The 71938-nt window shown below is 55.9% G+C and overlaps 1 protein-coding gene across 1 annotated transcript; it reads right to left on the bottom strand.

Moving 5' to 3' along the window:
• Positions 1 to 43592: 43592 nt before the first annotated feature.
• Positions 43593 to 45651, bottom strand: LOC310770739 (kelch-like protein 10; the record flags this gene model as incomplete). Its single annotated transcript, XM_083663456.1, has 3 exons — positions 43593 to 43924; positions 44229 to 44405; positions 44682 to 45651. The coding sequence occupies 3 exons, from the start codon at positions 45649 to 45651 to the stop codon at positions 43593 to 43595; spliced, it is 1479 nt and encodes a 492-aa protein (XP_083519582.1).
• Between the last annotated feature and the right edge of the window lie 26287 nt (positions 45652 to 71938).

The following is a 71938-nucleotide window of genomic DNA, read 5'->3' as shown; positions in this document are numbered from 1 at the left end:
AACACATATCTCTTAATTAAAGAAATATAATTTTTCAAATTATTTTTGATTGAACAACATCTCAGAAGTGAAAACCCACCATAAAAATGGTTAGTTTTGTGCAAGACTTCCAGCACTACTGGCTATTTCAAGGTTAGTTGTCAGAACTTCCTTTACTCCCAGTGTGCCTGAGATTGAAAAATAAGGTTTTTTTGACAGTGGAGCCATTAAAATGCCCCATAGTCTATATTATGGTTTTAGTGTAAACATTATATATTATATATGATTTAGAAGCTCATCGTAAAGCTGATTCCAAATATGTAATTTAAAAGCTTCATAAATCCTGTGGAGTTATTAACCATATTAGATCCCTAATCTCTGCCCCAAATGCATCATGGGACTTCCATGCAAATTCTGGAGAAATGTTCACGCCCCCTCCAACCAGTCTCTCTGCTGCACCCTGGATTACTTACATGAACATAATGATCACATGTATGAGAATACTCATATGCTAATTGCTTATATGAGCATACCTGCTGACATATGTAAGTAAAGTCTTATATGTTAATTGCTGATATGAATATGTTATATGTTAATATGCAATATGTTAATATGCAACGATGTTAATATGCAAAATTGCTTTTGCTTCTATCGCATTACTAGTTATTCTATGCTATGTTGTGTTTTTCTGCTTACTGCTTAATAATTGCATTACTACGGTTTATTTTTATTTTTATTGTATTTATGCTATGTGTGTTCTGTGAGCGAGCTACTGTAACTTGTCCCAATTTCCCCCCGGGGATCATTAAAGTCTTTCTGATTCTGATTCTGATTCTGATTCTGATACACATATATGTAGACATATGTAAGTTTAACCCTATATGTTCAATGCGTACACAAACATATATGATTACATTTATGAGAATATCTGCATATGTTAACTGATTATATGAGCATATATGTTGACATACATAATAGTAATCATATATGTTTAATGCTTATACAAACACATTTTGATATGGAAGAGAATAACATATATGTGTGTTGCTTGTATTTGCATATATGCGGAAATATGTAGAAATATTCTTATGTTCTTTGCTTATATGTACATATATCTAAACATATGCAAGAATAACCCTGTATGTCCATTACATGTATGAACATATATGATCACATGTATGAGAATACTCATATATGTTAATTGCTTATATGAGCAAACATGCTTACATATGTAAGTAAATTCTTATACCGGTATGTTAATTGCTGATATGCACATATATGTAGACATATGTAAGTTTAACCCTATATGTTCAATGCTTACACAAACATATATGATTACATGTATGCAAACATCCGCATATGTTAATTGATTATATGAGCATATATGTTGACATACGTAATAATGATCATATATGTTTAATGCTTATATGCACACATATTTTGATATGCAAGAGAATAACATATATGTGTGTTGCTTGCATTTGCATATATGCGGAAATATGTAGAAATATTCTTATATGTTAATTGCTTATATGTACATATATCTAAACATATGCAAGAATAACCCTATATGTCCATTACTTACATGAGCATATATGATCACATGTATGGGAGTACTTATATATGTTAATTGCCTATATGATCATATATGTCAATTAATATTTGGATCACATATATGATCCTCACATATATATGCATATATCTCAGATGGGTTTGTATGCAGAGTGCATACGTGTACATATATGGTGACATATATGTGGACCTTGTGTCGGATGTATGTCCATATATGACATATATTACCTTTCCGTATTACAGCGACACTCCAAATTGTACAGTTTGTCACGCTTTGAAAGATGTCATACTGCTCCCTTGCGCTCACTGTCGCAACTTGTGCTATGTGTGCAGAAACACAGTCTGTAACTATTTCAGGATGTTTATTTGACAATAAATAACCTAATATTTGAACCAGCTGTTTTCGTGTCCTTCTTTAAACTCTGTCTTCAACTGACAGCCAGTTTAGTACAATGAATTGGGACTGGCCAACATGGGTTCTGAAAGGTAAATTTAACACAACTCTCATCAGTTTGTTATAAGATGTCTGCAGTTTCGTCTTGATACACTTGGGGTAAAGCGGGGAGCTTCTTAACACTGCCTCACAACACTGCCGCTCTGACAAAAATGCCTGTCATGCTCACCATTATTTACCACTCTTCTGTTCTGCAGTTCTATGAAAAGTCACCTAAGACTACATGGCCAACACGTACAAGGCAGCGGTGTCTGCTCTGATCCGGGATTGCCGTCTGTACCACGTGCAGACGGTGGAGGCCAACAACCTTGCCGGGCTGCTGTCATGCATGCGGGTCAAGGACCCCCTGGGCCTCGACGAGGCCCTGGACTCTGAAACCGACACGGTAGAGCGGCTTACATTTCTCTTCGAGAGAAATAGCCTCTTGAACTTGGTGGCGGTCGTCGACAACGAGAAGCCTAATCTGAAAGCCAACACCGAGTGGGTAGTGGCGATGGTGCGACGCGACGAGGACGACGGCGAGCCGGACACCCTGGTCGTGTTCTACGTGCTGGGCAATCGCAAGAAGGAGTGTCCTGTCCAGAGCCATCCGACACTGGTGTATTGCCGCTTGCTAGCCCAGAAACCCGTCACGGAGCTCTACCCCGAGTTCTCGAGGTTGGGGCGCAAGCAGACGGCGGTCCGTGTCTGCTACGAGGACCGGCCCCTGATCGAAGGCTTCAACCCTTCCAGCTACAAGACCCTGAGTGATGTGGTGCAACCCGGTCCCATCCTGGACGGATTCGGCAGGAGCTACATAGACAAGCGCGCCGACGCCGGGGTGGGAGAGGATGTGTCGCCAGAGCCGTGGACGCTGCTGGCGAACGTAGGGCCTTGCCCGGATCAGGTTTCACACAACAGCCTCGACCTGATGACGCTCATGGCGGATGACGACAAGCTGCTAGGCTCCGGCGGCTTCGGCGTTACGGTGGCCCTGAACGCCGACGTTGTGGCCAAGACAGCCCTGTTCCCTGTGGCGGATGACTGGTCTGTGCCTGTAGTCAGGAAAAAGCTCCTGGCCTATGTCCAGGTAGCCTGCCAGATGGAAGAGCTGTTGCTCGGCGTATCGATGAGGCACACCAATGTGGTGCGCACGCTGTGTGGCTACTGGTGCGACGGCGCAGAATACGCGCTCGGCGGTAGGGCAGTGATTGTCATGGAGCGAGCTGTGTGCACCCTGCAGGAGTTTGCCAAGTGGCTAGGCTGCTCGGACAAGATGAGCAAGGTGATGCTGACGGTGGAGTACGACACGCTTTGCGGCCTGAACTACCTGCGCTCGAGGTCGGTGCAGCACAGGGACATTACCAGCAGGAACATCCTCGTGTCGGCGTGTGGGCGAGCACCCTTCCCCGTGGTCTTTAAGCTCAGTGACTTTGGTACCGCCGGCACCTTCAACACTCCCGACCAGCACCATGGCAACCAGGTCAACATGCCCCCTGAGGTGCTGTGGTGTGCCGACTACAGCTTCGGAAGCGACATGTTCAGCTGGTACTGTGTCCTTTGGGAGTGCAGGTTCTCCGAGATTCTCTTCTGCTCCCTCAGCAACGCCGGCTTCTGCCATAAGAAGCACGCCCAGTCACTCGCGTCCATGCTGGGCTGCTACAAGCCCGATAAACTGGACACCCTCTACGAACCGCGCATGCAGAAGATCGACGCAGCCCAACTCCTCCGGATCTACGGTGGCTCCAGACCTTCCGTGGTCGACGTGAAGGCCTCCTTCAACGCCAGGCTCCTCAAGCTCAATGTCACACCCGGCCAGTACCAGGAGTTTGTCAACATAGGCCTGATGTGCATCACCCTCTATCCGCAGGAACGGTGCACGCCGGCGCAACTGCTCTCAACGCCTAGGTACCTCAACGCCAAATCCGACATAGGCCAACCGACGTCCGAGGCGCTACACTATGAGATGCCCGCGTCGGTGACGATCGGCACCTACAGGACCACCGATGTGGTCCTGAGTCCTGAAATTAGGAACGTCGAGCCTCGAGCCGCCGACGCCTGGGCGCCACGCTACACCGCCAAGTACAACCAGACTACCAAGACTCACTACGGCCTCGACATGCTGAGGCTGACGCCCGACCACATCCAGCCAGAGACCTGGTACAAAGACAAGGTCGACGAGCTCTGGGCGAAGGGGGCCACATTGCGCCAGCGATTCAGCGGCAATAAGCGCGAGGATGCCTTTCGGCCGTTAGCGGGGGCCGGCAAAGCCGCTCTCAGGTTCATGGAGGGCGTCTCGATTGTCTCGAGGCACTTGGAGGACGAGCTGCCCGTCACCATAGTGAGCCTGGACTCGATAGACAAGGACGACATGCGGGTGTTCAAGCAGAATCTGGTGCGGCTGTCGCAGAGCGTCGTCGCGCAGTACCCTGACATCTTCCACGGTCCCCGGGGCGACGCAGTAACTTGCTGCGGTGACAAAAACACGCTGCTGTTCCAGTACGCCCAGCTGGTGCCCAACACAACAGAGTTGAGCAAGTGTCTGAACAGCTCATTACGTTCTCAACAGCTCATTACGCAGTTAACGTCTCAACAGCTCATTACGCAGGTACTGCTGACGCTCCAGTCTGCCGCGAAAGCTGGCCTGCTCCCGACACAGGAGCTGCTGCCCTGCGACATCCTGATGAGCCAAGGCACTGTGATGATCGACGTGGTGAGGTACCTGGCCAGGCACTTCAGGAGCCGCGAGGAGCTCTTCGGCCAATCCGGTGGCGCCTGGCTCTCGAGCTTTGTGGCTGCAATCTCTTCGACCTTGATGCCTACATACTGTGAACTGCTCGCGTCCCGGGCAGTCTCCCCAGAGGGGGCGCAGGAATTCTTAGCCTGGGCACTGGCCACTTTCAACCCCACCGCCCAGCCCCTAAAACGCAAAGCACCCACCTTTGTGGACCTCCGGACGAGTAGGCTGACGTTCAACAGCTACGGAGCCTGCTGGTTCACCAAGAAAGGCAAGCGGACAAAAGGCAGGAGGCAGCTTGAAGTGTTTACGTACAGCAGCCCGCCCGTGAAGGTATTCGGGACCCAGGACGCCGACCCGAACCCCAAGCTCTTCGAAGACATAACCCGCGACATCGCGTCGGCCATGAGGAAGAAGATCTTTGGCTCCGACGTCAAAGTGTCAGTCACGGTCACCGACTGCACCCGCAGCAACATCACACTCTCCGAAGGCGCCCTGGAGCATGTGTTGCCGATCGACGAGATAGCCATGTCAGCCCCCGACATGGCCGAGGGCAGCTCGTACTACGCGCACGGAGCAACGACGGGGCTGGTGACTGCACGCAAGTGGGCGCCCGTGATCATGTACATCACCCGTTTCAAGATGGCGCCTATACCCAGGCTAAGCTACACTTACTATACACTCAATGTGATCTTTGTGCTCCTGACCGACCGGGGTACCGTGACGAGCGTCACAGGGCTGTTCGACAAAGTGAAATCTTGGTCTTTCACAGACTGCTGACTGTGAGGCGTATAATTGGATGATAGTAATAATAATAATAATGTAATAACACCCTTTGTTTGGTCCTCCCTACCCTATACCCTGCTGTGAGCCTTGTGTATCAGTGTTCATTAAACTTTTCTCACCAGAACCTTAGTGTTGTCCTTATTGTGGTCCTGTGTTCATTGTCAACCATCCTTAGCACTAGACTGTGCAGAGAATGAACTGCAAGGTGGAACCCTTATACACCCAGTAGCAAAAACACAGACAAACAAGGAGTCGGAACTGATTGGGTTTAGGTGTTCATTTTTATTTCTTTTATTTTTTGCAAACATAACCAATACACCTAAGAATTGCATACAAAACAACAGGCACGGCTAGTCATTACACTTTATGTGACCAGACTTCCCGGGGGCGGCAGGTATTCAATGGGGATCAGGCAGGTCAGCGACAGCGAGGGTGCACCGCCGTGGCAAGAATATGTATATATCTCCCCTCCCCCCCTTCCCTCCTCTCTCTCTCTCTCTCTCTCTCTCTCTCTCTCTATGAAAAGACACTTTCAGAAGTAGCTAATGCATCTGTGGCTTTGAATTAATTTGTTAATGCAACATATCGAGTAATCATCACAGCTGCAGCAGCTCGTGATCAAACTCATCTTCGTCCAGGTCCGAGTTGCCATCGGACACGGCTTGCGGATCAGGCTCGTCGTCATCCTCGTCCGAGTTGCCATCGGCCCCGGCTTCCACACAGACTTTCCGGTCTCCCTCCTGGGAGCACGACAGCTTCTCTTCGTTGCTCGTGGAACCGTCTGTCTTGAAGCGAGGGGACGACGAGGTAGGCTCAGTGGGCGAAGCGGTCTTTCCCTTGGGGTTGACCTGGGGCAGCTGGAGCTTCGGGGACACAACGGATTCTACGCGATAGGAGAGTTGAGTCTCCGCCGACCGCTCCCTAACCTCAGAGTCGCATTGCTTCGACCTCCCCAAGCTGTCCCTTTTCATGCCCGCCGATAGGCCCCCGCCGGGGACCTCTTCTTCGCGACGGGAGCTCTCATCAGGCTCGTCGATGCTCTCCGACCCGCTGTCTCTGAGGTTTTCATCGTAGGCCTCGTTTTCTTCCTCGGACCCGTCCATGGTTTCGTCGCACTTGTCGATGAAGTATGAGCATTTGGAGTCTCTGCTACTGCTGGCCTTGTGAGCTTTACCCTTGCGAGCTTTCTCGATGGGCTCCTTGCGTGCCTCTTCCTTGGCCTCTTTGCGTGCCTTCTTAGACTCCTTGCAGGCCTTGTCCTTGCGCTCTTTGTGCGCCTTCTTACGCTTCTTGCCGACCTCGTCCTTATGCCCTTTGCGCTCCACCTTGGCGATGACACCCACCTTCTGACTCCAGGTTGATAGCGAGGTGATAACTTTCTTGTAGCTGTCCATCAGAGTGGCGCTCAGCATATCTGCTTTGTTGTGCTTAATGAGCTTGCAGTAGGAGTATATGTATATCTGGTTGGCCTGGGTCCATGCTTGAAGTTGGTCTGCGTTCTTTTCGGCCAGGATGTTGTTGGGCATGTCCAGCAGGATGCAGACCGCGTCCCTGTTGACCTGATCGGCGTAGAGCCAGCGCGGCTCCATTAGCAGGTGCTGCAAGATCTTGGTCCAGTTGACACTGGCCAGGTTGGTGCCATTGCCTTGGTAAGCGAGTGGCAGTGGGAAATGTTTGATCATATATTCTGCTCTCTCACTGAGCTTTGTCTCTGCGGGCTGCTGCTGCTGCTGCTGCTGCTGCACCGCTGAACCCGTCGTCTTGCGGCACTTGGTGATGTGGCTGTGGTCCTCTCTGAGCTTGCACATCAGCAAAAGAGCTTTCTCCTTGATGTCTTTGGCCTCCTTGTTGATCTTGGCCTTCTTGCTCTCCTCTGCGGTCGCCCCCCTAGATCTCCTGTTGTTCCAGCCTGACTTGTTATCCATTTCATTCCACATGTGGCGTACCTTACTCACATTATCTGGAGTCTGGGCGTCAGGGCCGAACAGTTGGGCCCACTGATCAAGCAGGGGGTCTTCTGCGGCTACCATGGCCTGGCAGTAGTCCATGGCTGCCTTCTGGAGAGCCTTCCAATTGTTTACCATACGGCTGTCCAGCTTGCGCCTGTTGCTCCTTTTGGCTGCCAGCACCAGAGAGTCCTCCTTGGCCAAGGCCTGCATCCAAGCCAGGTAGCCCTTGGCGGCATAGGACTCACCGCACAGGAGCTCGGCGACAGCGAAGGGGATCGGGACGCCGTTGCTGAGCAGCCTGATGCCGAGGGTCACGAGCTCGTTGCGCAGCGGGTCCGAAAGGCGGCAGTCGATGTGGCAGGGTATGGCCAAACCCGTGTCACGCTGAGTGTATCCCCGGAGAATGTCAGCGTAAATGTTGTCGTAGAACACCGGCGGGGCCATGAAGTTGCTCGTCGTGACCAGGTCCATCAGCATGCATGTCTGGCAGTCCGGTATCTCCCCGTTGCCGTTCACGGCAGTGAACTCCAAGGCATTGAGGAACCTGTGTGTCGTTGAACCATGCAGGGTCGACGACAAGCCTGCCATTTTAGGGGGGATCGTCGGCACCACACAGTGCCGAGACTCGCGCTTCAATTGCAGGCCCAGGGCAGGGAGGGCACAGGACTGAGCACGATCGACGGAAAACTTGGTCGTCAGGACCCCGGGTCGCAGCTGCTTGACGTCGTACCACAACCTCTTGGAGTCTGCACCGCACCCCGCTCCGTCGTCCAGGCAGAGCATGGGCTGGACCGTCTGTTTCCCCTCTACGGGGTCCTGCCCAATGAGCGTCCCGAGCTGGACGTAGGCAAAGGATGGGGTCAGGGCCGACTCGTGAGTCGGCACCTCGAGAGACAGGTCCCAAAACTGAAACCTGCCACCCGTCGCAGCCCTCAGGTCTTCCAGGGTCTCCCGGTCAGACAGCGCCAGCACCTCCTGGATGAAGTAGGCCGGCTTCTCCCTGAACCAGCCCAGGGGCACGGTGTACGTGGCGATTCTGGAGGTCAGCTTGTCGACGTACCACATGTTCTGATTGTTCTTGTAGTAAGTCACTACGGGTATGATGGGCTTGACGCTTGTAGACAGTTTCTTCGCTGGCAGGTAGAAGAGGAAGTAGTTGTTTTGTGACGCCAGCACCATCTGCTTCGCGCCGGCCCGGTCAAAATGCCCGGCGTCCGAGAAGCACTGGAGCCGGGTACCCCCCTCGATCTCGGCCATGTCCATCAAGGCCATCACCAGCTCGGGACGGGGCTTCTCCTGTAACTTCTTCGCCTCGTCCAAGACCCGGACCCTGATCATCTTCTTGACGTTGCTGTCCTTCATCCGCATGCGGACCACCTCCGGGTTGGTCATGATGTTGTTGCTCTCAATCGTCATGAGGCTGCAGACACTTGACAGTTGGAGGCGATCCTCGCAGCTCAAAGGTCCCCGCTGTACCTGGTCGCCAAGCTTCCTGTACCAAGGGGGGTCCTTAGACAGGATCACCGTGAACCCTGTGCTCTCGGCTCCTGAGGCAGGCTCGGTAGCCTCCGAGGGTCCGATGATACTCTCTGCTGCAGTATCCATCGAGAGGATTAGTTGAAAGGTGTATGTGTTTAAAGCTCCAATCCCTCTATCTCACTGCTGCTGCTGCTGCTGGAGAGTGCTTGTGGGTGCAGACTTGCTCCAATATTTATAGTTTGTAGATTCTCAGTGACAGAGCATAGGCTCTGACAAAACCTGGACCCTATGACAAAACACAGGCTTTTAGAGAGTGGGGGGGCTGGGTGCACACGGCACAGATTTGTAAGAGGATGATATGTTTGTGACGGAGGATAGTGTTGTAAGAGAGGCACAGATTTGTCAGAGAGGATAGTGTTGTCAGAGAAGCGGCTTAGTCAGAGGACTATTTAGTCAGGATGGAACAGATTTGTCAGTGGACGGTAAACTCTGGTACACCAGGCTTCGGTGCCGGGGCTGCATGCAGTAGGCTATCCTCTGCTCCACCTCCTGGCATCTGCGGAGGAAGCAACATCTATCTCTTCTACCTCCTCACAGAAATGAACCTTTTTCCCTGTGACACAGCCTGGGGTGGTGGAAGCGGTAGGGGATGCTGCAGTGCTGGCCGAGGTTTCAGAGAAGCGGCTGTAGGGATCCGAGGAAGAAGGGAAATACGTCAACACGCGAAGGCTATCCACCTGGTTGGCTGAGGACGAGTTGTCCCATGTGTCAGAGCTCTGTGGTGGGGAGGCCGAGGAGCAGGAGAGGGCCGACGAGGCCTGGTTGGGCTTGGAGACCGGGGTGGATTGTAGGGAAGCTGAGGGTGCTATGGGAATGGTCCCCAAGGATTAGTTGAAAGTTGTATGTGTTTAAAACTCCGATCTCTCTATCCCACTGCTGCTGCTGCTGCTGCTGGAGAGTGCTTGTGAGTGAAGACCTGCTCTAATATTTAGTTTTGTAGATTCTCGCTGGCGGAGTGCATAGGCTCTGACAAAACCTGGACCCTACCAGGAAAAGGCTATTGTCTGACACAAATTCTATCGTCTGACAAATCTGTGCCGCACTGCACATTTCTTTCTTCCAGCAGCCACTAGTTTGTCAGAGAGCTGGGGTTTGCCTCAGGACATCGTTTTGTCAGTAAACATAGATCTGTGATAGATACACACATCTCTGTAGTTTGTTTGTAATAATGTGTGACCTATAAGATGTTTGCCCAACTATACTAACGGATGTTTGGCCCCAGACAGGAGTTTCAGTTCTATGTGAAACTACCCGTAACATCAGACTACCAAGAGACCCCTGTTGTAAAACAAGGATGTGTACCTGTCTATGGCTGGTTTCGTGTCCTTTTGATATATTATGAAACAAACATGTTTTTCAGCTCGTCAAGTTGGTGTGCAGGACCGCTCAACAGAGGCTTCAGCTGTGGCAACAGAGGACGAAGCGTCAGCAAGAGAGAAAAATATGGAATGCGAATTGGAAATGATGAAAGTTATTGATGCAACATTTAGATATTATTTTGCTCATTTGGGGGAGGAGCCGCAACCTCTGCCTGCAAGTCCATCTACTGAGACAGAAATGAGCAGGCGTCGCTGTGAGATCTTAATAACACCAATCCCGTTAAACATGGTAGACCAAGCAGAGGTGGTTCATGAGATGATTATGCTTCCATGTACCTGCTGCTATGAAGCACGCATTTTCAAATGTAGTATACATGATTTTTCTTATGAGCAGATTCGGAAGAAAACTAACAGTACGGGGCGATGTCTTGCGCTGGCCGAAAGAGATATGGGGTAAAATCCATGTCAGTCACTGCAGGGAGGTGCCAAAACCAGATGACAACGTACACAAAACATCACATAAGGTTCCAGTCCTCGTTCCAGTCAGCCCAGCTGTAACCAGGAAACGAAACCACCCCCTTTCAGCCAAACCACAAAGTGAGCAGGAGCACAATTGCATCACCCTTACACACTCCACTCACTTTCCCTAAACCCAGACACGGGTACAGGGGCAACAGAGGACTGCAAGAAAAACACTTACACTGAATATCCTGAACAATACAAGAAAAGAACATATTTACAGATATTCAAATACCACGCAGAGTATTTGAAAGACATTTTTTATCCAGCCAGCCACCTGATACACAACGAGAACTACACAGCCTGCTGACGGGGTGCCACCAGATGGAATGGAGGAAAATGCTGTAAAGAGGTTTTGTGGTATTCGAGTCACCATGTGTTTGTTGTTGGGTGTTCCTCTTTTGATATGGTTACCGCTAATCCTGATTACTCCAAATCCCACCCTGAAGAGAACAAAACCATGCTAGAGATAAATATGACCAATGACCAGACTCCTGACTTTCCTGATTTTCCCTCTGACATTTCCTCAAACACAGCCGCTCGTTCCCAAGTGCCCCAAGATCCAGTAGAGTCCAGCAACCAACAAAATATTTACTCACCAACCTTGCTGACCTGTGGGGTTTCTGATCTCTCTGCTGCTAAAAAAAACCCATTCCATCCAAACTTTTGATAAAAAAGTGTACTCCCCAAAACTAGAGAAAGATCATGAACCCACAGATACAATAACCCAGAATGCGGAAGATTTTCCCCCCGCCTTATGCTCTGTCCCTACTCGAGAATGAGTGCACAGGAAACGATGAGAATATTAACATGGATGAAATTTCTACACAGCCTGACTCTTACCCTGTGAATGAGTTTGACTTGTACCCAGGAACTGATATTGATGACGAAACTTCCTCTGGTGAGGAGTAAATGCTTTGAAACCTGAACTGACTGAAAGCCATATGTGTTTGACCATTTACATGTGACTTGTGTAACTGCTTTGATTGATCGATTTCTGACATTTCAGTCAGAAGTGATGTCATTACAGCTAAAAGATGTGTTCAGCTGTGCTTGTTTGAAATATTTTAATTCCTGATTATAAATTTTTACATATACATATATTAGAAGTGATACTACTATTAAAATGAATTGCTTGCTAAAAAATCCCCGAAGTTGAAGAAGATTAAATCCCTACTTTGGACAAAAACAGCTGTTATAAGCAATATATATTTTAATGTGACATTGAGTTGAAAGACGAGGGAGCAGAGAAGGCTTAAGTGAAACTGCTCACTCTGATGTTATCTGTCACATGGTGTTGTTTTTGATAGATGTTACATTTACCCTATAAGTGGGAAGGATAAACTTTTGATACCTTTATACTGTTGATTAGTTTGTTTTGAGATACCAATTTTACATTTAAGATGCTTACAAATGTTTTGATGAGTTTGTAATCAAAGGGCGGAGTGTGATGGAAAAATTGTTTGTAATAATGTGTGACCTATAAGATGTTTGCCCAACTATACTAACGGATGTTTGGCCCCAGACAGGAGTTTCAGTTCTATGTGAAACTACCCGTAACATCAGACTACCAAGAGACCCCTGTTGTAAAACAAGGATGTGTACCTGTCTATGGCTGGTTTCGTGTCCTTTTGATATATTATGAAACAAACATGTTTTTCAGCTCGTCAAGTTGGTGTGCAGGACCGCACGTACACATGAGGACTTACCTTTTTCAAGACCCAGCCTGCTTACTGTATATAAACTCACCCTGTGTGGAAGAGGCTCGGTTCTTCCACTGACTACAACCTTGTTATTGTCTCATTGAAACTGCTCAATCTGCAGATTAATAAATACTTCATTTACTTTCAAGAGTGCTTTGTGACATTTCCTTCTCTGGACTTGCTCGTTTATTGAGCTTACTGTTTTTTCCACAACATTACCGACTTGTCTATGTCTCTATAATCGAAATAAAATAAAATAATGATCAAACCATACCTATGCTTTCTGTTCACTTTATTGGACCTATGCTTTCTGTTCACTTTATTGAGCTCATCAGAGTTCGATGAGCTCAGAGCCATCGGCCGATAACCGGGGGGCCAAAATGAGGTCCCATGACAAGCGTTCATCTGTCTGCCAAAAATATCATGAGAGGCGAGAGAGGTACAGGAAGGCCCAGAGCCGGCCAGAATTCTGCTCACACACACACGCACTTCCATTCTTATTACTAGCCTCAGCCAGGAAGGATTTATTTATTTCCAGATGAACATTTACAAATAATACAGACAAAAGGATAGGTTTTACATTTGATCAAGTGACAACACAGGGCACTTAGACGATTTGATCTGATTCTCATATATGAAAGTTTGTAAATAAGAGTCTTCTGGGAGGTAGCGGGAGTGCTGTTGACTGCTTTGGGGAAAGGTTGCCCTCCTCGAGATCGCTATGAGAGTCAGTCCTGTAGACGGACGGACTTTTAGACTTTAAAGTCTGCAGCAGTATATGCCTGCACAGTATATGCCCGAGCAGTAGTTCCCCTTCTGTGTTGGTATATCAAGTAGGCTGACCCGAGAATCAGGACCAGGAAGAGAACTCCACCCACCGCGCCGCCCGTGACCCTGTCCGTCGTTGGGGCCAGGGTCAGAGAGGTGAACAGTTGATCCGCGGCTGTGGCGGTGGGGACCGGGGAAGCCATGGCGGCGGTGGGGGCCGGGGGAGCCGTGGCGGCGGTGGGGGCCGGGAGAGCCGTGGCGGCGGTGGGGGCCGGGGGAGCCGTGGCGGCGGTGGGGGCCGGGGGAGCTGTGGTGGCAGGAGGATCTGGAGCAGACACCCTCAGATGGGTTTTGCCCTCACCGTAGCCATATATCATCCCATGAACCTCGCAGAAAAACTCTCCATCGTCAGAAAGCCGGACCTCCCGGATGGTTAGTAGGCTTCCGCGGCCGTCACAGGTCATATTGATGCGACCACTGTAGTCCGTGTTGTTATCAACCCGACCCGGATTGTCACTTCCACCGAAGGAAATCCTCTTCCGTAAGCGTGTAGCCAAAGGGCGTTCAGCCACAGACCACTTAACCCTCCACGAGATGAGGTCAGTGATGTTGTACCCGCAGTGGATTTGGGCCGAGTCGCCCAGGTCGACGGCCACCGCACTCTCAGACATAGTCACATCAATATGCGCCCAGCATGCGCTCCAGCTCAGGGAACAGACATGAAGAAAGAGCCGCATAGAAAACTTGTGAAGGAGAGCCATGTTTCTCCTCCCTGTGATCCTATCCAGTCGGGTTCAGTGTTGCCAACTGGGGATGTGTTAAATATTGTGTCTTCCACCACCTATACCCAGGCCCCGGTCCCTCCGTCATCGAAGACACGCACTCTCTAACAGCCTGCGTTATGTCAGAGAGCATTTTTTGTCATAGGGGACAGTTCTTTGTCAGAGACCGCAAGCTCAGTCAGGTGCCGGTTCGTTAGAGCCTGTTCACTCTGTCAGTTAGAATCTCAGAGGTTCCTCTAACTGTGCGAGCCGGTCGACCTTAGTTTCACCCAGACCCCACCTTTGTGAAGGCACGCACTCTCTTAACAGCCTGTGTTCTGTCAGGGAGCATTTTTTGGTATATTAAACACTTTGACACTGTGTGCTTTTGGACTCGGTGGCAGCTAGATTGTGTTATAGGTCAGGGTTTATTTATTTATTCTATAGAATAACATAGAATTGTCAGTCTTCACATGCATCCTTTCTCGCCATGCTATCTCTCCCAAGCGGTAACGGGACCCGACAGACAGCCTCCGATGGCATCTTTCCAGCACGGATGGAGCCAGCACCCACGGACGCCTGATACTGCATGTCTTCTGACAGCTCACGGGATCCAGTCGTCTCAACAGCCGGAACCTCAACCTCACGGGCAGGAGCAGCCCTCTCCCTCGACCCAGACCAAGCACATCGACTCCAGCATGCGGCAGCCTCCGGGACCTGGGCGGAAGATACAGCTGCCTCTGCCGCATTCCGTCGCAACTACCCTAGATGATAGCTTCTTTGAGGAGTTCCTGTCGTACAACTCAAATACAGGTGACAACAAACTGATGACGCTGGCACACGTTCCCTATGCTGCCTCTAAAACCCACACGCTGAACCAGCAGGTCCTCCGGCCAGATCAGCGTGAGGAACAAGTAAACGACGACAACAGCTCGACCTCACAGCTCGGACACAACCTGCAGCATCCCGACCAGATGCTCCACCAGTTGTCTCAAACAAACTCCGGCTCAGACAATGAGACAATCGACGGAGACAGCGCATTGTGCTCGAACCCACCCGATGAGATAGACTTTTTGGCAGGCCTGTTTAAAATGCACAGAAACTCTCTTCATGAAACTCTCCAGGTTGCATCGCAAAGCGAGCAGAGACACAGGATCCACGCCGACGAGTCCCGCAGCACCCCGAACCCTTCTAATAAGCAGAACTATGGCCAGAGCGGGCAGGTGACGAAAAGGCAGTGCTCAAAGAGTCGTCGGCTCGTGCGCCGCGCAGCGACAGAGGACAAGTCGCACGAAGATGTGTTGAGGGAACTCCTGTTAGGGCTCCCTTCGTTGCACGTGCACGGCGTGCCTGACCCGGTGGGCGCTAGATTCGGCAACGGTGCGCCGTGCTATCTCTCCCAAGCTGTAACGGGACCCGACAGACAGCCTCCGATGGCATCCTTCCAGCACGGATTGAGCCAGCACCCACGGACGCCTGATACTGCATGTATTCTGACAGCTCACGCGTTCCAGTCGTCTCAACAGCCGGAACCTCAACCTCACGGGCAGGAGCAGCCCTCTCCCTCGACCCGGACCAGGCACGTCGACTCCAGCATGCAGCAGCCTCCGGGACCTGGGCGGAAGATACAGCTGCCTCCGGCGCATTCCCTCGCAACTACCCTAGATGATAGCTTCTTTGAGGAGCTCATGTCGAACAACTCAAATACAGGTGACAACAAACTGATGACGCTGGCACGCGTTGCCTACGCTGCCTCTAAAACCCACACGCTGGACCAGCAGGTCCTCCGGCCGGATCAGGGTGAGGAACAAGTAAACGACGACAGCTCGACCTCACAGCTCGGACACAACCTGCAGCATCCCGACCAGCTGCTCCACCAGTTGTCTCAAACAAACTCCGGCTCAGACAATGAGACAATCGACGGAGACAGCGCATTGTGCTCGAACCCACCCGATGAGATAGACTTTTTGGCAGGCCTGTTTAAAATGCACAGAAACTCTCTTCATGAAACTCTCCAGGTTGCATCGCAAAGCGAAAAGAGACACAGGAGCCACACCGACGAGTCCTGCAGCACCCCGGACCCTTTGAATAAGCAGAACTACGGCCAGAGCGGGCAGGTGATGAAGAGGCCGTGCTCAAACAGTCGTCGGCTCGTGCGCCGCACAGCGACAGAGGACGAGTCGCACGAAGATGTGTTGAGGGAAGTCCTGTCAGGGCTCACTTTGTGGCACGTGCACGGCGTGCCAGACCCGGTGGCCGCTAGATTCGGCAACGGTGCCTGCGACAACCTAAACATCACTGTCAGCGACAGCATCCAATGTCTACAGTGCAAACGCAAATACATCAGTCCCAAAAGGGTGGAGCCCCGTGGCAATCGGGAGCCCATTCGGAATTGCTGCCAGGACCTGGATCTCACAGTAGGCACACAATGGCCTTCGGTACAGGATCTCCACATGCCCTACCGGAGCGACCTCAGCGAGGCCATACGACCGCAGGTGGGTAACAAGACGGTGAACTGGCTCAATGGCGTGGAGTCGCCGAAGGGGAAGTGCTGGTACCTGAGTGGCGGGAACGTCGACGCCAAGGCGTACACTCCGAAGGGGCATAACATGATCACGTTTGACTGCACGCGCAAACCAGTGGAGTACCTGCCAGTGGACCTGTCGCAGCCACCCGCCGATTGGGACAAACCGTTCAGGCATGTGAAGATCATCGCGGAAGTAATGCCTCGTAATTCGGCGGTATACCACAAGAAAGGGCTGATACGCATTGCGGCACGCAAACCCCAGGTGCTGGGTGCCGTGACCACGGCTCACGAAATCCCAGGGCTGCTGCTTTGCATGACCTACTCCTTTCGGTCCGCAGACTTTGAGCGGATCCTGGACATGCACACGACCCTGCAGAGACACGCGTTCGTACCGCGGACGTACGCGCTGCACATGTGCATGAGCCCGCTGGAGATGCAGAGGTGCTCCGCCGTGTTTGTGAGCGAGTCGCCAGGGTCCTGGAACCTGGGAAGCCCCTGCGGGTTGCTCTACTCGACCCCCGACGAGTGTCGCGTGATGGCATACCATGTGACACTCTGCCTGATCAGGATCCAAATCCTGACGTTCATGCTGCTCGGCTTCACCCTGAGGACCGTGCAGCCTGCTAGACTGTACCGAAACGGCCACGGCTTCAGACCCGACATGATCTCGTGTCTAATCGACAGCATCCACCCTTTCCGGGTGCACCGGCTGACCGGCTGCATAATGACAGCTGATGAGACCAACAGGGCTATGCGGGGGCAGCGGGCCAAGGAGGGCATCTGCTCAATCAGCGAGACCCTCCGGAAGCTCGGCATGCTATCGTACCTGCCGCAGGACGCCCAGGATCTGATCAGCAACGTGACAAGGTGGGTCCGCAACGGCGTCGAGCCGCAGGGCGACCTGCGCGACGACATGTCACTGCTGACGCGTTTCTATGAGCTATGCTTCGGCAACCCCGGGCGGCTGAACTCGTTCACCTTCCTGGGGCCAGAGCAGGAGTATGAGCCCCAGACCATCGAGACGGGTCAGGGCTCGGTGCAGCCCTACGGACCGTTCGCCTTCGAGCTCTTGAACAAGCAGTATGCCTGGAACCAGGCGGTGATCGTCGAGCCCAAAACACAACTGCGGCAGCAGGCTAAAGCCACCCTGAATCAGACATCCAAGAAGACCAGGAGGTGGGGGGCACAGCAAGCTGGTGGCCGAAGAGATCAAGGCTCTCTGCAGGAGTCAGACGACTTGCAGCGCTCTTCGGCGTCCAGGGACCGGGCCGGAGGCCTGCACTACTCCCGCCGGGACAAGAGCTTCGAGACCCTGGCCCCGCAGGAGTCCGACGACTCGCAGCACTCCTCGACATCCAGGGACTGGGCCGGAGGCCTCCGCTACTCCCGCCGGGACGAGGGCTTCGAGAGCCCGGCCCCGCAGGAGTCCGACGACTCGGACAACTTCTTGTCCTGGCAGGGCTTAGTAAACCAATGCTTGAGCAAGAGCTGTGACGAGAGCTTCCAGACCACAGACCCGCAGGAGTCCCCCCCGACCAAGGACAGGGAGGAGCAGCGCCTTGATCTTTTTGATTGAGATTTTGAAACGATGGAATGTTTCCACATTGACTCAGGACTGAAGGGTTTCGGCTCACAGCCGTCTTTACACAGCTGTTTCAGTTATTATTGAATAATCATTCTGTTCCCAAATCATGGAAACTATCCGACATTATTCCTGTCCCTAAGAAGCCCAGAGCGACAGAGCTCAATGGTTTTAGACCGGCTGCGTTAACCAGTATTTTATCTAAGGTGAAGCCAAAGACAAATGTCCACATTGTGCACAACAATAAATTCAATTGTCATAGAATAGATTTTAAAATACTGTTATTAGTCTATAAAATACATAGCTGAATTGCCCCCACGCTACGAACCGTCTAGAACTCTTAGGTCAACAGGGTCCAGCTTATTAACTGTCCCTATAGGATCAAATCAAATCATGGGAAGGCTGCATTTACCCACTATGCTTCTGCTAGCTGGAACAAATTGCCTGAAGACCTCAGATCTGCCCCAACCTTACTTACTTTTAAAAATAGACTAAAGCCTTTTATATTTACCGTCGCTTTTAACTGCTGACAGCTACTATGCAAACCCAATGAGTCCTCTATAAGTTTTTAGCTCTTTCTGCAACTGCTGCGCCTGTTGCTTAATGCACTTTTTATACTCTTTTTTTTAAGTTTTGTTGTGATGCTTTTAAATGTCCATTTTATTCTCTTTTCTTTTCTTTTCCTGCCAACCATTTTATGTGAAGCACTTTGAATTGCCTCTGTGTATGAAATGTGCTATACAAATAAACTTGACTTGACTTGACTTGATATTGTACACTGTCTATTTGATCTTATGGTACATTTCCCTTTGACGTTGTTACTAAGATTACCCATTAAAAGACACAAGAAAGTTCAGCTGTTCTGTCTATGGTCTCTTTATTGAATGAATGAATGAATAAATGTTTTATTTTCGGTCATAGGTTATAATGAACCACAAAACAAAATGTAACAATTTGTGTGAATATACAACATCATCATACATGTACATATCAAACCATTTCACACAAATACAATTTATACAATCAATGACCGAAAAAAGGAATAGGCTGGAGCCAAGGCTTATGTTTTGCCTATCCTGTATAATCCATTAGAAAAAAAAATATTTATTTCTTGTTGTTCATCACTCACAAACATATATATATATATATATATATATATATATATATATATATATATATAATATATACATACATACATTATATATGATATAATAATAATAATATAATTTAATACTTTGTTATTACAAAACCACTGTATGTACCTAAGAGAACATAGCTCGCTACGTCATGGATAGCGACCGGGTCAGTGCGCTCAGCTCTTCCAGACTCTCAGCCAGCACGGTGCGAACTTGTCCAGCCTGCCCCGGTTTGTCGACACCATCCTCCCAGGCCACCGTGCCATACCACAAGTTGTAAGCTTCGTCTGCAGAGGCATCGATGGCTCTGGCCATTGGGCCGGGCTGCGAGAGGCCCAGTACGGTGCTCTTCGCGCTACTGTCTATTGGGCCTAGGTAGACAAACGGGGTATCGGGAGCCGCTGAATGGTCATGGGAGGTTCCGGATGCTGCGTCCATAGCCTGGCGCCGGGCGGCCAGCCAGGCGTCCCTGCTGCCCAGGGCGGTCTTGAGGTTCCCCGGCGTCCTACTGAGCGCCTTTGCGTAGGGCAGCTGGAGCTGCAGCCCGGCGCCGTAGAGTTCTGCAAAACACGCCAGGGTGTACGGAGCCAGGAACTGGCCGAAGACAATCTTCAGGGCGTCGATGAGCGCGGTCCTGTCGTAGGACACCACCCGAACCTCTCCGGTGTCCTCGGACAGCCGGATGACCTGGAGCAGTAGCCTGTCTGCGTCTGACCCATTGCGGTCCACCCCGGTGCAGACGGCCGGGCAGAGCTGCAACACGCCCGCGTAGACGAGGATGTACCAGGCCGCAAAGTAGAAGAGGCCTGCCACGGTGACCGTACGGACCGTGTCGGACCTGGTCACACTGACTAGCTTTATACCGCTGGCTGCAAAGGCTAGAGCCATCGTTGCGCTCACGACCCGGTCCGGGGCACTATCGCCCTGCCCTGCGAAGCACGGCAGGATCCCGTACCGGAGGAGCTCAAACATGTCCGACTCCTCACCGGACGTGATCACGGCACAGCTACAGAGCCTGTTGAGTGGGGCGACAAAGTATGTTTGGAAGTGCTTCTCGTCGATGCACAGGTTGCGGCGGCCCGGTGCAGCGGGCAGGCGGTGTAGTACCCCGCTGGCGAGCCGCCAGCCCTGAGCCAGCATCTCGAGCAGGTAGGCAGGGGCGGGATGCGCGGGGAAGGCTAACGTACGGAAGAGCGGGTAGCACCGTCTCGTGCGGTTGACAAACGTGGGCCACAAGTAGCCCGAGAACTGTACGGAGCCGCCGCTGTCGGGGTCGGTCAACTTCAGCTGCTCCGTAGCGACGATCGGGAAGCAGACAGTCAGGGCCTCGCTCACGGTTAGTGTGTTGACCGGGGATGCTTCGCGATGGGGCGGTTTTGCGTCTTTCGAAACTGCGGGCGGTACGCCACTCGAGAATGTATCCTTTACGGCGGGGAGTTTAGGTGTCGCGCTTCTCGGGTCGGGCGGGACCACCCGCCCGATGACGTCGGCTCGGGAGATCATCTGGTGCCGTTCTCGTGGGACCTTCTGGACGCCGCCGGGGCAGTCGCCATCCAGGTGCATTATGCCAAACATTACTGTCAGCGTGTCGACATCCTGCTCACGCAGTACTGAGCACTGGCGCTCATAGGCGATGCGGTGGGTGACGATGCGGCAGGCGAAGTCGACCAGGCCAGTGGTGCGTGGCACGCCGCGAGGGCTGTGCATGTCCCACATCAGCGCGCAGAACTCGATCACGGCCTCGTTCCTGACTAGCCAGTCGCTAGCGCGTGACGCCTCCACGGCGGCATGCTCCATCAGGCCCGCGGCCCATGCTGCGGTTCTGATGCAGAGCCGCGTCGTCGGGGGTATTGCCCTCAGAGCTTGCACCATGGACCAGGGCGAGCGATTGGCGCGGTGGACGACCAGCTCGACCCGTTTTGCGGCCTTGCAGCTCTTGCAGCATGAACGGCAGGGCTTTGCCGGCGCGCATCCATCGTAGAACTCGCCACCCCAGCCGAGTGGCATCATGTTGTTCTGCTCCAGCCGGGCCTTGCGCTCTGCCAGCCACTGGGACCTGAGCACTGTGTGCAGCAATGGCGCGAGCAGGGCGTCGGAGGCAAAAGCGCCGAAGGTCTCAAGGCTGTGCTTGACCACGGCGGAGTCGGTCACCCACTTAGCCACGAGCTCCAGAAGGCCGTCGTCGTTCTTTTGCTCCAGCACGATTCTGTTCAGGTTGGGCTGCTGCTGGGCCGCCAGTGCGGCCTTACGCAGCCTTCCCAAGGCCCTACGGCAGTCTTTGAGCGGGAGCAGCCACTGGCCCGCAGCTGGAGCCTGGCGTGGAAACATTGGGCCCTTCACCCGCACCAGGTCACCCGCCTTCACGAAGTACAGCGTGGGCGTCAGGGGTTCGATCTCATCGGTAAGGTGCAGCTTTGTATGGTGTCCCTGGGCATCTGCGTTAGCGTCGTCGAGCGTCCAATTGTACTCGTTGACAACGTTGCAGTCCGGGAAGTCGGAACACAGGGGGCACGGGAACTGCTCAGCCGAGCCCCATGACGCGCTTCCCAGTTCATCTTTGTTCGTAAAACTGTTCTTACCCTCTATTTCTCCCTCCTCCTCATCACCATCACCCTCTACGGAGTCCCCGCCGTCCGAGTCCGGCGAGTAGACCAGGGTCCAGCAGCAAGAGTCAGACATGCCCGGTCGTGCGCACGCTCCCTCGACTGGGGCGAGATTAGTAGCTCTGCGGGTCTGCAAGCTCGCCCCCAAGTGAGCAGGTGTCGGTGGTTAGCTTACGCACAGCGGCCAGGAGCAAGCGGCGGTCGTACACCAGGGTCTTGACGGAGATCTCGCCTAGCGAGATCAGCTCACTCATCAGAGTGAGGTCGGACCGCATGTCCAGGTATAGGTCCATCTGCCGCTGGTCGGCGGCCCACTGCGAAACGTGTTCGTCCAGCCTCGAGCGGACGGCCTCTAGCGAGACGGACGCGGCGTCCAGAGGTACCCGGAAGTCGCAGCCCGTGGGTACTCCTGTCAAAAGGGGCTTGACGGCCTGCAGGTCCGCAAGGCACATATCCCGGATTCTCGCAGGCACCATGAGCTTCATCCTGTCCTCCATGCGTGTCGCATAGGCCAGTGCCTCGGACCAGGGCTCGCATCGCTCCGCGCCGGGCCTGCCGCTGGTCAGCCTCACGAACTCCATGATGGGGAGTTCGCCGCGCACCCTAGTGCTCATGTCGCGCCACACCTCCACGTACTGGATGTAAAGCATGATGTACGCCCGTACGACATAACGCAGGGCCTCGGAGTCAGAAAATTGAGAACTCAGAGCCTCTGCCACGGAGAGCATTGCCTCACCCTTGGCTGAGCCAGCACCGCATGCCCTGCCGGCTCGTCTCCGGGCCGCTATGGCCGCGATGTCACCGACGTAGTCGTTGCGGCCGAGTACGGCTTCCACAAAGTACTTCAGATGCTGGTCGTCGCCGTGGTCCGTCTTCAGGCGAGGGCATCGCTCTAGGACCGATCTGCCACCCGCAATCAGCTCCCGCACTGTATCTGCGTAGCACGCCAGCGTCCGATCGTAGTGCTCGGCTGCAGTGTTGCACTGCACAGTGAGTGCGTCGCACTTGAGGCACTCTCTCGAGGCTGCCGAGGCGTTTGCTCGTTGTGGTGCGGCAGCTCTGCCCTCGACTCTGTCGTAACTCCAGCGGACGACCCGCTGTCGGAGACGCGGGCAGGCAACGTCGTCCTCGGAGTCTGAGCTCAAGTAGTGTATTGACATGCTCTCTTCGCTTTCGCACCGCTCGAGGTCGACCTTCTGGTCGAAGAAATTGTCTGAGTCATCGGAGCAGGGAAGCATGCTCTCGCTCTTGACCCTTGGGTGCTCCAAACCTTCATAGGTCATGTCCCACTCCATAGACTGAAACGAGTCTGACGTGCGCCCGGCATTTGTAAAGATAACACCACAGGCTTGCGAGAGCCGATCGCGCACGGATAGCGCATCTGTGTCCCTAAGTGTCGGGACCCAGAAAGACGAAGCCATGCCGCAGCTGCCGTCGTCGCGAAACGCCGACGTGCCCACTGCCCTAATTAATACGGGCGCCGGCAGGCTGCCGCTGGGGACGCAGCTCATCTACAAGTGCGACAGGTACCTGCTGTACGTGTACACGTGCCTAAAGTTGGACCGGCCAGAGCTCACCGAGGATGAGTTGTGCGGCATGTTCGGCGCCGGCTTCCGGCGGGAGGCCAGGCTAGATGCAGAGTGGCTGCCCTGCTTCCTGGCCAGGTGCCGAGACGGCCGCGGCCGCCTCCAGGGCCAGGGGCTGTCGGTGACGAGCGCCATAAGTCAGACAGACCTAGCCGACGGCACACGTGAGACAGCCGACGCTCAGGGTAGGATACTGGAGATCAGGCGCTTCGGGCACCTGGCACCGAGAACCCGCGTGCAGACTCGGTCCGAGTCCGGCTACGCCAAGTTCAGACGGACCCTGGCCGTGTTTTCCGACGTTGCCTTCAAACTCAACCGGGACGACAGCAGCTCGGATGTCGGGGCCTGCCTGGTGGTGTGCTCGGAGGCTGAGGACGCGGAGACGTCGGGCGGAGCGTGGCCCGCCTGGGGAATCAGGTGCACCGTGACAGCCAGTTCATCGCGCAGCACCAAGCTCACCGGTCCCTCGAGCCTGATCGTAGCTGACGGGCCGTCGCTGTACAGGCTGGTCTCATCGTGGCAGACCGACGTGTGCCTGACGTTCGGTGCCTGCTGCGGGCCCGAGATCGTCAGGGCCCTCTGCGCCCTGACCATCGGCGACCCGCGTCTCGGCACCAAGTTCAAGCTTAAGTGCGTGACGCCGCTGCGGAACGCAGTCCTCGACCTCAGGTCACTGGAACCTCGGTTCTGTGAGCGTCCCGCGCGACCGTTGCAGCCCAGGTCGACTCCCTCGCCTCAACCCACTATGGACCCCATCGCCGCCGAGCTCGCGCTGCACGAGCTCAGGCTCCTGCCGGCGGGCTTTACGGCTGTGGCCGACAACGAGCTGGTGTGCGTGCTGAGGCACACGCTGAGGGACCTGCTGGTAATTGTTCCGAAGCAGCTTGTGAGGATCCAGGCTCACAGGCGCCAGACTCCTCGACAGCTGAACAGGATCCCCGGCCTCTACGGACACCTGATCGAGTGGGTACCCTCGAAGCGCGCCTCGTTTCGAGTTTCTCTTGGCACCCACCCGGACCTCACAATCTCTAGCGAGGGAGGAAGCGAGGAATGCCAAAGAAGCGACGGGACAGATCGAAATGTAAGGGATGACGGAGACCGAGTAGCTGACTCGCGTCCCGGGATGCTGGTCGCGTACAGACGCGGGGCTCGGGTCACAGAGCGAGGTCACGATTGCAACCTGAGCCAAGCCGTGTGCCTGTCGCCCGGCACCATGCAGGTGTCGGTGCCCCGTGAGCTCCGCTTCGCCGGCTGCGTGGCAATGCTGTACGCGTTCGAGCTCCTACAGTCGATGTTCAAGGAGGCTGAAAACAGGAGGTGCGCGGGCCTCTCGCTCGGCTCCCCGCTGACACTGCGTGAGGCCCAGGCGTTGATGCTGGCCTACCTGGCCGTGGAGACAGGCTGCGAGCCCGGCCGCCGGCACCTGGCTTTCTCGACCACATCGAGGGACTCGCTGCGTGATCTAAGGCTGCTGTTCTCCGCCGACCCCGATGTGTGCCCGATCTGCCCCAAGCCCCAGCCTCTGTCCTCGGAGGTCACCATGCCCGATGAACTCGCGGTGCAGCTTTCGGACGGTCTCGGAGCGGCCCGGGACGCAGACGAAGATGACGAAGCGGCGCGACTGCAAAAGGTGGCGACGGGGGTCCTCGGGGCTCCTCGGCTCAGGCTGCTGACTGGCCACTCGGTGCTGATCGATCCCGAATCAGCCTTCGGCTGCAAGCCCAAGATCGTAGGAGTGAGCAGCCTGGGCCTTGTCAATCTCAAGATCCTCAAGGCCGCCGGGTTGCTGAGGGAACACAGCGCTAGCAAGCATGTGTGCATTTCCATGCCCGCCACAAAAGGTGTCGAGCCCCTGCCGCGCTGGTCGACGAAGAGGACAAAGCTACGCGACGAGTTCTACGACATAGACCTAGGAGGGAGAGCCCCGGAAGACGACGGCTCCTGCTTCTTCCAGCTCAACTACCGACCCCGCGCCCCAGCCCATCCTTCAGCCGGCGCGCCAGTCGCCGCCGGACCGTTATCGGGCCGCGAAGCCGCAGTGGCTAGCGAGGCCGCCAGGGGCTACGTGGATCAGCGGCTCAGTCGTCTGTTCGACTGGTGCAGGCGGAGGCGCAGGCCTAGCCTGACTCTGGCCGAGGACGAAGACCGAGACGGCGGAGTCGTCAGGGCCTGGTTAGTCCGCCCGGTGAGCGAGCGTAGCCGGGGCCGGGGTGGCACGACCGCCATCGGAGACGGGACCCTCTTCCCCTCGGTGGAGATTGCAGCGGCACAGACCGATGCGGAGGGCCCTCCCGAGCCTCTGGATGAGTACAAACTCAACCTGTCGGTGAGTCTGCAGCCGAAGTCGTTCGCACTGGCACGGGCAGACAGGGGCGTCTCGCAGAGTGGCGCGGCGTACGAGGCTCACGTCGACGAGGCCGTGCTCCTGGGCCACTGCGCCAGGCTGCTGGCGGGCGACGGCGGCTGCGGGACCGAGGCAAGCTTCGATGTGAGCGTGTGCCTGACCGCGTTCTACAGGGCCGTGCACCCCTGCTTGCCTGCCATGGCAGCGGGCGACGTGACTCTCGACTACGAGCTCATCGTGCACGGCGGCGGGTCTCTGTTGCCGGTGTATGCCATCCTGGAGCATGTGGCCGACACCTGCCGCGTAAACTCGCTGTCGCAGTTGCGGCTGATCCTCGTGACGAGGCACCGGGGTGCCTCGGTGTGGGCCTGCGCTGTGCCGGCCCCGGAGACTCGGGAGCCCTGGGGCAGCAGAATCAATCTAGTCGGAGCATTCCTTTGCTCTAGAGACCATCGGCTGGGCCCGCTGCTGGCCCGGTGCTGCGACCCTAGTCCGCTTAGGGAGCATGAGCTGCGGCGGGGCTCGGCATTCCTGCTGCCGCGCGGTGACGAGGAGGAGCTGCTGCTGCGGGCCTACGAGGAGACACTGGGACCCGTGTTTGAGTTTGAGCCCGTGACGAGCGCGCCCTCGACCGTCAGGACCAGCTTCGGCAAGTGGCGGTTCCTCAGGCTCAGACCTCGGCGTGCCGGAGCCTCCAGGCAGCCCGGCGTCTCGGTGGTGGACGGCTACACGTTTGTGCACGCCGCGGAGTCGCCGCTGTTCCACGTGTCGGGTCAAGGGCCCTTGGTGCAGCGGCTTGAGTCGGTGGCCGTTGTCGTGCAGAACGCCTCGGCGTGTAGGACGACTGCGCTCGGCCAGGATGCCTTTGCGTGGCCCGAACCGAAACCCATCGGGCGGCTGCCGTGCAGGGACAAGACTGTTGTCCTCGAAGAGATGTTTGTACGGCCGGGTCACAGGGACCCCGTCGAGGGCTATGCTGTGTGCGAGAGTACGTGGACGAGTTTGGTCGAGACCAAATGGTCGTTTGACAGGGCGCCCGTCGACAGCGACGGTGAGCCGTCGTGGGACGCTAAGCTCGCCGTATCCCGGGATCCGCTCCGGCTGATCGGCGGCGCGGGACCGGCCTCGAGCTGGAGCGCAGAGCCCCCGCCGGCAAGGTTCGCCCCCGACCCGAGCGCAGAGAGCGCCGCAATGGTTCTGGAGCTGGAGGCTTCGAGGGCCTCGAGCCCTCAAGCGTGGCGTGGCTTCGACGTCCTGGCCTCGCGCGTACTCGTCTGCCCCTCGGAGCGGACGTGGAGCCGGGGCACCTGCCTGGTGAAGAACAAGGCACTGAGCTCGTCGTGCGCAAAGGCCCTGACGTTGGGGACCAAGCGGATCACTGTTGCGGCAGCCGGCGACTGGTACGCCACACCGGAGAGCAAGCTCAGCGGCTGCGAGGGGGACAGAGACGCCGCCGATGGAGTGGCGCACACATATGAGGTCTGCTCTGCCTCCGGGCTCGCGCGAGCCCTCGCCGCTAGGATGCTGTCGGGCAACACGTACGAGCGCCTGGAGATCAGGTGCCTGCGGCCCGACGTCTATGGCTACGTACAGAGAATGTTGGCGTGGTTCGCTGGCGCCACCGGCCCGTTCAGGTGCCGCACTGTTACGGTGTACTCACCCAAGGACTCCATGGGGCAGTGGACGGGCAAGCTGCACGGGAGCTTGGACGTGTTGAGCAGCTCGTCTACCCCCTACCTGGTCTCGCGCCACGACGGCTGCAAGAGCCGCAAGGCCCTGAGTTTTGAGCTTGAAACCTCGAAAGACATCATGTTGGTGAACTCGTACGGCAATCTGGTCTTGCACCCCAGTGACGAATCCATTCGCCTGGCAGAGATCAGGGGCGACATGGGCTTCCACGTGAATGCTGTTGACTGGCTTTCGGGCGAGGCACTGGCGGGCCCGGTGGAGACGGTGCACATCCGCTGCCGTGACTCACTCGAGATGTTCTGCAGGGAGGCACGCATACCGAGAGGTGTGCGGGGGCCCGAGACCTGGAAGCAGACTCCTTGGTCGTCTGTCAGCCCGGGTTACTTCTGCACCCAGGCCGCACTGCTCAAGTACAGGTGGGAGTCGGGCCTGTGCGGACCCGACCTCACAGCGATCGGCGAAGCCGCGCGAGCGTGGTCTGCAGACCCGCGCGAGCCTCCCTCCTGGACTAGGCCCGATGACGGGCAGCTTATAGCAAAGGGCCTCAGGTTCTGGGAGGCCGTCGACCTGAGGAGGTCCGAGCTGCTGCTCATCACGGAGGTCGAGGAGGAAGAAGACGCCACCAAGATCGAGGCAGGAAAAGGAGATGACAGAGAGCTGGACGGAGATGACCAAGAGCCGGGTCCCATCCGAGTCACAAGCGAGTGGCTGGACTGGAACGCTGACAGAGGCTCCCTGGTACTGAACTCCAGGCTGACGGTGGAGTTCGTCTACGAGCTGCCGGCGGCCGGCTGCGTGATCGTCGAGAGGAGCGACGAGTCGCCGCTCTTGTCACGGGTCCGCATCGGGCACCGCGGTTGCGTGACAGCCTTCTACAGAGCCGGGAACTTCTCATCGCTAATGCGTCGGGTGGCAATGGTCTCCCTGCACGGCTGCGGCCTGAAGCCCGCATTCGAGCTGTCGTCGACCTGTGACCACTCCTTGGTGTACCTGGCAGCCAAGTCGCTAGCCCTGGCCGAGCGGATCTCACCGGGCCTGACGCTGGGCCCAGATCCGAGGCTCGTAGTGGCGGTGCGAGGAGGTCGAAGGGCTGCACTGGCGACCGCCCGCGACCTGGTGCACGCCGGCGTGGTGCTCTCCCCGTGCGGCACAAGCTACCTGTTCGACCCTCTGCCGGAGGAGCTTGACGGCAGGCTGAGGAGCTGCTGCATCCCGCCCAGCCCTCGCGCTCAACTGTTCCCGGAGCGCTTCGGCAGCCGATGCAGCCAGCAGCTGTTTGAGAGATTAAGGGAAGAGTGGCCCGTCTTGCTACAGCGCGAAGACACCAAGCCTCCCAGTGGCTCGACTGACCCTCGATGGATCGGACTGATGCTATGTCTGTGCGAATGGTCCGGACTCAAACTACTCGCGAACCGGCTAGTGCCGGGCATGCTAGAGTGGTTGAGCGCGACGACAACGAAGCCCGAGACTCGGGGTGCGGAGGATGCGAAGTCCGCCTAGTGGAGCTGTACGATGCGGCCTGCACGGCTCGGTGCTCGGGCAGCCTGAGCTCGGCCCTGATGGAGTTCTGCCGAGACTTCGTGTCGCCCAGGGCTGTGTTGGCGAGCCCCGTCGCCCCCTCGGCAGACTACCTAGACCGTTACACCTTGTGGTTGATCTGCATCGGGATCTCGGACAGTCGGGCAATCTGCGGCTACCCGGGCCAGCCGGTCACTCTCTCCAGGGCGTGCGACGAGCACCGCAAGCTGTCGCGCGACTTCTTCATCGTGCCCCGGGCCGAGTCGCTGGCCTCGCTGGAGAAGCTCGAGCGATTCTACGCGCTTATCTTGCGATACCCAGTGGTGCCGGAGGACGCCCTCGACACCAAGGAGTGCCCCGAGTGTGTGTACGAGGCCGAGGTGACGAGGGACAAGTGGGAAGAGACCCGGCGGAGCATCTCGTGCCACCACCTGACGCTCAGACACGAGCTCTTCGGCCCTGTGCTATCAGGAGCCCCAGAAGGCGCCGGGAGGGGTGGCAGTTTTGCCGCCAAAGGCAGGATACGCAGGGTGGCCAGGGCCAGCACCTCGGCTACCATGTTCGAGCCCGACAGCCAGGAGCCGTCGGCGCACGGCCAAACAGAGCCACTCAGATTCATGGAGCAGCTCGAGTACCTGAAGCGGCGCGACGAAATAGCCAAGCAGCAGACGCTGGCCAAAGAGCTGTACCACCAGCTGGAGATTCACAGGCATGCGCTCGAGGAGCTGTCGAGCCCGCGCTACCTGAGCGAGTACCCGCTCGCGTGGCTGTGCCAGCTGTACGGCTCGCTGAACGCGAGCAGGAAGCGCGCCGAGGCGCTGGAAGCTGACTACGAGGGCAAAGCTGGCGACAGAGCCCGAGCTCTGCCCCGCATCGGCACGCTCCGGGCCACGCTCAAGACGGTAGCATCGACGGGCACCAACAACGGCCTTGTGGCAATGGTGGCAAGGATTGTCGTGGACCCCGCGCGCAGGCACACGGAACGTTACAAGGTGCTGCCCGAGCGGATCATGCTGTTCAAGCACCTGCTGGCAGCAGGCTTCCCAGTGGAGACGGCCGCTGACCTGGTGACGAGCGCAGCGGTCGTCGACAGTTCCTTGCTCATAGGCCTGACGCTGGAGCAGGGCGTGCAGCTGCAGCTGAGCAATACGGCCGAACCCACCGTGTATAACTCACGCCTCGCCGCCTTGATCTGGGTATTTGCACACCTCACGGCCTACTGTACACTGCGTGAGCTGAGCCATGACCACGTCATGCCCGGCGATAGCCCCGGGGAGCCGCTTGCCGACGGCATTTACGTGTTCGACGGCGATGGCGGTGTGGGCTTCACCCTGTCTCGCAACGGCCGGGTCGGGCACGAGCGGGTCGACATGTCAAGACTTGCCGAACTGCTTGCAATGCGAGATACTTTTCAAGAAGGACTTTGCTGACAAGGTCGCCGCAGCCGGGGCCGAGCGGGCCGCCGACGCCCTGGTGAAGTACGGCCTGTCGATCTCGACCAACCTTGTCAACTGGCGGTGGAAGCGCAAGGAGATCGCAGCCCTCGAGGCCCGCCCGTCGAGCGTCGACTGTGACCAGCACCTAAAGCGGCACTACCTCACTCACACGGGTGAGCTCGGCTCCGTCGAGGCTACCGGAGGCGCCAAGGTTCCTAGGTCAGCGGCGCCGGCCTCGACGCGCCGGAACATTCGGTGGTTGAGGCCTGTATGCATGAGGGATCGGAAGAGGGTCCGGGGAAAACGTGCCCCGGAAGCAACGGAGTAGCCTTACAGGGAGTGTATTAACGTAGGGGACGTGGTGGTGGTGGGGGGGGGGGGGACGATTGGCCAGTGTGAGATGAGTGCCCAGCGGGAGTTCAAGTGCCTGGAGATCTACATCGCCTGCAGCGGGTTGCCAAAAATCACCCTGGACAGGCTGAACGTCAATTCGCTGTTTGTGTACCGCACAGAGGACCCTAACACGATGCACATCAGCATCAACAGCGACCACCCGACCGGCGACCACACTGTCAAGAAGCTGCCCCGCCTGACACACTACCACCCGGACGCCCTGCTCACCGCCGCAGAGAGGTTCATGGACCACATTATCGACATGCCTGTTTACACCTACCAGACCAGGACCGTGCATCGCTGAGGGTCGGATGAGACCGCCGGCGTCAGGCCGACTGCAGCCCGCGGCGCTTCGGAGCCCAGACTCGACTGTGCGCACGACCCTTCCGGCTTTGGCTCTGTGTTCTAATTCGTGTCTTTCTTGACCTGGCTTGTTGCATGATGTAACTTTGTAAAACACAAATAAATAAAGACACCTCTATGAACGTAAATATCTGGTATCAGTATTGTCATTGCTAAGGCATTGTGCTAAGGCACAATATGAGACAGACAGGAGACGAGACATGCGGTTGCTGATTCAGCACTGTCTTTATTGTCAAACATAGTACATGCAAATAGAACATACTACACAGACAGACAAAGGCCCAAGTCAGACAATTAAATCAATACAATCAGACAATTTGCATGTTGGCACCTTGACCATGGTTATGTTTAGATGTAGATCTCTCGCACCAGGGTCGGGCTCGGGCGGAGACCCGCAGCCTGATTCCTGGTGGATAAATCTGTTCAACCCGCTGGTAAGCTTGGCTATGTCCTTAACCATGCAGAGCGACGGCTTTCCCTCTTTCTCGACCGTGGCGATGTGGTAGTCCTTAAGGGTGCCCTCGCAGGCCAGGAGCACGTACACGGGAGCATCGGCTACAAAGCCGTACAACTGGTAGCTCAAGCTGGGTGTCCATACCACAATCAGTTGACACTTTAGCAGCTGCGCCAACCTGACCATGTAATCACAGTGGCAGCCTGCCACTGGCCCCTCGATGTTGTCCGCCGGAACCCCGAGCAGTTTGCCGAGCCGACCGGGCAGCTCTTTGAGGGTGCCCAGCTCAACCATCCTCAGTTCGTGTTGGGCCCTGCACAGCGCTCCGCAGACCTGTTCTCGCACGTACAGGTACTCGTCCTCGCCGGGCTCATTTTTGATGTTCAAGACGGCATTGACCCACTTCTTAGCGCTCGGCGATCCGTCTTCAGACGTGATCTTGAACTTGGCGGGGTGTTCTTTGCTGCCACGGTCCATGCGTCTTTTACCAGAGGCCTGCAGCCTGGGCTGCAGAACGCCCTCCATAGGCTGCGCGGCTACAGTGAGCTTTGTTACGATGTAGTTGTAGATCGTTTCCCTGACCTTTCCGACCATAGAGCTGACGGGGTGCCAGGACAAGTATCCTCCTCCGTCCTCGGAGGTCCTGATGCAGTGGGATCCAATCATGAACTTGAGATCTACAATCAACTTGTCCACCTGTTCCTGTGCCCTGGCCAAGAGGTCGGAATGCCCTAAATGTTCGCCCCCCTCCTCTAGTTCTGGAAACAGTGTGACTAGGGTCCGTCTGACACTGTGGCACATGTCGACTAGCTTCAGGTTGCGGTCCTGAGCTTCTTCCAGTGCAAGGCTATCCTCCAAGTACTTATTGTTCAAATCGGTATTTTCGGACCTCACCATCTGTAGAAGACGGGCCAGCTCCACTTTCTCCACGTTGAACTTAGACGAGACCTCAGCCAGCTCCATCTGGGCGAGCCGAGTCTCTTCATCGTGCGTGCGTACTTTCCTATCCATCTCATCCAGCATGGCCATCGTAAGCTTAGTGGTATGTGCCTCCTTTGCTTCGGCGGCTTCCTTCGCCTCCTCGGCCTGGGTACGCGCCTGCACCGCCTGGGCTCTCTCTTCCTCTGCCTTTGTCGCTTTGGCGTCGGCCTCTGTCCTTGCCTCCTCGGCTACGCTTCTCTCTTCATCTGCCTTTGTCGCTTTGGCCTCTGCCTCGGTCCTTGCCTCATCGGCTGCGCTTCTCTCTTCATCTGCCTTTGTCGCTTTGGCCTCGGCCTCGGTCCTTGCATCCTCGGCTACGCTTCTCTCTTCATCTGCCTTTGTCGCTTTGGCCTCGGCCTCGGTCCTTGCTTCATCGGCTACGCTTCTCTCTTCATCTGCCTTTGTCGCTTTGGCCTCGGCCTCGGTCCTTGCCTCCTCGGCTACGCTTCTCTCTTCATCTGCCTTTGTCGCTTTGGCCTCGGCCTCGGTCCTTGCCTCATCGGCTACGCTTCTCTCTTCATCTGCCTTTGTCGCTTTGGCCTCGGCCTCGGTCCTTGCCTCCTCGGCTACGCTTCTCTCTTCATCTGCCTTTGTCGCTTTGGCCTCGGCCTCGGTCCTTGCCTCATCGGCTATGCTTCTCTCTTCATCTGCCTTTGTCGCTTTGGCCTCGGCCTCGGTCCTTGCCTCCTTGGCTGCGCTTCTCTCTTCATCTGCCTTCTTCCCAGCTTCTTGAGCCTTGGCCACAGCTTGCCTGACCTCGGCAAGCTCGGTCTCAAGCGTCATGACTCCTTGCTTTTTTTCCTGCCGGGCCTCCTTCAACTGCAAGGCTAGTTTGTCAATCTTGGTCCTGGCCTCGATCGTCGAGGTCATCATCAGCATGGCGATGCTGTGATACGCGCCGCACAGCTCCTGCGTCAGGGCTTCGGTCACCAAGCCAGATACATCCGAGCCTCTCACCTTATCTAACAGGCTGACAAAATTGTGGAAGCCCTCAGACATCAGCCTGAGATTCTCTGTCGTGCACTCGGCCCCGGGAACCGAGGGGATTGACGCGTATATGATATCCGAGAACCTGACACGAAAATCCCCGCCAAAGTTCCACGGATCTTGCACCATCCTCTGAAACTCGGGTCGCTGGGGCGCACCAGCACCAGACTGGGGTCCCGTCGCGTGAGTCATAGGATCCGGAGGCGTAGCAGCTGGAGCAGCAGCGGCCGCCGGAGGAAATGCTTTCGCAGATACGGTCAAGTTCGACTTGCCGGACAGCCCGGGCTTGGGGGCAGAGAGGTCCGTCCGGGCTCCTGGCGTAGGCTCTGCGCTCGTAGCGACTGAGGCACTGCCACAGCTCCCAGCCTGCGAGTTCTTCCGATTCGTAGTGGCGCGCTACGACTCGTCGGCTTGCGCTCTGTGCAAGCTCCTCCTCGCCACCTTTGTATGCACGAGCATGGTTGATGCAGTACCTCACAGGCTCGTCGTCGACGCCGGGACGCCGGGCTTCGGCGCAGAGGGTTGTGCACACGTTCCCGAGGAGGATCCTGTCAATCTGCTTTACGCCTGGGACCCTGAGCGGTTCCGGGGGACAGGCGAAGCTAGGGTCCCGTCGGTAGGCGTAGCCGCAGCGCTGGCACAGGCCCTCCAGGCCCAGGCCAGCTCTGATCCCCGAGTGCAGCTCCACTAGGGCGCAGGCCCAGACCCTCGCTGCGTCGCAGCACAACGCCGCCAGGCAGACGCCCCAGTAGTCCGTCGTGATCTTGTCGATCTTAATCTTGCCACCTCTTCTGTCACCTCCGTACCTCTTGAGCTCCAGCCCGTCAAACAGCAGACCTATCCGTAGCCTGGCCTCGGGGGGCATCGGGTCGTGCGCTTTGTCGCAGCACTGGTTAACAGCCGAGCAGGACAGACCGCCTGCTGGAGCCCGGCGCAGGACGACTGAGTTGCCCCAGGGTCGGGGCGGCGACGGGTCGCCTGACGGCAGATGAAATACGACCTGCTCGTACAGGGCCTTGAACGCCAACGGCGCCGCAAGTGCAGCCATTGTTTGGACCATTGTGGCGTCGAGCTCGAACCCGGCGGACATGTCGGACGCCGCGAGCCTGACTTCCCTGTAGACCCCGCGCAGTATCTTCCTCACCTCGATCTCGGGGTTCTTGCCCATGTAGATCTCCCGGTCGTCGCCGTCCCCCGGGGGGGCCTCGGCGGGCATGGCCCACGCTATCTCTGCCCCGGCCAGTGAGCCCATGTGTCTCACGGGGTGTCCTCTGGCGTCCGCGTAGCACGGGTCGAGGAAGTGTCTGCCCGAGATCAGGCCGTGTGCCCTGTCGCCCGAGGCATCGGTCACGACGAGCACGAGGCAATGCGTGGCGGGGGAGAAGCCGTTGTCAAGGTCTACGCACACACGGCCCTGGCCGTCTGGCTTTACTGCCACTAGGTGCGGGAGCTCTCGACCCAGCTTGGACAGCGTCACCCGCACGTATTCGACCGAGGCCACCGAGCCCGGGTCGCTCAGTTCGACGAGCAGCAGTAAGGCAGAGGGGGGCATGGTCTCGCGTTTTGGGTGTTTTCGTGCTGGGCCAAATCGATGGAGCCAAAGAGTTTAACCTGGTACCATAAATGTCCCCTTGTTGCGTCACATCATCGAGGTAGTAGTTTGGAGTGTTGCTAACATGTGCCTTAGCGATATTTCCAGCATCCCACTGCCACAGTACACACATACCCCCAAAACTGAGAGACAAAGACAGAAGGTTTATTCTTGTGAACGCATCTTTATTGGCACTCAACAGACCGGTAACATAACATTGTATAGTAAATGACTTTGGTCCTCCCTACCCTGCCCCCTTGTGTATCAGTGTTCATTAAACTTTTCTCACCAGAACCTTAGTGTTGTCCTTATTGTGCTGTGTTCATTGTCAACCATCCTTAGCACCACACTGTGCACATAATGAACTGCATTGTGGACCCTTATATGACACGGAGTAGCAAAAACACAGACAAACAAAGGAGACGGAACTGATTGGGTTGAGGTGTTCATTTTTATTTATTTTATTTTTTGCAAACATAATGACAGCAATTGGTGCCGTTGTCCAGCACCGCCATCATGGTTCTTTTCCGCATCACCAGTTTGGAGATGAAGTCGTCAGGCTGCGATCCGGTTGCTTCAAGGGCGGTGAAGGATCGCCCGTATATCCCCTTCAGTTCATCCAGTACCCACTGGAGGGTACCCGGCCCGATGTTTGGGTTGTTTGGGCCAAGACGCTTGGAGTAGAAAGTGCCGTCCTCGACGCGCACGGAGGCATCACAGATGTGACCATCAACGTTGTAAGTGACCGAGATCAGGTCACCGTATACATGTTTGCGGAAGTACCCGGAGAACACCATGTTGTTGGTGCCGGCTTCTTCTAGTGCATTGTAAACGGCGGCCTGGGTCGCTGCCCCCCACCAGCAATTGCCCAGCCGAGTTTTGACATCCGGCCACTCCTTTGACAACACCTCCGAGTTGGCAGGCTGGTAGTAGGCTGGCATTCTTCTCATGGTGCGCTTAGGTGGGGGTCTCTCACCCGCAACCAGTCCGATCACGCCGGACTCCTGGTTGGGCTGGGCGGGTGGATAGACACACGCGTCGCTCATATCGGAAGCGCGTCTGTCTCCTAGATCCGGGTCAGTGTGTGGCTGCTCGCTCCTGTTAGTACAGTAGGTAAAGGTCCTCACAGGAGATGGCAGAAGACTGACATGAAGGCTCAGCAGCCATCTATTCTAAAGACAACCTGCCTTCATATATTTTTCCTAGACTCTTTTCATCTCAACAGTAGACACAACACAACAGGATCATGGGCTAGACAGAAACGGGCCAGTATGGCTGCCCTAGTTCTCATAATCAGTGCCCTATGCTACTCTTCCCCGTATGCTACTCTTCCCTTGTCCCTTGTACAATAAACCTCTGTGCAACACCAGCCCGATGTGCGAGTTTGTAATGATGAGAGAATGAGACAAAAAGGGTTTCAGATCGAAATATGTATTCTTTATTGCAGGAAAATATATGGATATATAGACAGGCATCTGCATACTGCAGAGAGACATTCAATTAAATTCAGTTCAATTTATTGTTGTCCACAATGTGGAAATTTGCCTTTGGCTTTACAGGTTTGCTTGCACATTATGGAAAGTACACGGCACAGGAAATTATAGGGTACATAAGACAACAGCGATAACGGGCATGGTTCTGATCTGGATGAGTCTAACGTTTATGAATTTAGCAGATTTATTGCGTTTGGTATGAAACATTTTGTTCTTGGTTGCTGCAGGAACTCTATAGCGTCTTCGTCAGCGTGCCGACATGCCGGAATGGCTGCCCTAGTCGTCGTCATCGAACATGTGATCGTACGGATCCTCCTCCTTGCTGTCCTCGTTTCCGTTGAACCAGTTCCGCTTGACGGCGTCGCCGTAGCCCTCGGACGTGTCGTGTGCGCGCAGCTTGGCCGCTCTGCTCTTGGCCAGCTCAAACAGGGGTCTCTCGTCCTTATCCAGTTCGATCTGGCTGGCCTGTATCTTGGCCACAAGAGATCTGTACGACTCCTCTGTTATCTTGGGGAAGAGGGCGTTGAGCCTAGACACCTGGATGCGGGCCACGAGCATGAGATCAGTTTCATTCTTTACCGTGGCAAACATGGACTGCTCCGGGACGGCTTCGGACTCTGTGTAAGCTGCCCTGCCGTGCTGGCCGCGAACATCCCCGTTGATGCACTGGTTGCTCAGCACATTGATGTAGTAATAGTCCTTGTTCCTGCAAAATCTCATGCAGCCGAACGTACCAGTGTGGAGGTCCGCGAAGATCCACAGCGACGTGTCGATCATGACCGGGGCCAGTACCTGTGCCCGAGCATTGTTGAACATCGTCTCCGTATGCAGGATCCTTGAGTCGCGGGTTAACTGGACCTTGCAGTACGCAAGTTTGTCGTTTTGCTGAAGCAGATTGTCAACCTTCAGTCGCGTATTCCCGAGATAGCGGAGCGTCCGCCCCAGCGTTGGGGGGAGCGTATTACACCGGTCAGCGTCTAGCCATTCCAGCGAGTCCAAGTTCAGCCCGGACGACCACGGCTTGCCCTCGGGAAAAGCTTTCCCCTTGATCTTCAGCGGGTCGCAGCATTTGAAGCTTGTCAGCATGTTCACCGTCTCGCCTTCGTTACCCTTCTTGGGCATCAGCTGTGCATTCAGGCACAACAGAGCGTTGTACAGGTTGGAGCCGTGCTTGGGGTTAGGGGCATGCACAAGCCGGGCCAGCTCGGCACAGAAGAAGCCCATGGCGAAAGCCACGGCCTGGCGGATCGACAGGGCCAGTGTGAAGTGGCACATGGGCATGTTGCCGTTGGTGCCGAGAAACCGGTAGGTGTGGTCCCTTTCGATGTCGCTTTTGTTCATTCTTTCGTCGAACCTGGGGTCGTTCGGGTCGAGTACGTTTCCCACCTCGGTGAACTCGGTTTCGTTGAATCGGTGCCAGCGGGAGTACACCCCAATACTCGTTACCGTGGATGCTTTAGCATTGATGCCCGAGCCGCACTTGAACGGGCTGGCCATCATCGCGCCCACCTTGGAATTGAGCTTTAGCTTGTCCGTCTTTGCGCCCGCCAGGGAAATGTCGATGGCCTCCGACATGTACGTGCCCCCGCTCATGGTCATCGCAACCGAGGTGAAGGTGCCGCTTTGCTTGGAGGAGCTGCTGTGCTGCTTGGTCGCGGGCCGCTGTTCCTTCTGTGACGTGTACACTTTGCCCCAGTCCTGCATCGCGCCCCCGGTCTGGGGCCTGAAGCCTACCCCCGAGCACAGCAACATGTTCCCCTGTGACCCGTCCTTGATGCTCTTGTAGAGTGTCTCTGTTTGATTTACTATGGCATCGCGCAGCAGCAACACGCTGCCGCCGGCCTTGTCCAGGTCCGACTGGCTGTACTGGCTGTTGTTGTGGCAGGGCAGCATGTTGCGCATCGTCGCAAACACCAGGCACTGCAGGTAGGCCATCATGTTGTCTGACAGCAGGTACTCGTAGATGCAGAGGTTCTTACCATACATGTCCGGCCCGCCCATCGGCACCTGGGCAAGCGCCTTGTTTTTCTCGAGCGCCGCCGCTCGGTCTCCCATCTGCGGGGCAACAAACCATAGGGCTCGGCACTCGCTTTCCGTCAACCTGTTTTTGTGCGCGAGTCGCTCCGCTATGTCGGCGCCGGTCCAGTAGAAGCCTGCAGTAGATGGGGTGACGTCCTCGCCTTGGCAGATGTGGAAGCCTTGGAAAAGCCTGTAGACGCCGCCGACCGGCAGCCACATGGGCTTCGTCAGCGTCGCTGCAAACAGCGGGTCGACAAAGTTGTGCTCCAGGAAGGGCGCGGAGGCTGCGCTCAGCACCATCGCCAGGTCCTGGGGTTCCATGTTCAGAGCCACGCACCTGGCAAACAGCTGCGTCAGGTACATGAACACCATGTGCCGAGGCTCTGATCCGTCGGGCCCCGGAATGGGATCGTCGGTTTTCAGGTCAATCGGCGAGAACTTCTGGAGCAGCTGCAAGATGAAGGCCGCCGCCTCCAGCGAAGTCTCCCTGAACACGATCCAGGGCTGGGCCTCGCCAGAAGGCTTTTGTATTTCGGCGAGCACATTGTCCGAGGTCATAGAGCCTACGAACGCCGAGAGGACAGCCTCTTCGCCTTGCAGTTTGACCAGGCTCTGCCAGGCCACCTGCTCATACGTGACGTGGGAGCGGTGAGGGACCTTGTCCATGGTGCGAGGGCTGCCCTGGATAGTCAGGAAGTGGCCCAGGTGCTCGCCATGCAGCACGAGCACCTTGCTCGGCACGACGGCGGGGCAGTAGACATGGAAGACAGGCGGGGAGTCGACAAGGACGTGGGTCATGGGCGACAGCTCCATCCCGTAATCGATGTTGGCGTGGCCCGGTCCCACCGTCAGGCAAAAACTCTCCTGGGGAAGGTTTACCTTCAGTGTCTTAGTTACGCCACCCGCCATTCTAAGAGTCCGAGGGGGTCTGGAGCCGACCGTGAGAGAAAGGAACTAGAGAAGTTGTTGACGTGCAAGACCAACACTCGGGGCTGTGACAAGGCGTACGCCTTCTGTCTCTTTTTGTGGGACGATCTGGCTGCTGCGCTGTTTCCGGGCGAGAAGGGGGAAAACGCCAACTGGCTGCCAAGCAGGGAGGAGGTTTCAGCTAGGGAGAACAAGAAGCATCTACTCAGATTAGGACTGATGGCGCACTTTTATAGGTACTTGTCAAGGAACCCGGGCCCTAATACCCCGGAGCACGCCTCCCGGTTCAGGGGCGTGAAGGAGGCGGCCGGGCTCCTATTTCAGGGCTCCGTCTTAGCCAGGCAGCATCGCCCGAGGACGGCGGCGACCGGAAGGTCCGGTGACGGCCAGTGCCCGGGCATCAAGTGGCACAAGTTGAGCTTCGTCAAGGCCAAGCAGTCATACCAGAACAGGCTCACCAAGGCCTTTCAGAAGGTGAAGCAGGTCGGCCACGCGGGCTTGGTCAAGAGCGACCTCCAGTGGGGCCTCGGCTGCTACTACAGGCTGGCTATGGCCTACACCACCGACAGCCCGCTGGAGCTGGCGGCTGCGTGCATGCCATGGCTGAAGCCCGCGGTCGAACTCATCAACCAAGAGAACTTCGCGGAGCTGGCCGGGTTGCACGAGCGTGTGCTGACGACGCTGTACGCCGTGCTCAACTGCTACGTGAACTGGATCGAGCCCACCTACCACCAGCTCCTGCTGGTGCCCGGCCAGCCGCGCGGCAAGCCCCGCGTTGACGAGTGTGACATGCGCTGCTACAGCTGCCTCAAGAACCAGACTTTCCGCTCAGCCGAAGTGCGGGGCAACCCCAAGAACATCGACGTCCAGTTTGACTTCGACAGGATGGCCTTCAGCTCGTCTTGCTGCCAGGCCCCCGTCATGTACATGCCCCTCTGCACCGAGTCGGTCAATACGCTGACATTCACCTACATGAGGCAGGTGTACACCACATGCCCGTTGTGCAAGAGGACCATCTTTTCGGAGCTGCTGGTCGACTATCCCACGCTCGTCTCACGTTGCATCTCGTGCTTTGGGAGGAGCGGGGACGACGGGGGGGCCGTAGACGCCGACAGCCGACTGAACTATTAGCGTCTCGGAGCCGCTCTTGCTGCTAACAACTTCGAGCCCACGTCAGTCGCAAGCGACTCAGACACACTGATGGTTCACGACTGCGGGCCGCGGCACCCGGACTCAGCCGCAGACAGCGACGGCTAAGACTCTGAGGTCTCCGATGACCATGTCTCGGATTGCGACGCTGACAGTGAGCCCTACTGCGGCCATACAGAAGAGTGTGACGCTGCTCCGAGAGCCGGCGGAGATCAACGCAGCCCTCTTCGTGGTGCGAGCTGACTCGCAACGCGCAACGACGGAGAGCGAGAGTGTCCGTCTGAGTGTTGCGGCGTCCGTCTCGGATGCCGGCTGCATTGAATGGAACTCCGACGGCTACGGCCCAGACAAGTACTTGCATACCACTGTCAGCACCATGTACGTTACGCTGCCCGACGAGAAGAGCGACTCAGACTGCGACGGCTCAGAAACGGACAGCGACAGCGACGGCTCAGAAACGGACGGCGACGCCGACACGCGAACACCGCCTAGCTCCGGGGCTGGCATAACTGAGGAGTTTGTGACACTGTTGTAACTCGATGTGTGATGTGAGACAATAGAAAATAAAAACATATTTGACTGTAACCCCTAGGGTGTTGTTGTGTCTATCTTTCTGAGCTTGGTCGAATAGAGGCCCCGGTCTGACTCCTGGTGACGGCCTAGAAGAGGGGCTTGTTGACAATGAATTTAAGCTACTAGCCTAAGCGAGGCTAAGCGGATCAGCGAGGTCTCAGTCCGCACTTCCGCACCTCAGTCAAGATCCCTCGACCGCCTCTACAACAACACCATGTCCGAGAACCGTTGCTTCTTGTGCGGGTCCGCCGACACGCTGCCTTCCTACACCGAGACCTGCCTGAGGATGCTCGACATCCTGCATGACATCCTACACAAGTACTGGCTGCCGTTGGAACCGGGCGTCAAGTCAGCATTGCTGTACAAGCCTTTGAATGCCGTGACCAGCTGGGCCCTCTGCTCTGGCAACAAAGCAGATGCCTGGGAGCAGCTGGTCAAGGGAGTGACCAGCTTCATTGAACCTAACTCCACTGAGTTCAAGGACCTTAGGTCTGAGATGGAAGCGCTCGCCGATCGCACCATACCAGTGGAGCTCCCGCTTACGTCCCGCTCTGCACCGAAGAAGCAGACGGACGTGTTCATCTGGCACGATGTCCTGGCTGAGATGAACGAAGTCTCGCTGAGCAAGGTCTACCTGCTGTTGTGGCTGATCAACCGGCAGACCTGCCAGGTCCACAGGGGCGACTTGTTTATACGTTTAAGGGACAACGTTACGGCCAGGGCGATCACGCAGTACGTTGAGGACTGGTCCGGGTCTTATTTCGGCTGGATTACGCGGGCCGTCTTGGAGAGATTGTACCTGTACAGTCAGCGCATCTGCACACCGGATCACCTTCGGCTACCCACGGGTGTGTTCCGCCACCAGCTCTACCTGCCGGCGGGCCTGAAGTCAACGCCCTTGGTTCAGGCGGGCAAGGACGAAGCGACCAAGTTCGAGGCGAGCTACAGAAATCGCACCGCGAAGGTACGCGTGGCCATCTTCGACAAGGTGCCCGAGTACCGCAAACCGCTGTCGTGCAAGACAAGCGGAATGGAGCCGCGCAAACTTCTCCAGAACCTGCTGTTCACCTTCAAACCAGACCGCTTGGCTGACGTATACCACTACTTCGCACTACTCAACTTCGACGACCCGCAGCAGCCTGGCCGCCACCTCCGGCTCAACCTCGCCAACGGGCCCGATGTGCGGCTGGCGGCCCCGGAGAATCTCTTCCATCTGGCTGAGGAAAACGGCCTGAGCGTTGCGGCGGTGTGCCGGGGCCTGGAGCTGATCCTTCGCGAGGTGTTTAGGCTGGTCAGCGAGGCTGACAGCGTCAAGGTCATGCTGAGCAACTTTCGTGGCAGGCCAGGAGTGTCCCACGCCCCCTCTGCAGACCAGGAGGATCTGTGCAGGATGACGGTCGCCGTGCGTGCACTGCAGCGCCGCCCATTCGCGCTCGACCTGTGCATGATGGATTGCCTGGGGCAGGACACCATGCTGATCGACAGCGCCTTTGCCACCAAGGGCGAACGCGGTGCTACCACCTACAATGCCATGAACGTCGTCAAGGTGTGCCACCCCTCATACGTCCCGTGGCCCGAAAACTGGCTGACCGAGCTGCTCTGGCGCGACATTGACGAACACGGGTTTGGTTTGGCCGCGAGGGACTACGGCCACTACATGATGTATGCGAAGCACTTAACCAAGGCAAAGACGTCCGTGGCGGCCTTGGGGAGCGCTGATGCTGAGATGCTTGAAGACACCGTCAAGGTTGAGACACTCCAGGACAAATAGTGGGAGTGACACTTCTGTTACCTGATATATGTTGTTGATTTACTGAAATTCTACATAGGGCCCTGGGCCTCGTGAACCAGATTTTGATTTTCTGTGTATGTGTGTTTTCTGCACCTGCGAAAATAAAGAATACAAAGAACACAGTGTCACATTTTAGTTTTAATGCTGATGGCTATTGGTGCTGGCATTCTGGGGTTCTGGTATAAATACAAATATATGAAGAGAGAATAACCGGTGGGGCAGAGCAAACCCCTAGAGTAAATCATAGAAAAGAAAGAGACAAATATAGACCTCTGTGATGAGCATGGAGTTGACGCTATGTACAGCAGTTGTAGGGTTCCAATGATACAAATAAAAAACAATATTCTACAAGAATGATCAGAGTATGCGTTTTTAATTTATTCTTCACACTGTTTCACAGGTCATGACAGAGAGAAGCTTTAGACCAGGTTGTGAGTACTCTGCCATGTCGGACAGTCCGTGTGCCACACAGCAGCTGATCCTAATGCCTCTCATCCCGGTCCCGCACGCTTCGTGCCACTCATTGGTGCTCCAGTCGCAGCGCTCCACTTTGGAGCTGTTGGGGGATCCTCCGCATACGAACAACTGGTCGTCCACCACCTCGATGCCGAAGCTGCTGCGCGGACGAGGCATGTCGGGCGCGGCGCTCCACGTGTCGGTTAGCGGCCCGTAGGCCTCGGCGCTGTGCAGTCTAGTTCCGATATAACTGCCGGCCACTGCGTAGACGCGCCGTGGTGTAGCGGGGCACGGAGTACTCGGCCATGTCGGACAGTCCGCTTGCCACACAGCAGCTGATTGAAATGCAATCCTCCCCCATCCCGCAGGCTTCGTGCCACTTGTTGGTACTCCATTTGTAGCTCTCCACCTTGGAGCTGTCGGGTGATCCTCCGCATACAAACAACTGGTCGTCCACCACCCCGATGCCGAAGTTGGTGCGTGGTTCCGGCATGTCGGGCACGGCGCTCCACCTCTGGGTTAGCGGGTCGTAGGCCTCGGCGCTGCGCAGTCGTCCGGCCAAACCATGGCCGCCCACTGCGTAGATGCGCTGTCTGTAGGCAATGACGCCCAAGTGGGAACGCTCGACGCTCATGCGGGCGATCTTCGTCCACCGGTCGGTGTCTGGGTCGTAGCACTCGGCCGTGTCCAGGACCTCATGTGTCTCATAAGAGTGCTCATACTCCGTCACACGACGATATACTACACCACCGCAGATGTAGACTTTGTTGTTCAGTACTGTGGCGCTGGCGTGCATCCTCTTCCCGTTCATAGGTTGGAGCAGAGTCCACTTGTCGGTCTCAGGATCATAGCGTTCGACACTGTCGTGCACGATGCCTCTCTCGAACCCATCCTGCTCGGTTTGTACCTTTCCTACCTTGCCTCCCATGGCATAGATACTGCCATTCAGTACTGCCAAGCTGTGCCCCCCTGGGCGAGGATGATGCATGGCTGCCACATCGTGCCAAGTACGGGTACCGAGGTCAAACTTCCGCACGCTGGTGTTAATGCAGAACGAACCTCTCTCATCGCTCATGTAGCCGCCAACACAGTAGACAGCGCCATTTAGGAAAGCGGCGGCGCTGTAATTTTGCATAGGCCGAAGTTCACTGTTTGGTACATTGGCCCAGAACTTGTCACGTGGATCGTATAGCCGAATCCTCGAAGTTGTACCGTCGCCAAACCTGATTCGAGTGACGGCCAACAGGACGGCATGTGGCTGGCGCGGCCGAATCTGGGCGTTTACATCACGCATGACCCTCTCGGCCTCGGCGACGATCGCCTCACACTCTGCGTCGTCCTTCACCAGACCGTGGTTCTTCACCCGGTCGACGAAGTAGTCCGTGGCCATTAGGGCCAGGCGGATCTTGGGCAGTAGCGCGGATATGTGACCTTCGCGCTCCTCGGGCGCGTGGGCGATCCAGCGGAGCGCGGCCTCGAACGCGGCGCTCTCCCGCCCCACGTTCAGATCGTCCCGTCCGAGGATGTCCGTCAACCGCTCGAGAGAGAGTCCCAGGAACTCTTCGGAGTACGCGGCGATCTGCTCAAAGCGCAGCAGGATAAAGAGAAAGGCCTCGTTCCTCAGGTCCGGACAGTGGTATAGGTCTGCCAAGGTAAAGATGCCGACGCAGTTCCCCGGGTGGAGCCGCGCCTCCAGGAACTCGCAGCAGGAGCGTTTCACCCCGGCGAAGCCGAGGTAATCCGCCGCTATCAACAGCTCCTCCGCATTGTTCTCGGTCACCGGGACGGAGCCTGCGTCGGCGGAGTCTAGGAGGAGACGCATCGCGTTCGTCGACACGGGGCCGTCCATCTCGTAGACGTCGTCCTGTGACGTCCAACCGTGGGCGAAGACAGCGCGGAAGTATGGGCTGCAGCCGCAGAGGACGGCCTTGCGGACGTCGAATTCCGTGCCGTCCACTCTGATCCGCCAATAGCCCGAAGGCGGCATTGCGACTACCGGGGTTCCAATGACAAAAATAAAAAACAATATTCGATATGATCAGAGTATGCGTTTTTTTTTCTCCTTTGATGGGAAAATCTGACTTCTGGAGGTCCTCACACCAGAAGGGAAAAGACAGAAAGTGATACTTCGGGCAGGGGGGTGTTAGTTTTACAAGACTATCTGGAGCAGAAAACTGGGCTTAAAACCTGTACCATTCTAGAGGAGAGGAGGAGAGGATTTTGTGCGACGGGCGTTTTGTCAGAGAAGAGTTTTTTGTCGGAGGAGAGGATTTTGTAAGAGGGGCGTTTTTCAGAGGCTGTCCTCTAACAAAGATATCTCCTGACAGAAACACCATCCTCTGACAACTCTGTCTCGCTCTGACAGGATGCTCCCTGTGGTGGCTATAAAATACCAGTGTCTTGGAGTCTTGTCTTGTACATGTCTTGGAGAAGCGTAATCTGTAAGTGTTTTATTGATAGGATTCCAGCTCGAAAATGCTACCTACTTTTTCTTTTAGAAGTACATTTTCTTTACCAATTGTTTCCTACGAATGCCAGAAGTATTATGTTCATTGTAATTGTAATGTGTCTGCGTTTGTGCACAGATATTCGCAAAAACTGAAGGCCTGAAAGATGCCGCCACTTCGATTGTGCCCCATTTGCTACTACAAGCTGGTCAACCTGCCTGAACACCTCATGAAAGTCCACCATATATTTGATAAGGAAGAGCGCAAACTCTATCTTGCCCTTGACCACGGGAGGTAAGTAAAAAAAATGTTTTTACCGCACTAGGCAGAGCTTCTTTAATTCCTGTATTATGCTGAACATATATTGAAAACTGATTTGTGTTGAGGTACGCTGGACCACTGCCCTGCCACCAAGGAAAGTGTGCCGGGGAGTATAAGAAAAGGCTGGACATACACCTCGCTGTTGAGCACATCGATTTTGGGGTATGATTGTACACCTTTCTTAACATCACCTTTAGATTTCTCTAGTTACCACCGGTCATTTTGGAACTTAACCATAACGATTCCAGCTTCAAACCCTTTATGTTCTACGTTTAAAGGAGGAAGAGAGGAAAGAGGTACTGGCTAAAGAGAAAAATGGAGAAATCCGGCAGCGCCTGAAAGAATTGCAAGAAAAGAAGGGAGAGGATAAGTCAACGAGGCATGAGGTCAAGGAGCTAAAAAAGTTAGTGGTTGACTTAGAGTGTAAATTGGCGGACGCCGTCGCCAGTGGCAGCTGGGGCGCCAAGGACCCAAAAAATGCAAAGAAGAGACCGAGGCGAGATGAATCAGACTCTGACAGCCTTCAGGGAAGAGACCGGCGGCGCGACCAACCAGCGGTTCTGCCGCCCAGGGCTCTGGAGGGGCGACGGGCAAGGATGACAATCGGTTTGTCGCTCAGCACAAACCTTTATAATGACTGTATCACCTTTACATTTGCCTGACAATTATTGTGTTTGTTTACTGCTTATAGGGGACCTCACCGATCGCTGGCTGAGCAGTCGCCTACACTCCAATGCCTCAAAGAAAAAAAAAGAGAACTGCAAGCAGGGGGTCAAGCATGTAATGGAGTTCATCAGGGCCATGGGAAGTGGCGACAGCGGGCTGAATGTGTCCCTTACTTATATTGATGAGCCAGGGAAACTTCAAATGTAAGTTATATTTTTCTTCTTTTTTTGTCGCAGACACACACACACACACACCATGGTGTGATTGTTGTTGCTACCTGTGTCAATTACCAGAGCATTAGTTCTACTTATATATATATTGTTTTAGGTGGCTCAAAGACCTGCGATCACAGTTTGCAATACCTACTATCAAGACCCGAGTGTACCATGTGCGGACTTTCCTGATTTATGTGCATAGTCAGGCCTTCAACGGGGTATGAGTAGCAGTGTTGAGTGGATTACTTTTCAGCAATGTAATAATGTAACACTTTACAATTTCCAAAGCTACTTAGACACCCATACAGACATTGTTAATTGCATTTTATGTATTTTTTGTTTTGGATTATCTATTATCCTCAGGTGAGGTTGGGATCTCGCCGCTTTAGCTCCCTTTTGGAAGTCCTCAAGAAGGAGCAGGATGCTCTCGAGGCTGAGCTGCTGGGACATCGTCAGCGAAAAGCTTTGGAGAAGGCCAGTGAGTACAACATTTTGTATGAAATTTTCTTATCTTTCTTTCTTTTTTTTGTATGTGAATTATCTGACTTTGCAATTTAATACTTTACAGAGTTTCTCCTGAGCAGGGCCCAGTTGGAAGAATTCCGCAGAGTGGCAAAATGCAGAATCCCCAATTGCCTGGGTAAGTGTGAAATATCCTAGACCGTACGACTAGATCCACAGCCATTATACGAAATATTGGGTGAAATAACTGTCTCTTTAAATCGATGTATCAGAGAAACTGCTGAAAAGCCCAGGCAGCGTGGAAGCCCTCAAGCGCTTTGTCGGGTGGCTGGCGGGGTATGTATTCTCCCTAAGCGGCCATCGGAAAGGGGTGCTCACACATTTGACCCCCCTTCAGGTGGAAAACCCACAGCAGGACGAGGACGTGTACGTCATCAATGTACGTAATGGTAACCTTTACCAAGCATGAGATGTTTTGTACATATCGCTTTGTGTATTCCTGTATCTGTATTCGGCTTTGGCTGGAACACACTACTACATTTTCGTCTACGACTCCAGGTGGCAGAGCATAAGACGGCCGGCACCTTTGGCCAAGCAGGAATTGTCCTCACGCTTGAGGAGTACACCTGGTTCCGGAGGTTCGCCACCATCCGCCACACGCTCCCGGGCTACCAGTCCCAGGCTACCTTCTTCTTTAACTCGGCCGGGGGAGTTATGGCCAAACTGGGGGAGATGGTGGGGACGGTGTTCAACTCGATTAAAATAAGTGGTGTGACGATCAACGTCATCCGCGCCTCTATCGCAACGATGGTGAGTTTGGCAGATTGATAGATATAAATTCTGTCATATGGACTCGGCTTCCCCTCTCAGGGTATGATTTGACGGCATCTTCAACACTCACTCTTTTGTACCAGGCCGAGCGTGAGCTCAGCAAAGAGCAGCGGGATCGGGTGTGCGTCGCCATGTGTCATGGTGTAGGCACATCTTCCAAGTGGTATGTGGCCCCCCCATCGGTCGCAGAGTCCTATGCCACTCGCACGTGCCTCGAGTACGGAGCGCGCCGCCCTGCCACTGAGGTACCTGCAGCAAGCGGCAAGGCCTGTGCGTCGCCCCCTCAACCTTCAGGTGCTTGTCCAGAACAATTCGATTAATTTGTGATATTCTCTATTCGTGTATACATCATTGATGTTACGCACTGCCGGGTCCTTACATTGTGTAGTTTTCTCTGTATTTTAGAGGAGAAGGATTCTCATCTATCCCCAGGAACTGAGGGACATGGTACTCGAGGCCTTCAAGGAACACTGGGATTCAGAAGGAGGAGAGGCCAGAGAGAGAAAGCTGTGAGTCGGAGGAAGACTGAAGATTTGTTGTTGTAGTTTATTTGGTTTTTATGTTGGTTGTGTTTATAATAAACATTGTGTGGTAATAGTTACATACAATAGAATAAATGTTGTAAATCTACCAGTCAAGTTGCATTCTTTGTTGTACTTTCATACATTAGGCTGAACAGATCAGAAAAGTTTTGCTGTGTGTTGCTATACCTTTGTCTGAGCCTATGGTAGTCCCTCTGCCGTACACACACACACACACACACACAAGGCTGCATGCATTTGGAGTCTGTTTATTTCACAGCTCATGAACTCAGCCTGTGTAGGTCCTAATTAGGGCAAAAGAGCTTTATGTCAGCTCGGTGATCCCAGTGCTGAGGCTACAGTCTGTCAGCGCCCTATTGGCCAGAAAGGTCAAGAAGGGAACAATAACGAGGCAAGTTATGGACAACGCAACGACTATTTACTGCCCGCCTGCTGCGGAAGCCTGATCCTCAGACGGAGGGGTAAATAATGGTGAGCGTGATACGTGAGGAGCTGGTGCTGTCCGACGATGCATCTCCAGAGCTGTTCGAGATCCTCATCATGGCCGGGGCTCCTGCCTCCGGCCTGCAGCTGCAGACGCTCAACGTCAGCGTCGAGCAGTCAGAGCTTGACCTCCTGCGGAACATGTGGGAGAAGGACTCTGGCACAGTGCCCAAGGCCGATCTCGATAACCTCCACTGGATGCAGTGCAAGGCCATGAACGAGGTGAACCTGAACATTCCCCAAGTTATCGCAGAGGACCCGCGGAAGCTGAACCGCTACTACATTTTCCTGTTGTTCCGCTACTGCATGTCGCGCAAGACGACCCGCGGGCGGTCCATCACCACCAAGCTGTGCAGCAGCAGGCCCGATGTGGTGCGTGGCACCATGAAAGATATACCCCAGAGCTGGCTGCAGACTTCGTCCAGCTCTCCAAATCCCTCAGCTCCACCTGTGATAGTTCAGCCTCATCCAGTCTCGGAGCACCGGCAATATAACGAGGAAAACGGAGGAGGCCGCTTTCAGACCCAGAACCACTTCTATCCGCACCAGCAGACTCAGCAGCCCGAGCGCACTGGGCCGGATGAGAACGCGTGCAATGTGACCCAGCGTGCCACTGAACGACCGGCAAGTGTACCGTGGCATCTGTATGGCCAGAGACCTAGGCAGCAGATGTACCCGGAGCTGTCTCAAAACAACGGGATAGATTCTGACCAAGACTGATGCGAAAAAGGTTGGTTGGGTAGCACAGGCTAACACTGCCGGGGTCGAGGATTCACAAGTACACAACGGACATCACGCTCGTGCCACAGCAGGAATGAAAACAGTGAGCCAGGACCAGAGTGTGCAACTGACCAATGGCACAAATAAAAACTATGTTCTACAAGAATTATCAGAGTATGTGTTTTTTTATTTTATTCTTCACACGTTTCACAGGTCATGACAGAGAGAAGCGTTACACCAGGTTGTACATGTATAGCAATATATATAAACAGAGATATATTTTTTTGCGAGAGGTTTGGATTCTTGTCATAGAGATGAGCACTTGTCACAGGATCTCATTTTTGTCAGAGAAATGAGTGCTTGTTACAGCACCATATACAAGAACAACAGTTCTGTGCCCCTCTGACGAAGAAGCAGAGTGAGACATGCCCGGACGCATCCGGGCCCCTGTGACTAAGAGGGAGCAGCTATATAAGGTGTTTTTGAAGGTCCTGCCTAACTACAGCCCTTTTGCCTGGTGGGGCAGATCGAAGATTCCTTCCGGCTAACGTTGAACATGCAGAGCTTTACATCAGTAGAGCCTCTGGTCTTTGACCTGCATGTTCGCGGACACGACACCTACATGAGACTGAGCCGTATCAACAAAGCCCTTGATGCCATGGCCGCACAGGGGGCAGAAGGAGGAGGAAACGGAGCAGGAGAAGCCCTTGATGCCATTGCCGCACAGGGGGCAGAAGGAGGAGGAGACGGAGCAGGAGAAGATGGAAGGAAATGTTCAACCCCCAGTCCTGACACATATCTATTACACGTCCGCGGACAGGACAGATTTCAGGCACTGACACATATCAACAAAGGCTTTGACCTGCTGGACGCACAAGAGGCAGAAGGAGGAGGAGACGGAGCAGCGGAAGATGGAGGGAAATTGTCAACCCCCAGTTCTGAAACAGACACATATTTATTGCGCATTTCTGGACTGAACAGATTTGAGTTCCTCAGCCGCCTCAGCGAAGGCTTCGAGATCCAGAACAGACAGCGGGCCGAAGGAGGGGGAGATGACTCCCGGGAAGAAACACAAGGAGGAGAGTGAGCAAGTACCTCCACTTCATCGCCGTACGCTGTTCGAGATGGAGTTAACCCTAACTAAGTAAAATCAAATAAATCAATAATGATAAAGGAAAATAAATAATAATACATAAATCCATTTCTGTTCTTTATTTGAGTGTGTCCTTGTATTCAGTTATATGGTGTTAGGTCACATTTATACAATCATCACACAGCCGTCACATTCTGTACTACATGTATGTGTTCACTAATGCTTCCGGTAGACCTCGGTCTCCTCTGGCAATTCTGTGCTGCATTAGCAATATGGGTTTGGTGTGTCTCTGACAAAATGCACACAGATTTGACAGTGGAAGCCATTTCTGTCAGAGGATAGCATTTTTCTTCGGAGCCGCACAGATTTGTTAGAGGATGACATATATCTGTCAGAGGACGGACTTTTTATAATTTCCTGTAGATTGCTGATAGACGTAGACTCTTGTCTGTTTTTCATTTCAATGTCGTGTAAAGTGATCAATAAAAGAAAACGCTCAGAAACCGGGGACAAGGTGTTGTGTGATGTTTATTGACATTAGGATACAGTACAGAAAATGAAAGACAAAGGCCAACACTAATCCAAAAAAGAAAAAAAAACAGTTGACAGCTAGACACCTGACGGTACACAAGCATCACACACACATACACACAGAGAGAGACAGGCCACGTTGCACCTCTCGGTATTCTGGGATAGCGCGCACAGGCGATCCGGGGGCTGTACATGGACTGCATGCCGCCCGTTTCCCGCTTCGCCGTGGTCCTAGTGCTGCCGTTGGAATACGGATGACTCGGGGCGGTAGGTCGAGGACGAGTTGGTGGCACAATAGCCGGCGTAGTTGGAGTTAGTGTACGGCTGATGAGTTGGGTTTTGCGCGCAGTAGGTCCCAGCGGCTAACTCGGTATCATCGTCCAGGTCGTTCTTGAGCCCCAGTACGCTTCTGACGATCACAAGTGAGCCCCAGACGTGGGCAAACACAACCACAATGTTGATGATGGCAATGGAGTACTCCATGCTGTGCCACCTGGTGAGAGAGTTGACCAGGGGCCGGTACAGTAGCTCCATGCAGCCTGCCACCACGGCCATGATGAGCTCCACGTTGCCTATCCCCAGGCAGACCAAGACGATCAGGGTGCTCTTGCCGTCGGTCACGCTTTTGCTGAGCCCGTACTTGGTGGCCAACTTCCACTTGCTTAGGCCGGCGAAGTAGCTGGAGACGATGGAGATGACGAGTGAGGCGCAGCCCAGCACAACCGTGGCTATGCCGCTTCTGAGGTAGACCTGTCCGTAGGCAGGCTCCTCGACCTCGCCGTCTTGCGGATCGTTAGTGCAACGCGTGCGCTGGAACCCAGGCGCGTTGCCGTTGGTGCTGTCGAGCAGGTACAGCACGTTGTTGGGCAGGACCAAGAAGCACACGACGAGCGTTCTGATGACTTCGAGAGTGACGGCCAAGTTGCCCTTGAATCTGCTCACGCTCTGCAGCGCCGACACAATGCGGTCTTTGAGGGCCGGCCGGCCGACAGGGATCACAGCGCTGTCTCCCCTACGGTACGACTGCATGTTCGTCACACTCGGGACAGGAGAACCACTAATAATGCGGAGTGGTCCAGACAGACAGAGAGCCGGGTTCCCGGACATTTAATACGATGATCCCCGAAGAGCCTGCGATCACGTTCGCAACCCTTCAGAACAAGGGCTTGTACGCCCGCTCCATGGCGGACAGCCGCTGGTACGCAGTGCCGGGCATTACGCGTAAACTCGAGGCTGTATACTCGTACAGGAGGGCCAGGCGCGTCAACATGACCAGCACGTACATCTTCAAGTTGGTGCTCGAACACTTCAGCTCAACTCCCGACAGCCAGCTCGAGTGGCTGCCCAAATACATGACACGCACGTTCAACATCCAGGAGAGAATAGCACAACTGTTCCGCAGTGACCTCCTGCTCCGCTGGCGGGCCGACACGCTGACGCCGGTCACCACCCAGAAGGTATGGAACAGGCTAGACCTGTCGGTGGCGGTGGGTAACGCCATCGATCAGGACTGCAAGGACGTCTTCAACAACAAGAAGACCATGAGCGAGGTCGGCCTGGTCACCAGGCGGGTCATTAGGCACTTGGCCGCGCTCAATGTTAAGCCACTTCAAGGCGGCGTGAAGGTGGCCAACATCCCCAGGCCCGACAAACCGAAGGCCAACTCCCCGCCCGGTGTGCCGGCCACCTACCACAACAACTGCTGGAAGGGGTGCACGGGCATCCGGGAACACTGGGGCCTCAGCACCGAGGTAGACATGGTTGGCTACGACACAGTCACGCGCAAGACGGTGCTGTTTGAGCTCAAGACCAGGAACAACGACGAGCTCGACGACAAGACTCTGGCCCGCTTCAACTGTCAGCTGTGGCTCACGTGGATGATGTACTCGCTCACTTACCCAAGCGCCGCCGAGCAGACGCTCGCCTACCTGATCATCGTCAGCCCCGGCTCCGGCCATGTGACCGTGCTCAACTGCTACCGGCCCACCATCACCCGGGCCCTGCGCAAAGAGTTCCCCTGGATCGGCTGCTTCTGCCCTCAGGTGTTCGGCTGCATGACACCCAACTGTGTCAACTTCAGGGTTACGCGCAGCAGACGCCAGACGAGGGACACCGACACAAAAGACCTGAGCTACAGGAACTACATGTTCAATAACGCACTGTACCAACGCCATTCATCGGCTGCGCTCTACAGGCGAAGACGCCGGCCGGCTACAACCGCCAGCTGCGGCTCACCACGATAAGGTTCTCGCTGACCTACCTGAGCAAAGTAGAGCGCACGGTCGCCTACCTGATCATAGTCAGGCCCGGCTCCGGCCAGTCAGCGCCGCAGCACCGAGCGAGACCACCGGCTGTTCAGCGAAGACTGAAAGGCTGTAGCGTAGACCTGGGGTGGGCGCTTATGTGCTTTGTGTACTGTACATGTATTGTAGTGTGACAGATCTTGGGCAATAAAGCACAGTAAACTATGTTCAGTGTCTTGCCATGTTTGCTTTGTTTATTTCCAAGTTACAGAATAGAACACACACACACGCTCTCCCAGCGGTTGGTGCTGTTATACATTTTCATCGTCTGACTCCAGATCGAAGCCCATCTCGACATCACCCAGGACTTTGAACCCGCACCTGGGCCTCAGCCGTGCAGAAAGAGCAGGAGGTTGATGTGCAGCAGCTCGACCAGAGCCAGCAGCTGCCCGTATGCACAACCTAGCGTATGGAGGTCCTCCCTGACATTCAGGGTGAAGCGCCTCTCCAAGCTCCCCACGCTGCGGCCCAGGTCGTCCCCGCTGGCTCTCTGGTACCTTTGGCCGGCCACCGACTGGAGCCTGACATACTCCTCGACGCTCCTCTGGTAATCGGCCTCGCAGCAGCGCGTGAGCTGTATCTCGCCCTGGGCCGACCGCGCGCTCAAGATAGGGTTTAGTGTCCCGAATACGGTGCCGACGCCGAAGCTCAGCCCCGGCCTGCCGCCCGGGTGCGCCGTGACATTGCTAAATTTGCATCTGATTGGTTCTGCGCCGCCGTAGGTCGGCTGCACGGACCTTTCCAGCGAGCACAGCCCGTATACGTTCATAAAGGCGTAGGACTCTGCCCGGGAGGTGATCGTCGACACCTTGCCTCGCACCAGCTGCTGCAGATCGACCAGCTTAGCCCTGAGCTTTCCGTACAGTTGCTCGTACTCGCCGGCCAGGGGCCCTGGCCCGGCGCTCTGCTGGGACCTCATCTCGTCGTGCTCTCCATCGGTCCTGGGTCTCTTGGTCGACCGTTCGACGCTGCCTCCTCCATCACGCTCCCCGTCAGGTAGCCCGCCGTAACAGGCAAGGATGGCTGAGGCCACGAAGAACCGGGCGGGCACCCCGCTTCCGACCTGGCCGGGGCCGCACGTCTGCATAAGGGACTACGCCACCTTCCTAGGCTACCTGGTTGACGAGATAGTGGCCAGTGCTGCCGCTGGAGGGGCCCAGCTTGAGGGTGCTGTACTCCCCTCCAGGCACTTAATAGACTGCCTTGCCGACTACAGGCTCCTGGTCTTGGGCCGAACTGTCTGGTCGCCGCAACGTCTGGCCTATGTCGACTTCGACGAGCGGCTACACGGGGGCTTTGCGTACCTGTGGTCCTCGAGCGTCGCGCCCTTGGACTTCCTGGACAAGATGGTGCCCGTGTACTGTCGCCTCTGCTTCCTGACGGCGAAGCACGACGAGGCCCGGCAGAACGCAGTGGCCCTGGCCGCAGAACTACGCGCCACACGGCTCCACAAGGCCACGTTATTCAAGATCAGAGTCCTGGAGTACCTGGCCGCTAACCTCTCGGCTGACGTGCCTGCCGATTGGGGGCGTGTCTCGCGCTCGCCCGACGTCTCCCCGGCTTGTAAGGTCGCAGCCGAATTGCTGTGGACCCATTTGGCGCTGACATATGCGGGCCATCGAGCGCTGCTGTTGTTCAACCTGGAGGAGTTCTTCTCCCGCTCTGAGCCCGCACTGGCACTGTGCCCCCAGGAGCTCAAGACCGCACTGTTCGTCCATGGCCTCGAACACAAGCCACGAGCGCACCACAAGGTCCGCAAGCAGCGGCCTTCGCGGGGTCGTCGGTGTCCGATCTCTGCCTTCGGACGCAGAGACCCGCGCGCCACAGCCAATAGGCTGTACGAGTCACGGACGTCTCGGCTGTGCTGGCTGGCTGGCCTCTGGTGCCTGGACTCCGACGTGCACCGACTGCCTCTCTTTTGGCTCTACTGCCCCAAGCCCTACTGGGGCTGGGGCGGCGCCAGCTCGTCGGCTAGAGAACTCGAAAAGCCCTAGCGAGCTGCTGAGGGACACAGGCAGCTGCGTGGTGCGCCTGGCCGGCGACGTGCTGCTCCACGTGATGCACGTCAACACTGTGGGCAACCAGCAGTTCCATTCGCGCGTCTTCTCCCAGGCGCTGCGCAAGTACGCAGAGGTGCAGTCCAACACCACAAAGACGCAGCACTTAACTAGGCTCCGCTTCGTCTCGGACAAGAAGAGGCTATGCTCGCAGCACGGCTACAGGAACACCTGCATCGAGTTCACGTCCGACGTGAGCCGCAGTGCCAACTACACGTCCAACGCCAAGCACTCCTGGCAGCCTTACTTCAGGAGCATGTTCGAGACCGTGTCGCTGGCCCAGGGCCGGGCCGTCACCTCGGCCAAAGCGTTCACGGTCAGCAATGAGAATCTCACGTGCTACCTGTATGGCGTGGCCAACCCCGCTACGGTGGTGGTGAAAATGAAGACAAACAACCCCAAGTTCCACACGCCCTTCTTCTTCTCATCGGTCAATGTGTGCGAGAGCGGGAGCCACCAGCTCTTCCCGTCCATGGCCATCAACTCCCAGAATGTCAAGAATGTCGAGGTCGAGCTGCCCAACGCCCTCGACAAGGTGGCCCATCTGGTCGAGCTCAACGTGCACTTCAACAGGCTCTGCTGCCAACTGGCTCAGGACCGTCACGGCATGCTCACCTCACAGGAGAAGCTCTGTCTACTCTACCTGACCGAGACGTGGTTCGCCGGGATCCGGGACCGCAGCTCGCCCAAGTACTGGGCACAGTACAGCCGCGACGTAGGCGATGCGTTCGACACCAGGTACAAGAGTGAATGCTCGTGGTTCCAGGACAAGGTCCTGATGAACTACCACATCAAGAACCCTGAGTTCGTGCACCTGGCCAGTTGGCTGCTCGACAACCCCAGCGAGCTGCACCACCAGCTCATACTCGACCACGAGGCATACTTGCGGGCGGAGAGCAAGCTCCAGGCCAGGGCCGAGCTTATCATCAACGTTTGGCATCATGTCGAGCAGCACGGCGTCCACCTCCCCGACAGCTTCCCCTCCGTGTCTTCTATACGTTTCCAAGATCTCGGATATAGCGAACAGGCACTACGGGAATATGTTGGCTGCGGCGGGTCTCTCGTCGACTAGTGTCAAGGCTCGGGCCGCCAGGCACGCTCACCGTATAGGCCTCAGGGACCTGGTGACGACGAGCGAGAAGATGCTGCTAGAGGTGGAGGAATGCGTCCAGGCGCTCGAGAGCATGAACCTGACTGAGGGCTCACGCGGCGCAGCGGAGGCATCTGCCTCAGAGCTGGACGGCGAGTGGACGTTCCTCTACCTGGAGACGGGCCGTCTGTTTGGCTACATGCATCTGGAGGCGACGGGAGACGACGGGGCCACAGCGACCTTCGGTCTCCCGAGGATCGTCCTGCCAGAGGCCAGGTCGATCCTCCGCAAGGCCGACTCCGATCGAAGGCCGCCCGAGGGGCTCCTCAGCGAAGCAAAATGCCCGGCGTGCGGCAAGTCGTTCCGTCTCCAGGACTTTTGGTTTCACGCGCTCAACGAGATCGTCTGCCGCGGTGTCCGTGTGCCGGCTCGCAGGACGGCCGGATCGGACGGCTCCCACAAATGGGTCGTGCCGAGCTCTTCGGGCTGGACCGATCCTATTTACAAAGGCCGGTGCCTCGATCGCACCCAGGAGCTCGCCGGCTCTTTGCGCTCGCTCCACGTCGACGACCACATAGAGACGCACCAGCGCTTCTGCGACCATCTCGACGAACTGTGCCTAACGCTGAGAAGGATCATTGACAACTAGCTATGGCTCAGCGGCACACGCAACAGCAGCAACGACCTCAGCCGCCTCAGGAGAGGACAACCCAGCAGCGGCTGGGCAACAGCCCCGTCTCGTTCCAGCACCTAGTAGGTGTGGTGGTGAACGACGAGAATGCAGAGTTTGTGAGATATGCCGCCTCGCCGGATCACAAGAAGTTCTTTGCCAACAATATGGACCCGATCGAGCGGATCAACAACTTTCTGATCACCCTGGCTCGGGAGCACCTCTCGTTCGAGCTAGCGCTACACCTCCTGGCGCCCTTTCAGACACTCTCGGTGTGGCTCAGGGTGTCGCTCTACCAAGTGAGCGAGCTCAGCCTGGAGCCCCTCTGGAGCCTGCCGGGCCGTGCGACTTTGGAGCCAAAAGGATTCCTGGCTCTGATGTTCGACAACGTCTCCATGTCCGACGTGACAATCGACGGCAATCGACTGCTGAGCCGCTGCCACCCCGACGTCGACCCGATGAGCCGCTACGCAGCCCTGGCCGTTGACGCGTTGAGCCTGGGGCGACCTCCGGAAGCTGAGCCTGAGACCGAGAAACTTGAGCTGGCTTCCCCTAAAGTGAAAAAAAGACACAGAGCACACAGGGCACGTGGGTTTGCCAACAACAGCTTTACTCGAGCTTCAGGACAGACCAACAACACTAGGCTCAGGTCAAAGAGCCTGCAAGGCAGCAAGAGTCTACAGAGTCTTCGTAGGAAACCCTCCTCCTCGGCTCCCGGCCGGCAGCTCAGCCGTCGGCTACCCTTGGCCATCTCAGCGACCGCACCGGCGCCTGTCATCGATACTCAGCAGAGTTCTGCGCGGTGTATCCCAGCCCTCGGAAGCCGGCTGTCTCGCGCGAGGGCGCGCCCCGCGACTCCTCCGGGTCTTGCTGGTGGTCCCGACCGAGAACCTTGTACCGTCGCCGGTGGCGACCCCCCAGCCCATCCCGAGGCCCCTGCCGTTGCCAGCGACGTGGCCGGTATGCACAGGGCTCCCCATATCCCCGACGTTGCAGCGCTCGATCCCCGTCTATCTCCTCCTGCCGCAGCCGGCCTGCGCCAGCCCGCCCATCCTCGCGGATTGACATGTGCGCTAATGTGACGACAGGGTGCTCATCGTCATCATCGCCGCTGTCGTATGGGTTCCTGTGCTTTACGTCAGACAGGCTGAGCCCCAGCTTGTTGGCTAGCAGCAAGCCGTAAGCCGAGGGGCTCAGGCTGTCACGGGCCAGCATGATCTCGTTGACGGGCAGAGAGCCGTCGGGTCTCCTGCCCGCCAGGCTGTCGGCGAAGCTGCGTCCCGAGGTGTTGAGCAGCTCGACAAGGACATTGTGGAACACGTGGCTGGGCGATCCCGAGTCCAGCTCACGGGCCTGGTTCCTGCTGGTGTACTGGATGGCGTTGTGCCTTCGGTTGAACTGGCTGAAGCCCGACAGCGTGCTCCGCCAGAAGTTGGTCCACACGCTGAGGATCTCCTCGAGCTGGGCGATGTTCACCGCCGACGGGTAGTGGCACAGCAGTCTGACGTCGGGGCCCAGGTCCGTGACGGGCTCCTGGACAGACTCGACGGCATCCGCGGCTGTCATCCGCTTCACGGCCGCCTCGGCAGCCCCTATCAGCCTGCCGTCCTTGAAGGTGTCACAATGAGCCTTGAGCCCAAGCAGCGCCCCGTCAGGGTCGTGGGACACGACCCTCAGGAACTCCTTGAGCACGACCGAGTCTTTGCTGTCCTCGACCATGGAGCTAAGCATGGCGCTCAGGTTGTGCGACAGGGAAGCCGACCTGTGCGCCGAGGGGTCGGCCCCGGGCCTGAAGAGCACATCGTGCAGCGTCTCTGACGTCAGGCCGAATGGGTCGGACCTGTTGTCGTTGAGCAGGAGGTTTGTTACTGCGTCGACGGGCGCCCTGGCCGAGTGGCCGCCGGTGCCGTCGCGCCTCGCCGACAGCACAACGTCGGCGAGCCGGCCGACGGCCGAAGACTGCAACGCCGGCACCGAAGACGTGTAGATGCGCCTGCTGGAAGACGTGCGCAAGCCCCGGGCGGTGTCTTCGAAGAGCGTCGACCAGCCCTTGACCGTGGCGTACGCCCCCCTGGCCAGGGTGAACAGCGGCCCGCCGGACGCGTCGCCCCGCCACACCGACGCGTGCACGTACACGGCCCCGTCGACTGAAGCCGTGACCTGTTCCGTCACCGGGTCGTAGAAAGCCAGACATCCCGAAGGCCTGCACTCAGGCACCACGGGGCACCGGCCGTGCTCCAGCGTCTTTACCACCTCCCACAGGGACACGACGGAGATCTTGATGGCGGTGTCGGTCGTGAAGTTGCCGCGCTCCCAGTCCTCCCGAATCCAATCGCCGATGAGCTTACACACCACAGCCGTGAGATCGCTGGGCAAGCTGCGCGCCATCAGCTTCTTCAGCTGATCCGTCAGCATGCCGACGGGCACGTCGAGCAGCAGCCCGAGCACAGTCCTGTGAGCCTCTTGCTCCTGAGCGGCCTCGGCCGCCGCGTCCCTCGGGCTCACCCCCGCCGAGGCCATGCCTCCCACGCCTGAGCCCAAGCCTCTCCCGGAGCACCGGATGACATTGACGAGGGCCGTCCTGCCGTACAGGCCCATGCGCAGGTTTCGGACCTGCCTCCAGGGCACGAAGGAGCAGGGCACAAAGCCCTGGAGGACGATCCAGCGCACCAGGTTCCTCAGAGTATCCCTGATGTGGTCGCACACCTGGTTGGACGAGTAGTGCGTGACCAGGAAGCGCACCAGGGCCGACGCGCTCTCGCAGTTGCTGCCCAGCACATTGTACAGAAGCAGTTCCAGTGACAGGTGTGGGCTGAACGAGTTGACGATCTCGTCGATGACAATGTTGAGTTGCGGATCGTCGCCCACCCGGGCCTGCTCTTCGGCGTTCCTGTGCGGCGCCCTGTGCGGCGCCCTGTGCACCGCGATCAGCTGCGGCTGCTGTGCTCCACGCCGCCCTCCCGACCTGCCCCAGCTTCCCCGAAAGGGCTCTTGCTGCCGGTTGGCTAGGGCTATCGCCGCCAGTTTAGCCTCTTCCTTGTCCATAAGCTCACTCTCTCGTTACACCTGTGTCTGTCAGTTATTTTTTTCTTAATATTTTGCCTATGTATGGTGTTGCTGAGCGTCGAATAAAGAGCCTTTCGAAAGTGCTGTCTCAGTGTGTTGTGTCTGATTGTATTGTGTTCGATAGTCTCGTGCAGGGCTAGCCCGAGGTGGGTTAATTAACATTACTAACACCTATCAGCGGGGCCGGTATGACGATCCATGACGTCCTAGCCCGCGAGCATGCCGTGTTTCTTGGTCAGACTCTTATGCTGCCTGTGCAGCTCCAGCAGCTACCTCCAGGGAGGCCTGGACGAAGAAGACGATGAGGATGAGGACGAAAGCGATCGAGAACTCCTGGGACGCGCCGACAAGGCTCGTAAAGACAGGGAGACTGAGAAGTTGCACGGAGCCGTGGCGAAGACCATAACCTCGCTCTATTTTTCCAGGCGGGCCCGCGAGTCTCCGTTTGATCAAACCTTACTAACAAAGGCAGAGCGAGCCGAGAAGAGAATGACCGCATCTTTGACTGCCATCGAGGATAGAGTCTGCGGTCTGTTGCCCGTAAAGCGTGTCAAGAAGCGCCCCGCTACCCCCCCCAGACTCTCAAACGTCGCCCTTAGGATCGTCTGACCCAGGGAGCGACGCCCGAGCCTTGAGCACACCCTCTCCCCTCCCTCCGCCGAGATGAGCACTACAGTACATGCTAACTCATTCGGCTTTAGGCCCGCCGTCGCCATCAGAGAGGCGCCGGCGGTCCCGACAATCCTCGAGTCAGCAGCGTTCGCAGAGGCTATGATCGAGCACATGTTCGGGCCCGGGGCGGGGAACTCGTCCATCAACACGGATCACGTTGCCAAGGTTGGCGCGTCGGCCATGGGAGCGTCGTTGTTCAAGCACCAGGAGGAGATGTTAGTCCAGCTCGCCGGCCTGGTCTTCAAGACGGTGGTGCCGCAGGCCCACGTGCCCCAGGCGACCGTGTTCGTCAGAAAGTTCCTCGTGACGGACCAGCGCGAAGCCCAGGAGGGTGCCTACGACTCGACCGGAAACGGCGCTCAGACCAGGGAGTACAAGCAGGTGTTTACCATGATCACCCGTTTCGTGACGCTCACGTTCGGCAGTAAGCTGATGATGATCAACCGCAAGGAGGCCAAGGAAAAATGCCAGCTCCAGTTCACCACGGCCAAAACGTCGTGGGAGCTCATGATGATGATGGCCGTGCTGCGATGCTGCTCGGCGCAGCCAACGCTGGTCGAGATGCTGCTGCGCCGCAACAAGCTGCAAAGTCGCACCGACCGGCTGTACTGGGTCCTCGTGCTCACCGAGCTCATGTGCGGCATCGTCAACATCTGCCCCAGCGCCGCCAATGGCGTTTTCGAGAACGTCCGCCGGATCCTCAACAGTGACAGGGACGAGGTGCTGGTCATGGGCGACAGTATGTACCGGGCTATCCCCGCCTGCGAGACGCTGGAAAAGAACCTCACCCCCGAGTACATGTCGTACAACCTGACACAGGAGACGCTGACCGCGGACCGTAGCTGCGAGTATGTCCTGCAGTACGCTGCCCCCCCGACGTCGGGCAGCACCGCGCCAGATCACCTGGCCTTCATGGACACCTCGGCGCAGCAGCGGGAGTCCAGAGTCACCATGCCGGTCATGTCGATCGGCGGCGGCAGGTCGTCCAACGTGCCCATCATCCGCGTCGCCACGACGCAGTTGGAACAGGGCTCCGCCGACGACACGTCCATGGAGAACAAAGCCTTCTCCAACGCCGAGGGGCACAAGTGGGAGTACTGCACAGTGGGCTGCCTGGCGCCGGCCGTGACCAGGATTAGGCCCAGCCAGATCCTCGGCGAGAACACGAGTACCGGCGAGATCAACTCCAGCCTGGTCGCGTGTCGATCGCCCAATGTCTCCTACGTCACGCAGTACGACGGCAAGATCGTAGAAGTCTCGCTTAGAGATATCCACGAACAGGCGAACCCGCCCGAGCTGTTTAGCGCCGAGCGCGTCCAGTCCCTGCAGCGGGCTATCATCACCACCTTCGGCGGCCAGCCCGGTGTACGGGTGGCCCAGCTGGCTCGCCTGGGCCACGAGGACACCTGGGTGACGAAGACAGCCAACGCCGCCTGCGTGCTGGAGTTCTGCCCGCGGTACATGGCGATGCCCGTGAACAATGCGGGCGCCCTCGCAGAGCCCACGCACTGGGTCGTGAGGCCACGCGTGGCCCTGTACAACTCGTCACTGATGAACAACGTCCATGGCGAGTTTGTACAGATCGGTAGCGAGCTTGTCAGCATGCTGGGCAAGTCGCCCGAGGCCCTTGGCATCGAGTCTTACCTCAAGTTCATTCGGGAGGGCCTGAACTACTCGGGCGGCGCCAAAGCGGTGATAGACATCAAGCGGAAAGCCTACGATGATCCCTACTTTGACGAGCAAACCTTAGAGAGGTTGTTGGTGGCCGGCGCCGGTCGCCAGCTGTCCGCCGTCTTCGCCGACCCCATCGCCGCAGTGGCTATGGCTCGCTTTTTGAACAGACCTGGGGCCACAGTCGCCGGCGCAATAGTGCTGCAGAAATTCGACAACTTCCAGCGCTCAATCCTCAAGCTCTTCGAGCGCGTGGTCGGCGACCGCCGCAAGAACACCGTGGTGGCTTCGCTGCCTTTGTTCTGCCAACCGCCTGAGGGAGCCCTAGCCACCGCATACGACGGATACGGCTACCCGGCTTACTTCACCCTGGACGATGTCGACTACTGCAACTTCATGTACTGGGTCGTCCTGCCCGTCCTCGGCGCCAGGCCCTACACTTACACCGAAGACGGGTCCGCTTTGCAGGGCCCAACCCAGCACCCGCTGGTGTACCGCGACGCCGACGCCAACCTAGGCAATGAGCTCGGCACACAGCAGGGCCTGCAGCTCACGGTCGGCCGACTGGAGGGCTTCGATCACATCTTCGCCGAGGTGCAGCCCAAAGGCTGCGTGGACCGCTCTGGACACTTCGAGCCGACGGCCACCGAGCCGAAACAATTCAGCGACCTGGGCCTCAGCAGCACCTCGGTCATCGCCTACCCCTGGGCGTTGAGGGTAAAGATGTTGCGCGACCTGCCGCTGGACCTGCCCAAAGTGCTGCTGGCCGCGCACTACACCACCCTGCTGACCCGGCGCGTGATCTTGGAGCACTTCGACCGGCACTACTACTCGGGTCTGTCCTACCTACTGTTCCGCGGCGTCCGCTTCACAGGCGTAGGCGCCACGCTCATCGAGCAGAAGTCGCTGCACTTCACCCTGGGAACCAAGATCATGTGCCAACCAACAGATTGCAACAACCACCGGGAGACCACCATCACGCAGTCGTGCGAGTCGCTGGTGATGCCGGAAAAGCTTGACTCGCCCGGCATCCACGTGCCCAACATGTACATGAAGGAGATAGTCGGCGGTGACGTGAGCCTCTCCAAGTCTGACCCATACGCCATGGTGGTGGCGGACGCCTACAACGGCTTCTGCCCCGAGTCTGACGGCTCTGCCGGTTACCGCAGGCCATACCTGTTCATCCGCGGTCGCTCCGAGGACCTGAACGAAGAGCTCCGGGTCGACCCCCTGGCCGGCACACATTCGTACAGCTGCATGCCTACGCTGTTATGGCCCTTCAGCTCCGTGTATCGTGTCTGCGAGCTGCACAGGCACAAGCGGCGAGCGGGCTCGGGCCCTCGGCCGACCATCAAGCTATTCTGCGAAGCGGAGCCGGTGGCCGAGCTCGATCGTCGCCTCGACGGATTCAACAGTGACCCCTTCAAGGACGCAGTGGATCGGGCCCAGGGCATGCGGTGCCCTAATCTTCTGCAGGCGTCCCTCGGTGTGGCCTTCTGCTCTACTTATGGCATCGGCGTCACCTCGGACAAGGCCCTCAAGCAGCGAGACATCGGCAGCGCAGGCCTCCTGAGTGAGCTAGCGCCGAGGATCAGCGGGACGGGATTCTTCACGTACACCGCTGCCGACGCCGCCAAGAACATCACAGGCATGGTGCTTTCGAGGCTCATCAACGTCAGCACACAAGAGCGCCACATCTGCCACTGAGATGCACGGCTGGCGCCGCCAAGGACCCGGCGAGAAGATCTCCCGGGGCCTGGCCGAGCTTGCGTTTCTCGCCATGTTCTGCGGCGCCAACTTTTTCGCCACCATATTTATCCACCGCCGTACACGCGAGTCCCTACTGCGCTACGAGAAGAAGAGCGAGGCCGAGCTCGACATCGCCATCTCCATGACCTGTAAGTCCATAGCGGCGCTCGAGAAGCAGTGCGAGGCATCCCGTCGTGCCAGGACTCGAGCCCTGATCGACTCCTTGCCCGATGCGGAGCTCACCAAGTACGACAGGGAGATCGATGCCGTCGTCTGCGAGATCGGCAATATGAAATATCTCCTCAGCTCGCTGCGCGGGCGCATCCAGCCCGACGCGCTGGCGGCTGCGGTGGAGATCATAGCCAGGCGCGGAGCCGCCAACCTAAACACCGCTGCTTACATCGACAAGCAGGCACTGACTCTGGCCGTCACGCGGGACGTCGACCTGATGAGGGTGCCCGTCAGCCCGAGCACCGTGGAGGACGCGCTCGAGCAGTACACGGATGGTGACAGTGGGCCTGGGCCGCGGACACACAGCATGGCTATCGTGTGAGCCTGCTAAGAGCCGATCCGGCAGACTCTGAGCCCTCTGACGAACTCTAAACCCCTCAGACGAAGCATAAAAAAGATTGCACAGATTTCAATAAAAGAAAAATAACTACGTTTATTGGGAATTAAATGTGCCTGCAATGTTGTTGTTGGTGTTGGTGTTGTTCTTTGACTGACCGGTGCTTTCACAACTCGAAGCTTACACACTTAAAAGTCAAAGCTTGGGACTCCTCTTGCAAAATGTAGTGCCGAGCCCTCATTGGACTGAATGGGTTGGTAAATATATCTATATATAGATATAGATATATATCATGTCTATATATCTGTTCATATTTAATCACATAAACGCATGTTGATATTCGTGCAGCTAAGTCAGATTGAGGTATTAAAGGTTTCTTGGTCGCTTGCACACTCTGGTCCTGGAGGATTTTGGCACAGGGTAGAATCTTTGTCAGCGGGAGGCGGGAGCACCGCTATATTAGGGCAGAGCAGAGAGGGTCTCAGTTCAGAAGGAGACGGAGGCATCATCTAGGCCTACTTTAGTTTAACGTTGGTCGCTTCAACAGTTTGGTCCTGGCTCACTGTTTTCATTGTTGCTGTGGCACGAGAGCAGTAGCGAGCCCATACCTCCGTGCCGTCTTCACCCACGGCTGGACGTCGCAGGACGACATCTACGTAGATGTCCGGCCCCGTGTCGGAGGACGCGATGCGTCCCCGCCTAGACTACGCCGACGCAGGCTCTGTCCCGGTCACTGAGGACAATGTGAAGGATCCGCATGACGTCCTGTTCGCCGTCATCGGAAACTTTACTCTGAAACAAAGAGATAGGATTCGGGTATACGATCCCCGTGCCGAGCTCTGGTTTGATTTACCAAACGGTGAACTCGGGCCTCGGGAATATTCCAGCGCCGCCGCTTTCCTAAATGGCTCGGTCTACTGTGTTGGCGGCCTCACGCGCGACGAGCATGGGGACTTCCACAGCCTTAGCAGAGTGCTGAGGTACGACCTCTGTACGCTTACTTGGCACGATGCGGCAGCCATGCATCATCCTCGCGATGGGCACAGCGTGGCAGTACTGAATGGCAGTATCTATGCCATGGGAGGCTACGGGTACGACAGACGCTTCACGCACGACAGTGTCGAACGCTATGATCCTCAGACCGACAAGTGGACTCTGCTCCAACCTATGAATGGGAAGAGGACGGGCGCCGACGCCACAGTACTGAACAACAAAGTGTACATCTGCGGTGGTGTAGTATATCGCCAGCATGGGCATGGTCGCCTACAGACAGACTACCTGTACACGGCCGAGTGCTACGACCCAGACACCGACCGGTGGACGGAGATCGCCAGCATGAGCAGCAAGCGTGCCCACTTGGGCGTCATCACCTACAGACAGAGCGTCTACGCCGTAGGCGGCAGTTCTATGGACCGACTGCGCAGCGCCGAGGCCTACGACCCGCTAACCGAGACGTGGAGCGCCGTGCCCGACATGCCGGGTCCACGCAGTCACTTCGCCATCGAGGTGGTGGACAACCAGTTGTTCGTATGCGGAGGATCCCCCGACAGCTCCAAAGTGGAGCGCTACAACGGGAGCACCAAAGAGTGGCACGAAGCCTGCGGGACGGGGATCCAAAGCCTTAAGATCAGCTGCTGTGTTTGTCCGGACCTTGCTCTCGTAATGGACCCTGGTCTAAAGCTTCTCTGTCATAACCTTGTCTAAAGCTTCTCTGTCATAACCTGAAATCTTGTGAAGAATGAAATAAAAACGCATACTCTGATAATTCTTGTAGAACATTGGTTTTATTTTTGTCATTGGTCAGTTGTGGACAGAACCCAGCTACATTAAGGAGATCAGAGACTGAAGTGATGTCTGTGCCATTGACACTTGAACACGCTTTATTCCTGTCGGTGTCAAAAACAGTAAGTGTTCTGTACACTCTATTCCTTTATTCCAAAAGCAGCAGACACCCGCATTCGCCTTGTGTCTATAATTTCTACACAAAATTCTTCGTAATCTTCCTGCAGACTGAAATGGAACATGAACGGTTCCCTTAGTTCAGTCTCCTCTTCATCCAGGCCATCAGACATCTGTCGCAGTTCCACCACTGCCCTCAAGCGATCTTCCTTGTCCATGGTGATGACTTGGGGAAGGGAAAGTTTTCCCTTGAATGTTTTTGTGCCACACCACCTTGCTGCCTCAATGGTGTCCCTAAGCAGAGCATCCTCCTAATCCAAAATAAAGAAAACCAGGTTGGAGAAGGCAGAAAACAGTGAAATAAGAAAAGCCCACAAGAGGCAACATACCCCGTTCCCCGTTCCCTGTTTACTATTTAATTGTTATTTCATATCCTGATCTTCTGTTTTACTCAACAAACGCAAGCAACAACAAACACAAGCAACACAATATTTCATTAATTAAACATCAGTTGATCTTTCCTGCAGATTACTCAGATGATGGCTATTCGATTGTCTAATGCTTATATGAATGTAGCCTCAACAGCCCGGCGAACGTCACGCATTTCCCATTTTACACTGTGCCATTTTCACGTCTAGGTCTAAAAGCCGGCTCCTACCTGAGTCTTCACGTGAAGTGACGACGCTATCCGATGCAAAACATCCTCTTCTTTTAATGACATCTAGTTGTTGCATCCAAATTGTTGCATAAAATCCACTTTTCTGTCTTTCAAAAACCGAAAAGCATTTATCTGGAGCACCTCGAGCAACCCGGAAGTCGTTGTTCCGGGTTGCTTCGGATCAGAGAAGAAGAAGAAGCGGTGCTCCAGATAAATGCTTTTCGGTTTTTGAAAGACAGAAAAGTGGATTTTATGCAACAATTTGGATGCAACAACTAGGTGTCATTAAAAGAAGAGGATGTTTTGCATCGGATAACGTCTTCACTTCACGTGAAGACTCATAGCACGTTGCAAAGTAAGTGCAAGCATGTTGCAAAGTAGCACGCCACACACCTTGCTTACCTCCATTTTGACAACTCCTCTCTTCTCTCTTCTTCTTCTTCTAATGTTTTATGGCGGTTGGCAAACAGCTTTTGAGAGAGGCACAGATTGTTATATCGGCTATATATAGCACTCCAAGAAAGGGGAATTCCGGAAAGGTGGCCTTCCGGTCAACGGGGGGCGCCAGAGAGAGATACATTGTACTATAAGGACGTAATTATTCCTTACGGCCACCGGGGGGCACCAGAGAGATAGAATCTTCTGGAATCTTCTAGAAGGACGTACTTATTATTTACGGCCACCGGGGGTGCCAGAGAGAGATACATTGTACTATAAGGACGTACTTATAACTTACGCCACCGGGGGCCGCCAGAGAGAGAGATATACATATGCAGGAGCAGGAGCACGGGGAGGGGCGGGGGGGGGGGGGGGGGGCGTTTTAGAATCACTCCCCCCTGTGCCCCTTGTCCCCCGTCCCCTCCTAGGTCCAGCTGGCCGTGTAGCGCAGGCAGGCCGGGCCCCGCCCACGTTTTTAGAGGTGGTTTCGCGCACCCTCTATGGCCTGCGTCCACCGGGGGGCGCCAGAGGGAGGGGAATTCCGGCTGTTATGTAAGGCTGTGTGTGGGTGGGGTGGGGGTTAGGTGGGGGGGCTCAGGGTGTGGATACGCATCCCGGCCACCGGGGGGCGCCAGAGAGATACATTGTACTATAAGGACTTAATTATTCCTTAAGGCCACCGGGGGGCACCAGAGAGATAGAATCTTCTGGAATCTTCTAGAAGGACGTACTTATTCTTTACAGCCACCGGGGGGCGCCAGAGAGAGATACATTGTACTATAAGGACGTACTTATTCCTTACGGCCACCGGGGGCCGTTGCGTCCACCGGGGGGCGGCAGAGGGAGGGGAATTCCGGATGTTATGTAAGGCTGTGTGTTGGTGGGGTGGGGGTGTGGGGGTGTGGTGTGTGGGGGGGGTGGATACGCATCCTGGCCACCGGGGGGCGCCAGAGGGCGAGGAATAGATTGCACTGTAAGGATATGTGTAGATGTGGATGTAGATGTAGATATGTACATATATATATAGGCATTCCGGCCACCGGGGGGTGCCAGAGGGCGACGGATAGATAGCACTATGAGGATCTAATGGTGTAGATTGTTATGTAGGCTGAGGCTATATATAGCCTTCCAAGAAAGGGGAATTCCGGAAAGGTGGCATGATGTGGGTGGGGTGGGGTGGGGGGGGGAATGTAAATACGCATTTCGGCCACCGGGGGGCGCCAGAGGGTGACGGATAGATAGCAGTATGAGGATCTAATGGTGTAGATTGTTATATGATATATATAATAGTTATATATTATATATAATATCGCCACCGGGGGGCGCCAGAGAGAGGAGGATGGATGGATAGATAGATAGATAGTACTATAAGGATCTAATGGTGTACATGTACATATATCTATATATATGTACATAGATCTATATATATATACATATATATATATATATATATATATATATATATATATATATATATATATATATAGGCATTCCGGCCAGCAGGGGCGGGGGCGCCAGAGAGAGACAGATTGTTATATCGGCTATATATAGCACTCCAAGAAAGGGGAATTCCGGAAAGGTGGCCAACGGGGGGCGCCAGAGAGAGATACATTGTACTATAAGGACGTAAATATTCCTTACGGCCACCGGGGGGCACCAGAGAAATATAATCTTCTGGAATCTTCTAGAAGGATGTAATTATTCTTTACGGCCACCGGGAGGCGCCAGAGAGAGATACATTGTACTATAAGGACGTACTTATTCCTTACGCCACCGGGGGCCGCCAGAGAGAGAGATATACATATGCAGGAGCAGGAGCACGGGGAGGGGGAGGGGGGCGTTTTAGAATCACTCCCCCCTGTGCCCCTTGTCCCCCGCCCCCTTCCCATAGGCTGAGGCTATATATAGCCTTCCAAGGGGTATTCCGGAAAGGTGGCATGATGTGGGTGGGGTGGGGTGGGGGTGGGGAGGGAATGTAAATACGCATTTCGGCCACCGGGGGGCGCCAGAGGGCGACGGATAGATAGCACTATGAGGATCTAATGGTGTAGATTGTTATATGATATATATAATAGTTATATATTATATATAATATCGCTACCGGGGGGCGCCAGAGAGAGACGGATGGATGGATAGATAGATAGTACTATAAGGATCTAATGGTGTACATGTAGATAGATCTATATATATATATAGAGAGAGAGAGAGATTTCGGCCAGCGAGGGCGGGGGGGGGGGGGTCACAGATTGTTATATCGTAAGCACTCCAAGAAAGGGGAATTCCGGAAAGGTGGCCTTCCGATCAACGGGGGGCGCCAGAGAGAGATACATTGTACTATAAGGACGTAATTATTCCTTACGGATTGAATGCTGTCTGAGGCTGGGCCGGAGGGGACTGGGGACCTGGGACCGTTGTGGCGGTCGGGAGGGCTGTGGTGATTGTGGGACTAGGACCAGAGTGTGCAACTGACCAATGACAAAAATAAAAACAATGTTCTACAAGAATCATCAGAGTATGCATTTCTTATTTTATTCTTCACAACATTTCACAGGTTATGACAGAGAAGCTTTAGACCAGGTTGTACATGAACAACCTTCGTCTAGTTCTAGGTTCCTCTAGTTCCGATAGAACTGCCGGCCACTGCGTAGACGCGCTGTGGTGTAGCGAGGAGCGGCGTACTCTGCCATGTCGGACAGTCCGTGTGCCACACAGCAGCTGATCTGAAAGCATCGAAACTTTGTCCCGCAGGCTTCGTGCCACTCGTTGGTGCTCCAGTCGTAGCGCTCAATCTTGCAGCGGTCGAAGTATCCTCCGCATATGAACAACTGGTCGTCCACCACCTCGATGCCGAAGCTGCTGCGTGGTTCCCGCATGTCGGGCACGGCGCTCCACGTGTCGGTTAGCGGGTCGTAGGCCTCGGCACTGCGCAGAGGTCCGCCCGAATTTTCGCCGCCCACTGCGTAGACGCGCTGTCTGTATGCGATGACGCCCAAGTCGGCACGCTTGACGCTCATGCGGGCGATCTTCGTCCACCGGTCGGTGTCTGGGTCGTAGCACTCGGCCGTGTCCAGGAACTCATCATCACTTACACCACCGCAGATGTACACTTTGTTGTTCAGTAC

The sequence above is a fragment of the Poromitra crassiceps genome, assembly GCF_964638095.1.
Source record: "Poromitra crassiceps genome assembly, contig: HAP1_SCAFFOLD_206, whole genome shotgun sequence".
Classification (NCBI taxonomy): Eukaryota; Metazoa; Chordata; class Actinopteri; order Beryciformes; family Melamphaidae; genus Poromitra; species Poromitra crassiceps.
The sequence above is the reverse complement of the archived record's forward strand: the minus strand, read 5'-3'. Positions and strand labels throughout refer to the sequence as shown.